Below are 72,089 nucleotides of genomic sequence, written 5' to 3'. Positions count from 1 at the left end.
ATTTGATTTCTCTTAAAGGTTTGTGCTCCCCATGGAAATTTTTTGTGTTATGTTCGATGATGGTAGCTAACCGGAATTCTCTAAAAGTTTTGTTCTCCGTTCAAATTTTATATGTTTTGTTCAATGATGGTAGCTAATTTCAATTCTCTTAAAGGATTGTGTTCCCCGTGCAAATTTGATATGTTATGTTCATTGATGGTAGCTAATTTGAATTCTCTTAAAATTTGGTGTTCCCCGTACAAATTTTAAATGTTATTTTCGATGACGGTAGCTAATGTGAATTTACTTAAAGTTTTGTGATCCCCGTGCAAATTTTATATGTTATTTTTGACGATGGTAGCTAATTTGAATTCTTTTAAATGTTTGTGTTCCCCATGCAAATTAGATATGTTATCGTTGATAATGGTATGTAATTTGAATTCTCTTAAAGGTTTGTGTTCCCCTTGCATATTTCATATGTTATGTTCGATTATGATACGTAATTTGACTTCTCTTAAAAGTGTGTGTTCCCCTTGCAAATTTTATATGTTATTTTTTATGATAGTAGCTAATTTGAATTCTCTGAAAGGTTTGTGTTCCTAGTGCAAGTTTTATATGTTATGTCCGATGGTTGTAGCTAATATGATTTCCCTTAAAGTTTTGTGTTCCCAATGCAAATTTTTTATGTTATGTTCGATGGCGGTAGCTAAGATAATTTCTTAAACCACATTGGCCAGCCATAATATAAGAAAATGAAACGATCCAAAATAGGATTTTTAATGTTTAACGAGAATACTGATTAAACAAACAAAACGAATATTTCGAGAGGACAACTACCTCTCTTCTTCAGCATGAAACGAAATAAATTATTCAAGTAAAGTGCCGAAGAAAAAACAAACGAAGAACAAACGCGGAAAGTCAATTTGAAAAGAACCAAAAAAGCTATGAAAAAAACAAAAAATTAAAAGATGAATTAAATTCAATAAAAGCCAAAATTTATAAGAATTGAAAGCCAATACCTAAGAGCCATAAAAGCGAATCATTCGCCAATATCCGCGATTTGCACAAAATCCAAAAAAATATGGACTGCCTTTGACGGACACTAGCAAACAGCTGAGAAATAAAAGAAAACAATTCATTCACTGAAAACAAAACGAACAAGCAATTAAATAAGTTAGAAAACAATGTCATCTGATTTCTGATTTTAATTATTGCATTCTTGCAGACACCCTTTGAGACATAAGGGGTTGTTCGTGTGTTTGATTATATGATTGGGAAAGTGGTTCAAGGTTTATTTCAGGGATTACCAAAGTATCAACTTCTCTTTTAAGAAGAAATGTTGGTATTCAAAAATTTCAGCTGTTTCCCTGTAGTGCTGGACATTATCTTTGTCATGAGAAATTAAACTAGCTTGGTTAAATAAAATAGTATCTTCTGGAAAATCAAATATATGTTCTGCAAGGGCAGAGTAAAAAATTTTCGGTTTTTTCCACTTTTTAGAGGTGTAAACAATTGAGGTAGAGCCAAGAGCGGATCCAGGATTTTGTTCGTGGGGGGGGGGTTACTAATTTTCAACTCGGTTTTCGACTAATTTTACTAATTTTTACTAAGGTTTTACTAATTTTCGACTAATTTTCGACTCGGTCGAAAATTTCGGGGGGGTGGATTCAAACCGGGTAACGCCCCCCCCCCGGGATACGGCCTTTTAAAGGACGTTGATTTAATCTATCCGTAAGTAATTTTTTTTTTTCTAAGATAAGGGTTTATTCCAAAAACAACACAACGCAAAAAAACAAATGACCTTCCATAAGCTAACGCTTGTTCGGAAGTATTTACCCTCTTAAAATTAACACTTATAATAACATAATAAAGAGAAAGAAGAGAAAAAAAAGAGAAAAAGAAGAAAGAAAGAAAAAAAGAAGAAAAAATGAAAATCCTACACTCACTCGGCTCCTGGTCGAAATAACAAAAAATCAATACTTCACATACTCCAAAACTTCCCGCCTCTATCTCATAAATAATAAATAAACAAAACAAAAAAAAAAAAAAAAATAAAAAATATATAGGAAAAACGGGAAAAACGGGTTCCGGGCAAACCTGAGAGTGACTCAACTATACCACCCTTTAAACAAATTCATACAAATTCATACCTATGGAGACAAAGGGTTTTAAGGTCCCGACGGAATTCACATAGATTCGCTGAACTTTTTAAAGAAACAGGCAAATTATTCCAGACAACTGGCCCCACATGACGTATTGAAAATAGCGATCTAGTACTAGTGACTTTAGGTGTCCGTATATCTCTAGCATGACGAGTAGGATAATTGTGTACATCATCACCAGAAATAAATAAATTTAAAAAACACTTGGGAACCAAATTAGAAAAATACTTAAACATAAATAACCCATGGTAAAATTTCCCAAGACCTGACACAGGGATAATATTTAACTGTACATATTGGGATCTCACCGAGGTTCTCCGATTATCTCCGGACAACACTCGCAGTGCCATATTTTGTATCTCACGTAACTGCTGCAAATGCACTGAAAATGTGCTAGACCATATACTCACGCAATATACTAAATACGGGTGAAATAACGAAAAATAAATCAATCTCAAAACAGAATCATGGAAAATATTTTTTAACTTTCTCATCATTCCAACATTTCTTGCAATCTTACTACTAATAAAAGAAACATTACTTTTAAAACTAAGGCATTCATCCACAATAACACCAAGGTATCGTATAGTATTTGTACGCTTAATTACATAGTTCTCCATTTGCAAATCCAGAACCCAAGGGTAAAAATTTGATGATCTACCATATATCTTAAAACCTGATTTACTATGGTTTAACAAAAGCTTATTCACTCTCATCCACTTATCTATACCCAACATACCTCTTCTCATTATCTCTATTAAATCAGATTCAGTCTTTGCTGCGGCAGTAAAATGGGTATCATCTGCAAAACTAGGAATAATCACCCTACAATTAGAATGTGCACTATCTATCAAATCCAAAACAGAAAATCATAAGTCATTGATATAAACCAAGAATAAAAGCAGACCTAAAACAGAACCCTGTGGAACACCATAATCAACCATTCTTTCACCAGACCTCACATTAGAAATTTCAACGCACTGGGTCCTACCTCTCAAAAAAGTTTCAAATAACTTCAACGCATTTCCTCTATTTCCACAATTTTCTAGCTTCATAATTAAAATTTCATGGTCAACTGAATCGAACGCTTTAACAATATCTAAAAAAATAGACGCCACCTTAAACCCTTGGTCCAAAGCATCATGCACAAACGTCGTCAAAAATAAAACTGCCTGTTCGGTAGACATCCCCTTACGAAAACCGAACTGATTAGAATGGAAAAAGAAAATATTCTCCAAAAACTCAGATACTCTAGAATTAAAAAGTTTTTCTACTATCCTAGATATAACAGAAAGGAGGAATTTTGATCAATAATGATTCACATTTTTCCTATCACCCCTTTTAAATAAAGTTATTACTCTGGCACTTTTAAGACACTCCGGATATATACCACATTTAAAACTAGCATTAACCAGGTACAAAATTTGTTGCGATATCACAGGAAAAATTGACTTAAAAACCTTTGTTGTAATAAAGTCTGACCCGGATGCACTGTTTCGCATACCATTTACCACATCACACAATTCTTGTACAGTAACCGGTCGCAAGTACATATAAACGTCACTACTTTCAGGCAAAAACTGAGTAAAATCACCATCACTTGCATGCTGCTCAACAGACGACGCTAACCGGCCCCCTACACTAGAAAAGTGCTCACACATACGTTCAGTAATTTGGCGAATATTTTCACCATCAACAAGACTACTAACAATTTCAGGCTTATTCGGTTTAATAACAGAATTTATAACATTCCAAGTCTTTCTCGGGTTACCCTCCGTATTTTTAAATCTATCACTCAGGTAATTTAACTTAGCTTTACGAAGTATACTATTCAACTTATTACTATACGCTTTATAAATATTTACATCGCTAATACTATTACTTAATGCGGACTTTTTATACAATTGCTATCGCTTAGCTAGAGAAACTAGAATACTCTTCGTAACCCAAGGCTTCTTTGGCGAATCAAAATGCTTACGTTTCTTCCTAACTTGACTACAAGCAACTACCGTATCCTTAATCATCGAATACCAAAGTATAAATTTATCATTCGCATCCATATCATTACTATATAAAAAATTACAATTTTTTCCTCCAAGCTCATTTTTTAACTTTGGTACATTAATAACAGGAAAACAATTTTTCCGTACTTCAGAACGCTCTGATCTTGGCGGCCGGTTCAAAAGAGAAGGAATAGATACCAACAGACCGAAATGATCCGAAACGTCGTTTACAATAACACTCGCACTACTATATCCAGTATTTAAGTAAACGTTATCAATCAACGTAGCAGAATCATGGCTCACTCTTGTACATATATTAATAGAAGGCTGTAGTCCATAACCCCTTAGCTCTAAGCTAGGGAGTTTAGAAACTCCCTAGCTCTAAGGTTACTATTCACAGTTCTTAAATCCAAGTTGAAATCACCACAAATAAAACAAGGTCTAGTAGAAATTGGTAACTTATCCAATTGCTCTTCTAAAAGTGAGCTAAACTCATCTATATTATACGAAGGGGGTCTATAAACGACAATCATAAAACACTTAAAATTAAGATACTGCAATTCTAACACCACACTTTCAAACACCATTTCTCGATTAACTCTTATATCATCTCTCACCATAACCTCAAAATCATTACGCACGTAAATTGCTAAACCGCCATGTCGGTACATCTCTCTATTTTTAATATACAGCTTATAATTACCAATCTCTAACAGAGAAGAACTATGGTTCTTCAACCAAGTCTCCGTTAAAGCTAAAACACGAGGGGTTGATTGCAGACATAACTCATTCAAAAACTGGTATGAACTTCCAATCCCTTGACAATTTAAATGAAAAATATTAAACTCATTTTGACAACTAATAAAACTCAAATCACACAGAAACTTATAACGGGAATCAGGATTAACTTCATGAAACTCACCCACACCAAAATCTCTGTGAAGTCCCCCACCCCCCCAATCATGCAATTTCATCGAATCACTCTCAAGAAAACTCACCTGTTCCCTACCTAAACTTGACATTCAAAATAATGAATCCAAAGGGATGGAAACCGGAATTTTGGAATGCGAAAAAATGGTAACCATACCATACCATGAGTGACACGACCAAGAACCGAGAAAATCCAGACCAAAAAATCATGAAAGAAAACAAAAAATAATAAAACATGGAATAAAAATAATAACACAAAAAGAATCGCCAACATAGGGGACATAAATAACAAAAACAATGAATACTTCATAATACAAAAAAAATGAATAAGTTAATAATAAACGCAACAACCGCTTATTTTAAATTTCATAACTGACACTAAACAATACTCACCCGATTACAAACCATCCGTTCACAAGATTACCATAATATCAAATAGGGACCTATATTAAACTCCTTCTCTACCTTTACCACCGCGTAAACCTCTTCCCCTCACTTGACTGCGCTGATGCGCATTGCTATCACTGCGCGGTGAATTAAGCTCCGGGATTATATCACTAGGGCAGAATTTGGCTTGCGAACCATTAGGACGATCAAAATAAAGAAAAGGTGGAACGGTTTTAGACACCCAAGCTGAAATACCTATATTCTTTAACTTAGCCTTCTTCTCAAAAAGACTTTTTCGTGCCTCCCGGACAGAAAGAGGGCCATCATCACTAATATAAATATCTTTCAGAGTCCTCACAGATTTCCCTTTCAAATTCTTGCTAACTTTTAGTAAGAAACTTTTAGTCATTGGTGAGTTCTTCCGATGTATCAAAGACGACACGAGCATGGAATTCTGTAGACACCAGAATTTTCACCTTCTGGGATAGGGTCTTTACCTTGATAAATTTGGGAACTGATAATTTTACTGGGTCTATAAAAAGTGTTAATATTAATTTTTCTTTAGATCTTTGAAAATGTGTCCTGAAACACCTTTTACGTATGGGAGACCAAGGTAAATGGAATTTTCACTGTGATGTGTGTTAGCTGTGTCACCATCTGATAGCTTTTAAAACGTTTTTCAATTACAGAATTTATTAGACTAATTGAATAGCTATTCCCAGTGGTCACTTCTCTAGTCGATAGAGCATCGAAGGTTTGATCACCACGTTTCCTGGATTCAGAGCTCGACCATCTTAGGAATGTTTTATTTGGGAATGGGGACACAGCTTACACAAATCAAAGAGAATACTCCGTTTACCTTAGTCTTTGGTACGTAGAAGGGGTCTCAGAACACACTTCCAAAGATCCAAAGAAAAATAATATTTACAATTATTATAGACCCAGTAAAACTATCAGTTCCCAAATTTATCAAGGTAAAGCCCCAATCCCAAAAGGTGAAAACTCTGGTGTCTACAGAGTTCCATGCTCGTGTGGTCTTTGGTACATCGGAAGAACTTACCAACGGCTTATGGATAGATTAAATCAACACTCTATCTCAATTGATAACAACCTGAAAAAGTGGAAAAAAACGGAAAATTTTGACTCTGCCCTTGCAAAACATATCTTTGATTTTACGAAACATACTATTTTATTTCACAAAGCTAGTTTAATTTCTCATGACAAAGGTGTTGTCCAGCACTACAGGGAAGCGGCTGAATTTCTTAAATACCAAGCTTTGTTGAAATATGAGCCTTCTGAAGAAGTAATTACAAACCCTAGTAAGTACAAACCTGTTTGTTAAAAAGGAGTCAGTGGTTCCCGAGTCAGATATCCCATCTTTAACATAGATAAAATTTTACCTTGATGAGTTTTTAGCCCCAAAACAGGATATTAACATTTCTGTTCAAAAAAAGCTTTCATCCTTCCTCTCATCAATTCCAGATACAGATTTCCTAGTTACCCAATCACAGGTGGCGTCCGTGATCCGACAGTTGAAAAAGAAGAAGTCGGCTGGCATTGACCGTGTATCCGCCCTTCACCTTAGCCATTGCAGCACGACTTTCATGGGACACCTAACTTTTCTCTTTCAGATGATCTTCACCACTGAACTCGTACCATCGGCATTCAGTACTGGGTTGCTTAGGCCTGTCCCGAAGAAAGGAAAAAGTACTTCGGAATGTGCTTCGTTCGGAGTGATCACAGTCACACCAACGCTTTGCAAAGTCTTCAAACTTTTGGTCATTGATGAAATCCAAGAAAAATGCTGGACTCTCCCTTTCCAGTTTGGGTTCCAGAAGGGTCATGGTTGCGGCCACACCATTTTTGCTTTGGCTTCAGTCTTGATTGACACCGATGAATCGAAGGAGTCCATTGATATAGGTCTACATACCGTCCGCCGTGCCTACGACTCACTTCTTCATGACCAACTCAGTCTGGACATGGGAAAGAGAGGTGTACAAAAGGACATCCCACTACCCATTAAAGACAGGTACGACTACCTACATGCTGAACTCCTACTTCCTTACTTTACTTCCTACTACTTTACACTGTCGTTAAAAATTTCCCGAAATATTGGCATGCTAACTCGTCTTTGTCAATTTTTTCCTAAAGCTATTCTAAAATCTATTTATTATTCTTTCGTCCACCCATATTTTCTCTATTGCATTTCGGTTTGGGCATCTACCTTTCCGTCTGTTTTCAAATCTCTTCAAATACTTCAGAATAAAGCAATGAGGATTCTTTTTAATGTTGATTGTAGAACTTCAGTTAGACACCTATATGGGACTTCAGGAATTTTCTCTTTGGACCAACTTCATTTAATTTCTATCTCTAGTATTTGTCATGATTATCAATATAGTAATTTACCTGTAAATTTCTCTGGTATTTTCTCAACTAATTCTCAATTTCATAATTGTCATACTACGCATCGTTCAGACTTTTCGTGCGAAATTCGCCCGAAATCGAGAGCGGGATTCAGCATCCGTCACACTGGCCCAAAAATCTGGAACTCAATTCCTGCATCAGTTCGAGAATGTAGCAACAAGCGACATTTTCTAAGACTGGTGAAGAAATATCTTATGACATGCTAGGCTTTTTTTTCATTAGGATTTTCTTTTTCGTTGTTGTAAAATTTAGTTAGAAAATGGCTGTGTATTTTCGTTGGCAATATTTTCAGCGCTAAAGTATGCCACCAGGCATGTGCGCTGTTTTGTGACATTTATTTGTGTACGTGTTATAAATAAAAATATTCTACTCTACTCTACTCCTGTCCATGCTCAAGCCCTCGCTGAATATACACCAGACTTGAAGCTGTCCAAGCGAGGGAATCCTGTGGTCCCAGTAAAAAAGGGTGCTCGACAAGGATCAGTCATATCTCCTTGTGCCTTTAATAACTGTCTTATTGAGCCACAGTCCACTATCGAGACAACATGCATAGTTCGTGACATAGACGTAATGATAGCCTACGCCGATGACATTCTGAACCCCAGCCGCACAGTCGCAGGTATAGAGACCACCTTCTCCACACTACAATCAAATTACAGTCACATTGGCCTTGAATTTAACCCGCAGAAGTCGGAGATTCTTCTGTTCAACTGGCGCAAAGAAGAGGTCTCGTCGGTGAGGCTGGGAAAATTGTCTGTAGCCCCTGTCCTGAAAATTATTTACCTTGGCTTACCAATCGGGAAGGATCTCAATTCTAATTGATCCCTTCTAATTGATCATCTCCGTAAACGCCTGGCTTTTCCTTACAGTAGAGTAGTTTCATCTAAAATCCTTTTCAATCGTTTAATTCTGGCTCGACTTTATAGTGTAGTATCCCTTCCCCATTTCCTGTATCTAAGCCCATTTTGGAGAATTTTTCCCGAGCCAGAGAAAAGAAAGCTCAGAACCGCGTTTTTTAAGTATGCGAAGTTCTTGTTGCGGCTCCTGCCGCGGACAAGAAATTCGCACCTTTTGGAAAATTTTAAAATTGCGGACCCGACGGCAGCTATAATTAAACGATACGACGAGAAATTTTCTTCCCACCCTTGGTATCGTTTGCTACGGCAGTGAATCGCTGTCCAATTAATTTTGTTCGCCCTAGTGCCTCATCCTTTTATTTTTTTCTTTCATACTCCATCTCTGTTTTCTTTTTGTTGTAGACAGGTTACAAATAAACAAACACTTAATTGAAAATGGGGAAAGCCTTTCCTGCCTCAAATTTATTATGTGGGAGTTTATAATTTTATCGTCGGTTGCTTATTTAATTAAGTAAGCTGCAGTTGTGTTAACTTTGTAGTTGTTACAATTTTAAACTAAATGATTATTTATTTTCTTTTCGTAAGTCAAATTTATATGATGCTGGTTATTCTCAATCTTGATGTGAATTTCTTTATTATAATGTATTGCGTATATTACTAACAATTTAACTGTTTTTTGATTATCCAGTATTTTAAGCATATTGTTTTATGTAATGAAGTAAAAAAAATCCGGGATTGAATAATTTCCTAGTTTGTGATATTATTTATATCGGAGTAAATGTACCATTTGTTGAGAATGATCTGAATTCAAGATCAGCGGACGAAAGTGTCGTTTAATTGTTTTACCGTCTCTTGTCATATTATTTGAAAAAAACTACGTTTTCTAAAGAGTTAAAGAGGCTGAGTTAAAAGGTCGAACCTTAAAACGTACAGGGATTAGGAGGCACAGTTGGGGGGCTTCCGCCCCCCAAACCCCCACTTTCGCAGCCTTTAAATATAAAAAAAATTTCTTTAAACTGAAAGTAAGGAGCGACATTAAAACTTAAAACGAACAGAAATTATTCCGTATATGAAAGAGGCTGTGCCCTCCTCAACGCCTCGCTCTTTACGCTAAAGTTTGACTTTCTCACAACTCTTTTTTTAAACAATAAAAACTTTAGCCTAAAGAGCGAGGCGTTGAGGAGGGCACAGCCTCTTTCATATACGGAATAATTTCTGTTCGTTTTAAGTTTTAATGTCGCTCCTTACTTTCAGTTTAAAGAAATTTTTTTTATATTTAAAGGCTGCGAAAGTGGGGAGTTTGGGGGGCGGTAGCCCCCCAACTGTGCCTCCTAATCCCTGTACGTTTTAAGGTTTGACCTTTTAACTCAGCCTCTTTAACTCTTTAGAAAACGTAGTTTTTTTTTAAATAATTTCTGCACGTTTTTGTACAGTTTATTACTTATTATTGCTTGACTAACTGTTAGCTGATCGTGTCATGAGTTAAAGTTGGGGGGCGGCCCCCCCCCAAAATCCCCCCCCCCCCCTCTTGAATATTCTTGTGTTAAGGCTTTTAATTCCTGAATACTCAAATCACGTCGTACAGTGTGCCTCCTAATCCCTGTACGTTTTAAGGTTCGAACTTGTGAATCAGCCTCTTTAACAGCCCCCCAACTGTGCCTCCTAATCCCTGTACGTTTTAAGGGTCGACCTTGTAACTCAGCCTCTTTAACTCTTTAGAAAACGTAATTTTTTTCAAATAATTTAAAAAAGAAACTGAATTTCTTTTTAAAGTTAAAATTCAGTATATAAAAAATTTGCTCTGATGGTGAATCGAACCCGAGTTTTCCGCCTGACAGTCTGGAGTATCAACCTCTGGACTATACAGACACAATAGTAATTGTTTTTTAGTAAATTAAAGCTATTTTCGACGCAAGCAAATTCCCAAAAAACTTGATATTTGGTTTTTGGAAAACAGGGAAGGAGTGATCAGATTGAGCTGAAATTGCAAGGATAAGCTGCCAGGCCCCAGGAAAGCTTATCCTCTAAATTTCAGCCCGATCAGACAACGTTAAAGGGGGGTTGTGGTGGGAAAAAATTAACATGGGCTAATATAGGAAAACGAGGTTTTTCGTAAATGTAAATTCGGGGGATAATTTTTTCGGTCCGAAAATATCAAAAGGCCCTAACAGGCCGAATTCTGCTTCGAATGAGTCCTCATTAAACCGGATTCGTTGCCAACTGTGGCCTGTAGGCGTGGATAAGAAAAAAAAAGAAATGATGATGAATTTTAAGTGGCTATATTTGGTTTTTTGAAAACAGGGAAGGAGTGATCGGATTGAGCTGAAATTTCGAGGATAAGCTCCCGGGCCCTAGGAAAGCTTAACCTCTAAATTTCAGCCCAATCGGACAACGTTAAAAGGGGGCTGTGGTGGAAGGGTCCAAACTTCCGGCCCAGTTTACCCCATGAAGATAAAGTCGGAGGAGGATGAAATTTTGCAAGTTTCTTAGTTTGAGCTTGGGCTACAAAATGCGATTACCGCCGTCTCGCTGCGACCTCTAGGACCTGAAATCGCTTAACATTGTGGTGGGTCGCCTCTTTATAGAGGCACAAGTGTGCCTCCTTGATTTAGACTAGTTGATATGATTATCTACTGTATATTTTTTAATTCACTGATGATTATCTGGTTTAAATTTTTACCAATTGCGGCTTGATGCAACAATGCTCATATTGCTTATGTTTGTTCAGTACTTAGGAGTTTAAAAAGTAAAATATGTTACGTACCTGCAGTGCAGTGTATAATTGAGTTTTTGTTTTTCGTGTTTGTAATTTGTTCGATGTGGGTTTTTTTTATGTGTTTTGTGTGTGTTTTTTTCTTTTTTTGTGATACTCCGTCTTTTGAACATTTTTTGACGGGTAATAAATAAATAACAATAATAATAATAATTTAAATCTATCTTTAAACAGAGATTCAGGTGATTTAAGAATAAATGAGTCATATTTCGCTTTTCTCAAAAGAGAAGCCAATACTTTAGTAATCCCTGAAATAAACCTTGAACCACTTTCCCAATCATATAATCAAAAACATGAACAACCCCTTAGGTCTGAAAAGGTGTCTGCAAGGTATGCAATAATTAAAATCAGATATCAGATGACATAGTTCTCGAACTTATTTAATTGCAGGTTCGTTTTGTTTTTAGTGAATGAATTATTTTCTTTTATTTCTCAGTTGTTCGCTAGTGTCCGTCGTTGGCAGTTCATAATTTTCTGGATTTTGTGCAAATCGTAGATATTTTCGAATGATTTGCTCTTATGATTGTTAGGTATTTGGTTTTAATTCTTATAAATTTTGGCTTTTATTGAATTTTATTCATCTTTTAGTTGTTTTGTTTTTTCATCGGTTTTTTGGTTCTTTTCGCATTGACTCTCCACGTTGGTTTTTTGTTGTTTTTTTATTCTTAGACACTTTCCTTGAATATTTTATTTAATTTTGCGCTGAAGAAGAAAGGCGTCTGTCCTCTCAAAATATTGGTTTTGTTTGTTTATTTTGTATTCTCATTTGGCTTTAAAAAACCCCAGTTTTGATCGTTTCTTTTACTTACATGATGGTAGCTAATTTAAATCAAGGAGGCACACTTGTGCCTCTATAAAGAGGCGACCCACCACAATGTTAAGCGATTTCAGGTCCTAGAGGTCACAGAGCGACGGCGGTAATCGCATTTTGTAGCCCAAGCTCAAACTAAGAAACTTGCAAAATTTCATCCTCCTCCGACTTTATCTTCATGGGGTAAACTCGGCCGGAAGTTTGGACCCTCAAACCACAGCCCCCCTTTAACGTTGTCTGATTGGGCTGAAATTTAGAGGTTAAGCTTTTCCTAGGGCCCGGGAGCTTATCCTTGAAATTTCAGCTCAATCCGATCCCTCCTTCCCTGTTTTCAAAAAACCAAATATAGCCACTTAAAATTCATCATCATTTCTTTTTTTTTCTTAGCCACGCCTACAGGCCACAGTTGGCAACGAATCCGGTTGAATGAGGACTCATTTGAAGCAGAATTCGGCCTGTTTGGGCCTTTTGAAATTTTCAGACCGAAAAAATTATCCCCCGAATTTACATTTACGAAAAACCTCGTTTTCCTATATTAGCCCATGTTAATTTTTCCCACCACAACCCCCCTTTAACGTTGTCTGATCGGGCTGAAATTTAGAAGATAAGTTTTCCTGGGGCCTGGGAGCTTGTCCTCGAAATTTCAGCTCAATCTGACCACTCCTTCCCTGTTTTCCAAAAACCAAATATCAAGTTTTTTGGGAATTTGCTTGCGTCGAAAATAGCTTTAATTTACTAAAAAACAATTACTATTGTGTCTGTATAGTCCAGCGATTGATACTCCAGACTGTCAGGCGGAAAAATCGGGTTCGATTCACCATCAGAGCAAAATTTTTATATACTCAATTTTAACTTTAAAAAGAAATTCAGTTTCTTTTTTAAATTATTTGAAAAAAATTACGTTTTCTAAAGAGTTAAAGAGGCTGAGTTACAAGGTCGACCCTTAAAACGTACAGGGATTAGGAGGCACAGTTGGGGGGCTGTTAAAGAGGCTGATTCACAAGTTCAAACCTTAAAACGTACAGGGATTAGGAGGCACCCTGTACGACGTGATTTGAGTATTCAGGAATTAAAAACCTTAACACAAGAATATTCAAGAGCGGGGGTTTTGGGGGCCGGGAACCCCCCAAATTTAACTCCTGACACGATCAGCTAACAGTTAGTTAAGAAATAATAAGTAATAAACAGTACAAAAACGTGTAGAAATTATTTGAAAAAAACTACGTTTTCTAAAGAGTTAAAGAGGCTGAGTTAAAAGGTCGAACCTTAAAACGTACAGGGATTAGGAGGCACAGTTGGGTTGCTACCGCCCCCCAAACCCCCCACTTTCGCAGCCTTTAAATATAAAAAAATTCTTTAAACTGAAAGTAAGGAGCGACATTAAAACTTAAAACGAACAGAAATTATTCCGTATATGAAAGAGGCTGTGCCCTCCTCAACGCCTCGCTCTTTAGGCTAAAGTTTTTATTGTTTAAAAAAAGAGTTGTGAGAAAGTCAAACTTTAGCGTAAAGAGCGAGGCGTTGAGGAGGGCACAGCCTCTTTCCTATACGGAATAATTTCTGTTCGTTTTAAGTTTTAATGTCGCTCCTTACTTTCAGTTTAAAGAAATTTTTTTTATATTTAAAGGCTGCGAAAGTGGGGGGTTTCGGGGGCGGTAGCCCCCCAACTGTGCCTCCTAATCCCTGTACGTTTTAAGGTTCGACCTTTTAACTCAGCCTCTTTAACTCTTTAGAAAACGTAGTTTTTTTCAAATAATTTCCCTTAAAGGTTTGTGTTCTCCTTGCAAATTTTATATGTTATGTTCAATGATGGTAGCTAATTGGAATTGTCTTACAGTTTTGTGTTCCCCGTGCAAATTTTATTTGTTATATTCGATGATGGCAGCTAATTTGAATTCTCTTAAAGTTTGTGTTTCCCGTGCAAATTTTATATGTTATGTTCGATGACGGTAGCTAATTCGAATTCTCTTAAAGTCATGTATTCCCCGTGCAAAGTTTATGTTATGTTCGATGATGGTAGCTCATTTGAATTTTCTTAAAGATTTGTGCTCCCCTTGCAAATTTTATATGTTATGTTCAATGATGGTAGCTATTTTTAATTCACTTAAAGTTTTGTGTTCCCCGTAAACTTTTTGTATATTATGTTTGATGATGGTAGCTAATTTGAATTCTTTTAAAGTTTTTGTTCCCTGTGCAAATTTTATATGTTATGTTTTATGATGGTAGCTGATTTGAATTCTCTTAAAGTTTTGTGTTCCCCGTACAAATCTTATGTGTTTTATTCGATGATAGTAGCTAATTTGAATTTTCTTAAAGTTATGTGTCATAATTGCCAAATAGGTAATTATGGGAATGATTTCAAGGTTGAGTCTAATTCCCTTTTTAAGCTAGGTAAAATATTAAGTTAAGCAAAATATTAACAATGGATTAACTATAAGAGTGAAATTGTTCATCGATGACGACGCCAGATGCATCGAATAATTCTACGTGATTAGGGTCTGACAGGACACGGAATCTTGCATCATTGGGGAAAAGAAAAATAATCGTCTTGGTAATAAGAGTATTTTACGTTACGAGGATCTAAACGTCGAAAGGTAACACCTCGAGCAAATATTTCGTTTTTTTTGACAATACACTGCTTGCCATGGGCGCTTTTTTGTGTTGATTGCGTATTGAATTTTCCAATTGGCGCATTGTGCCGATTTCGCGCATGTCAAAAAGATTCGGCACAAAGTGGGCGTATTTTGCCTTCACAACAACAATCACATAACTCAAAATTTTAAAGTCTAGTGTTTACTGACAATTTCTACTGACAGATTCAGGAATCTGTCTATAAAGAGAGGTGGAATTTTTTGAACCCCGTAGGGATTCTCATATCGTATTCCAGGCTCCATGACGACCTAAATTTTAAATTATCAAAGCGTGTATTATTCTTAGCGTGAAAAACCAAATAGGAAAGTGGTCAAATTTCGAAAAAAATACAGAAAAGAGTGGGAAAAGCTGACCTTTGTTCGACATAGGTCAAGCAGCTCTGTCTGTCTTAAGCTTACCCATCAGCAACCCCTTCTAGAGAGAATGTTTTCTGTTATGAATCTTGTCAAGTACAAAATTCGAAACAGGATGCACCTTAAAATGGTTAACTCTACTGTGACCATCCGACTTAGGCTAAATTGCCAGGGAAAGTGCTGTAGGGACTTTGATGTTACACCCGCTATGCTGAATAGATTTGTCATTGGCATGTATGACATCAAAAAACCACCCAATGACAATGAAAATGAAACTCTTGAGGAAATTTTGGGCGATATAGAAGGAGGGTTTGCTGTTTAACTTTGAAAATGATCTTGAATATTAGTCGAAGATAAATACAATATATTATTAAAAAATGTACAAAACTAATTCGAAGTTCATTAAAAGGAAAACACAAATAAAATAACAATCGAAACTGTTGAAGGACTTCGACAAGTACAATTTTGTCTCATATGTATGTCTTCGGCTTCTGTTTCATGACAAAATCTCAGAACATTATCTGGTATTTGTTTAGCCTTATGTCACCTGATAAGGAGACATGTTAAGAAAACAATTCTTACTTTAAAATATGTATAATGATCCTAGTTCTTATATTATCCAACGGGAGAACCTTTATCATCAAGTCTTTCCTCTAAAAATCCTTCTTTTTCCAGCTTAAAATAAAAAATTTCCAAAACCCAAGCTGCTGAGATTCAATGCTTAAGTCTTTTTAAATTGCTACCTAATAAGTTCTTTTATAGATAGCGTTCAAACCGGTCTTTAGCATTCATATTTTGATATTCACCCTTCGCCACTGCTCTTTAAAAAAAAAAGTTTTAAAAAGACCGGCATGAATGCTATCTATAAAACAACTTATTAGGCAACAATTTAAAAGGACTTAAGCATTGAATCTCAGCAGCGTGAGTTTTGGAAACATTTCCTTTTAAGCTGGAAAATGAAGGAATTTTAGAGGAAAGACTTGATGATAAAGGTTCTCCCGTTGGATAATATAAGAACTAGGATCATTATACATATTTTAAAGTAAGAATTGTTTTCTTAACATGTCTCCTTATCAGGTGACACAAGGCTAAACAAATACCCATTATCTTTAGCCTGCAATTTTATAGATAGTTGCATTAATAACGACCGGTCTAATTTCTTATCTTGGTCGTTTGTTGTTTGTTTTCTTTAATTTAGAAAATGCATTTGCAAATGTTTAAAACCTTGTAAATCAGGATTGAGCAAAGTTGTGAAGCTGAAAACAATTTTGTTGTACTTCATTTAAGCAGAAGATCCATTTTCAAGGTTTTACTTTTATAACACACAGATTTTGGAGGTAGGTACTTCAGGTGTGGAGGTAGGTACTTCAAAATACCTTCTTTGGACATACTTTAGCATGTAGACCCATCCCTGAAAGTTTCATTTTCCTAACCTAACCCCTTTCCAAGATAGCCAATAATAGCTAAAGTAGAATTTTACTTTCATTTGTGTCAGAAAAGAACTTTCCCCCACCCCTATCAATTCAGGGTGTATATTTTTGCATTAGGAAGGTGGGGGTAAAGTTCATTTCTAATGCAAATGAATCATAAATTTGGATTCAGGAGGTAATCTTAACTCTACAGGTAAGTTTGAACTTTATCATTGCAGCCCAGGGGCATAATTTTGTCTAAATCCTGGGGACAGAGGCAAAGTTGAAGCCAGTTTTCCCAAATCAAGTGAAAATGACATTAAAAACTAAAATTAATAAGCTGTTTAGTGCCATAAAGATAGTATTTAGTACTTTAAATATACTATAAAGGTACTCTATAGTACTATATAAAGGTAGCCTATAGTACTATAAAGGTAAATATGTAGGCTACTAAAGAACTGATCTGTTTCTGTTGTTGCTTGAATTATGCAGGTTTATCTGAGTTTTTACAAGATTTTGGAAGAAACTAAATTTCAGCTGGGGGTCAAACTGGGGTTAGGGGAGGGGGGAACTGAGGTCTAGGAGGGGCAGTTGCCCTCCCTCTGCCACATAGCAAATTATGCCCATGTTGCAACCCCCTCCTCTAATTTGCTAATATCTAGCCTACCTTGAATTGGTATTTATAGGGGTGATGGTAAAGTACATTTCTGATGCAAATGAATTCTAAATTTGGATTCAGGATGCAATTCTGACTGATGAGGTAAGTTTATTTTTTAGCTACCTGAATACTCTGTTAATATACATCTTACACCAAATTAGTTCAAAATGTTGCATAAGCCATATCTAAAATAAGAAAAAAGGTATCATCATTGAGGGCCCTTAAAGGGCTTAAAATTAAATTTGCAGCATAAGAATTACTTTATTTAGAAGGAGAATACTGAGCAGTAGGCTATGTTTAATTTATTTGTAGGTCATTTATGTGAATTATTCAATACTTACCCTAAATAGTCCAAGGCTATATAAAGAAACTAACAACAAAAAACTAAAATATTTATTTAATAATTGGCATTAAGTAGCCTACCAATGATTTGTTTTTTCTTATTTTTCCCCATGTTTATCTATATTTTTCAATCATTTTTCATTATCCTAACCTTGATGTATGATATAGGCTATAGCAAGAATTTCATAATTTTTTGTTTGTTTACTTGTATAGTCTAGTTCTAAATAAGACTAAAAGACAGGTTGACAGTTGACTTGAAGAAGAAAGACTGCAGTGACAGATCAGACAAAAATACAGAGCAGAAGGAGAAACAGAGTGCAACAAAAAAACAGCAATATAATCTGTGCAATACAGTAACCAAACCCAATACAGTTACTCTAATTACACAAAGAGAAAAAAAAATACAAGGCCTGGAGAATAGTGAGATAAAAATACAGAAACCTTGAAAAAGATGTAATAAAGAATATGAAAAACCGCTACAGGCTCATAATGTTTCAGAGCAACACCTCTGCTTTCATAACTATGCTGTGGAGTAACATTACCACTTTCATAGTTGTATTGAAGAGTAACATAGTTTTAACCATCAAAATGGAACAAAAGAAAATTTTCCTAGATCTGAAAATCTAAGTTGTAATCTAAGTTGTCAAAAACACAAAGCAAACCATGGAAATAGGCCTAAAATCAGAAATATAAATATGTAGGCTATCTCTTTGTTCAAGCATATCTCCTGAAGAGGCTCAGCTTTTTACCTTAACTATTAAATGCTATTATAAAATGGAACTTACAGGAATTTTTCAAAATAGGCTAAAATTTCTCAAATAAGGCATAACAGTAAAACAAAGTACACTATTGTTGAAAAGCCTGATCAGGAAATTAACAGCCCCAACCTTGAACAATAAAGAAAATTATATTTTTGCATAGTTAGCACTGACTCTTTCAAGTGCTTTCAGTCTTTTTTTCTTTTATTTTTTTCCTTGTTGGTAGTAGGGCACTGAAATGTCATAGAGATTTGTAAGAAATTGTTTAAAAGCTAATTTTTAAATCTATTGAGTTTCTAACTAATTTCTTAACTTTATATCCTTGTCTAAAAACTACTAGACAAGTTAACAAATTACCTGTTTGGGGCCTCATTAAGGGAACAGAATGGACTTGCTCCAGAAATGATTATTTTACTTGGATAGACCATATAAGAAGCAATTAAGTGTTGTATTCACTTTTTACCTAGCTAAATTATATAGAAAAGTATATATTGGCCTGTATTATCCACTAAGTTTCTAGGGTTGACCCTTTTCTGCAAATAAATTTAATAGCAAATAAGTGAAAGCATTGAGTAATAGAAAATTTCATTGAAGATGCATAGTCAAGACTATTCAAAATTTTATTTTGCCTCATGTAAGCTATTGATTTAATTTTGGAGATTTTAACTTATATATATAAAAAAAAAAATTGTCTAAGGTCAGCACAGTTTGGTACCAAAGTGTCTCAGCTGGAGAGGATATTGTCCAATCCTCTTCATGTATGAACTTTGGTATAACCATTTTATTTGTCATCTTCATTGAGAAAAGTTTTCTTTGGTACTTAACTTTGCTCAGGGTTATGGGGGTAAGGTATCCCTGGAGGTATAGTTGCTTGACCTATTGACTACTTTAACCTAAATGATAATTTCAAATTTATAATCAGTTTTGTTCAGGGGGGGGGGTGCCAAAAAGGAAAAAAGGAAGGGGAGGGGCTGGCTGCCCCCCAATCTCTTCAACATCTCCTGAACATGGCTCACCTGTCATTTTCAATCATAATACCCTCTGATTTTCCCTGGTTATTGCTGATTATCGCTTTTGAAAAATAGCCAGCATATAGTTTTTTTTTGTAATGTTTGGCTTCCATCTTAACATTGCCTTCATAACCTAAGCCCTTTTGGATACCAAGGATCAAATATGCCCTCTTTTCCAATAAAAATCCTTATGTGTTAACACTGAACAACTTGCATAAGTTACAGCCCTTGTATCAGAGGTTGGAGAGGGGTTTGTCAATCCCAGAGGCATAGTTAATTCGTCTTTGTACTATTTTGAACAAAATGGCTATCTCCATTGGAGGGGGGGGGTACCCTCGAATCACTTTTGACTTAAGAAGGACCCTTGTACTTTCAATTTTCAAATGAATAAGCACCCTTCAAAGTTCATGTTCTTAAACATTTTGAAAATACAAAACAAAACCATACTAATTGGCTATACAGCTGAAACAGAGCACAGTTGTTCCCAAGACATGCTAGTACACAGTGAATATACTCTGCAGTGTGTGCATGAACTACTAGTGTCTGCCAAAAAAAGCTCTAAATTAAAAAAACATACCGTTTATGTTAAATATCCAGCTAGCAAATATCCCCCTAGCTCCAGGGCTGGGTGGTGTCAACCATGGAGACATAGCTGTTTAACCTTTGGACAGTTTCAAACAAAATGGCTATCTTAAAGTTGTCATCAGATGCTTTTGGGGTTCAAGCACATGAGAGGGGGGGGGGGGGGACTGGATGCCCTCTCATTACTTTTGTTTCTTTGAAAGGGCACTGGGCCTACCAATTTTCAATTGAATCAACCCCCTCCAAAGTGCTTCTTGGAAAAAAAAATATACTAGATTGAAGCCTTTTTGCTTTTTATTATATACAACTCTACAGCCTTGCCTCTGACAAGTCATATATGTAAAGAATGGGCAAAATATGCTATTTATAACCATGGGAACTCTAGGATGCTTGGTATTACTGGAGATACAGCTATTAGATATTTTAACTATATCAAAAAAAGTGATTGTTTTAAAATTTTAATCAGTTTTGGGGACATTAAATCTAAATAAGGCAAAAGAGGAAGGGGCATGATGCTCTCTGGTCACCTTAGAACATCCCCTTTAACATACTCTGAAAGTTTCAATATAATACTTTTAGCTGTTTTTGATATATTAGTGATTTGCCCTTTTGACAATTATTTTGCAAATTGGTCTGTTCTGATATATGTTCAATATGATATCTCCCTAAAAATTTCCTTAAAGTCAATGAAAATAAAAGTTGTTGTAGTCACATTAGCAGTCTTTGTAGAAAATGCATTAGCAGTGGCAGTGAAAGTTTCAAGTTAATACCTGTTCCCTATACATTACAGATAGGCCTTTTTGATAACCTGTATGCACAAATTGTTTTTTAATTTGTGTACAATGTAATTTAGAAAAATAAACACACCTGAGGGAAGTAAAGAACACAACTGAAACTTAAAACCAACAAATATTACTGTTTCACTCTCTATCTAACACATTAATAATATTAGTACACATAAACCAACTAATTATATTTCCCTATGTTTGTAGGATTAGAAAAAACTAGTGCTTTACTGAAAACACAAAGCCTTGTATGACAAACAAGAATAATGATTTAGGAGTCAAAATGAGTATGTAGCATGACAACACCAAGCAAATCTATAAAGATTTTCATAGTATTACACCGGCTGTGATACCAGTAACTTTCAGTATATTAAGATTACCTTAAAACATAAGCATAAAATAAATACTTTTTAAGTAACTGCAAAGTCATTGAACAGCATACAGAAATAATGGATTGATTTATCTGGAAACATTTTTGTATCACCAGCTATAATACCAATGGTGATTAATACACAATGTTAAACTGTAAGAAATATACTTTAGTATTTCTCAAAAGGAAAATCAAATAAGCCATAATATGAACTCTAGAAATATGGCTATTTCTCTATATAATGGAGAATTTAAAGTTATGAAACAAATTCTAAGCTAGTCTATAGTTGTAACACTGTCAAGATGGTTTCACCTTGGACTTGCCTACAAACTAATCATGAATTGTCTTCCTTAGAACCAAAACAAGAGCCAATTATTGGACCAATTAAATGAAGAAAAGCAACAATCCCAAAAGTTTTTTATTTTTATTCCTAATAATCCTAATAATCCAACAGTCCTAATCGGTTTGCTTTTACTCAAAGCAAAACTCCTATATTGTTTTGTGTTTTCAGTTAAGTGCTAGTTTTCCATAATTTTACAAACATAGGGAAATATAATTAGTTTTTTTTTTGTACTAGATTTCTTGATATGTGTTAGATCAACTGTCAAGTAATAATTTTTATTTGTTTTAAGTTTCAAATTTGCTCTTCAATTCTGATAGAAAAACTTTGCTTTTTGAACCTAATTGTTGCCCGTTCTTCATTTAAATTTAATGTAAAAGCAACACTGCAATAATGTTATTTATTTTTCTTTGGAGGGGGTAGTCCTGTCATATGTGGAATACTATCTGTTTGTTTTGAAGTTTTATTGTTGCTCCTTACTTTCCGTTGAAAAAAAACTAATTTTTATTTTAATTTCTAATTGTTTCTTTTTAAATAATGCTTAGAATTTCATGATTCACAAAAATACTGTGCATGTATTTTGAATGTGGATAACCTCAACAGTTGGGAAAGAGTAACTATTTTTCTAAAGAAGATTTTCAAGGTTTTCAAAACCGAAGAAAATTTTTTGTATATCTAACTTATTTCACTAAAAATCCCCCCCCCCCCCCTAACTATAAAGATTTTTTTTAGACATACAGGTCTGGAGTTGCAATAAACAAGGAAAAATTGGAACCTAACCTGACAACTAGAAAAATATCAGAGAAAAAAAATGCAATTAGATTTTTAGTACTATGATTTCTGTGTATACATTACAAATAGTTTTATCCTGTCAACTAAATAGTTAAATTAAGTACATAATTTGAATAATTAAATACAATAATAAGTAAATCTTCTTTAAACATACAACTTGGAGTGGTTCCAGAACTGCATGGCTACGCTTCTTTTACCCCTAAGTAACAAGGGGTTGGGTTTTGGATTAAGTGATCTACTAGGAATTTAGTTGCAAACCATGAAACTAGACTATTTCCGTTCCTTTTTAAATAAAAATGCTTGATAAACTTAAAAAAAAAATGTGAATCACATTTACAAAAACAGTGAATTAACCGGAAAAGCAAATCTAGCTTGAAATTGCTCAAATTTTGGCAGTTAATCATAATTTTTTAGCATAGTAGGAAAAAAAGTATTGGTTAAAAAATACCATTGTCAGCCTTAACAAAGGCAGACTCTCCACATAATCATATAGAAGGCACAAACCATGATTGAAACAAAAATGTCCAATAAAAACTCCAATCCTTGACATTCTGATACAAAGTCTAACACTCTACTAAGTGAACTACATGGTTTGTTAATCCAATTTAATCTATTGTGTTTGGTAGGGCCACAACTTCATAAATTACAGCCCTTATTTCAGGGAATATGGATGCTAGTGCTAGCCTATGTGATGCTTACAAATGGTAGAATTGATGAAAATAAGCCATTAAACGTCTCTCCAAAAAGTTCTGGTTGCCAACAAGCCCCAGCTTTTGCACTTGAGACATGACACTAAAAGTGCCATTCTTAGTGCCATTTGGCACTTGCAGATGGTGGAATTTATTGAAAGAACATATATATGAGCAATAGCTTTTATATGAGCTATTAAACATCTATCTCCAATGGTTGGGTTGCCCACTAGCCACAACCTTACAAAGGGTAGAATTAATAATAATTAGTCATTAAATATCTCTCTAAGAAGTTTTGTAGCTCACTAGCCCCAGCTTTTCGACTTGAGACATAGCACAAAAAGTGACATTCCAGTGCCATATGACACTTCCAGATCCTGAAATTTATAAAAAGCATGTAGATAGGAGAAATAGCTTTGAAAAGAGCCATTAAACATCTCTATAAAGTTTGGATAGCCTGCTAGCCCTAGAAAAGTAAAATTTATGTACTGGATGCACATAGTTCTTTTTGATTTTGAGGAGAAATTCCAAATGTAAACACAGGACAAACTGCAGAATATACAATCTTTGCCCTGGAGGCTGTGGGGCCATGGAATTCCCATAGTAATAGTTATGTTTTAAACCCTTATTCAGTTTTTTTTTTAGAAAAAAACAATGGTTGCAAAAAAAAACAGACTTAACTTCCTATCACAAAACGACTTTAAAATAACTTAATCAAATGAGTTGATTAAGCAGTCAGTTCAATTAATTTAAACAATTTTTTAAATGAATTGTCACTTTGAAATAAATCTCACTGTTCATCATTGAAATTTTGAAAATTATTTCATTTTATATAATGACAGAGTTTGGCAAATACACAACAGCTGAGTTCCCAATGTTTGAAATATTTATAGGTTTTTCTTTACATATGAGGAAGGGCCTGTTTTCCTTCTCTACTGGCACCTATTTAGGCATGCCTGTTTGAAGTTGTAAGATTGAAGGAACTTAGACTGGCTTGCTTGTAAAGGGCCAACATTTTACCAAAATGTTCTAAGTACAGCCAAGTGACTTACAAAAACTACATTAGTCAAAATAGTAATTACTACCCACTAGTATGAGAGCTGTTCGAAAACTGTTCTCTCCCTTTTAACTTTTTCATTTGAAAGCTGTACAATTTTTCAAGGAACTTCAAATTTACAATAAATTGTCCTTGGGTTGAAAAAAAATCTAATCTATTTACAATACCTTATCTTAGACCTTAGTTCTTTCAATGACTCCAGAGGCAAACAACATGTTCATCAGTGAGTAGCCTCCAATGTTTCCTCAAGTGGGCTAATGAGTAGGTGTCTTCAAATACATTCTTAGACCACACTGGCTATACATCACAAATGAAACTCAGAGAGGAGAGAAAGTAACAAAATGAAAAATAAAATCAAAAAGGGTGAAAAAACGAGGATTTTGTCAGCCAGTGGCGAAACCATTAAGATTAAAATATAAGCAAATATTTCGAAAAGGACCTCCGCCAAGTCGTAATCAGTGATAAAAAAAAAAAAAAAACGAAAATCTAACCTTTCAAAGTTTACCTTACAAAGACAGAACAGACACTGAATAAAAAACAGGCATGAATCAATGAAAATTAATTTACCAAGATGATTGGGCAAGGATCTTTCGCCTTGCAATAGTGTTAGCTGGTCTACAATTTCGGTTTTCATTAGATATGCAAATAGGTTCTTTTAAGTTACTTGGGGTGAAAATATTGATTGAGTCCTTCAAGATTAAACTGTCGTAAATTGGGCTTATTGAAATATCTCCTGTAACTCTATTTATTGCTAAATTTTGGCTCTTATATTTTTTTTTATCTCAATTGCCCCTTTAAAAGTTTGTTATACGTAAGTTAGAGTTGATATTAAGGTTTCCTTGTCAAACAGAACTAGATGGGTCGGATTTATGGAAATATGCGCAGCCAAAGTCGAATCAAAGTTGTCATTGTTATTTTTTAATATCAGGGACTTATCTATTGAAATTTTGTGCTTAAGCAAACGCTCACCTAGTTGTTGATGGGTCCTACCAATGTAAAATTTTCGACAAGAACACGGGATTCTGTAGACACCACTACCCAGTACAGGGTCTGTTTTATCCTTACCTGAGTTGAAAAAGTGTTCAACTTTTTGTTCGGTTTTGAAAGAAACAGAGAGATTATGTTTTTTTTAGAATTTTTCCAAGTTTATCGCCAAGTTTCGGGATGTATGGTAAAACGATGAAAGTTTTTTTCTCAATTGCCGGTGTAACTGAATCAAGGGGGACAAGCTCCCTATTTTGTTCTTTTATCTTTTTTAATCGTCTATCTATTATATTTTCAATGAGTTTGATTGGGTAACCATTGCAGAAAAGAATATCCTTTACATAATTTAATTCAGAATTTATATGATTACGGGAACAAATTTTTAAAACTCTGTCGACTAAAGAGATTATTACCCCTCTTTTCACAGAAGGAGGGTGATGGGAAACTAAAGAGATTATTAAGAGATTATACAGAGTTTTAAAAATTTGTTCCCGTAATCATATAAATTCTAAATTAAATTATGTAAAGGATATACTTTTCTGCAATGGTTACCCAATCAAACTCATTGAATATATAATAGATAGACGATTAAAAAAGATAAAAGAACAAAATAGGGAGCTTGTCCCCCTTGATTCAGTTACACCGGCAATTGAGAAAAAAATTTTCATCGTTTTACCATACATCCCCAAACTTGGCGATAAACTTGAAAAATTCTAAAAAACATAATCTCTCTGTTTCTTTCAAAACCAGACAAAAAGTTGAACACTTTTTCAACTCAGGAAAGGATAAAACAGACCCTGCACTAGGAAGCGGTGTATACAGAATACCGTGTTCTTGGCGAAAATTTTACATTGGAAGGACCCATCAACAACTAGGTGAGCGTTTTCATAAGCACAAAATGTCAAGAGATAAGTCTCTGATATTAAAAAATAACAATGAAAAATTTGATTCGACTTTGGCTGCGCATATGTTCATAAATCCGACACATATAGTTCTTTTTTACGAATAAACCTTAATATCAACTGTAAATTACATACCACAAACTATTAAAGAGGTAATTGAGATAAAAAAGATATCAACAAAAATTTAGCAATAAATAGAGTTACTGGAGATATTTCATTCAGCACAATTTACGACAGTTTAATTTTGAAGGACTCAATCAATATTTTCACCCGAAGTAACTTAAAAGAACCTATTTGCATATCTAATGAAAACCGAAATTGTAGACCAGCTAACACTATTGCAAGGCGAAAGATCCTTGCCCAATCATCTTGGTAAATTAATTTTCATTTATTCATGCTTGGTTTTTATTCAGTTTCTGTTCTGTCTTTGTTAGGTAAACTTCGAGAGGTTTTATTTTCGTTTTTTTTCTTTTTTTTAGCACTGAGGATGAATTTGCGGAGGTCCATTTAGAAATATTTGCTTATATTTTCATCTTCATGGTTTCGCCACTGGCTGACAAAATCCTCGTTTATTCACCCTTTTTGATTTTATTTTTCATTTTGTTACTTTCTCTCCTTTCTGAGTTTCATTTGTAGATGTCTTCCCATTGTTAATTGACCACAATAACGCTATTTGAATTGTAGTTGGTCTCTATGAAAATGGGATTGTCAATAAATTGGTCTTAAATGTTGGAATTTCTATTCTTATTATGCTTTTACATTCCAGCCATTTTTTAGGTTTTGTGCTCCTTCATCTCCTTTTGAAGATATGATACTATATAATTATTTACTGTATAATTAAGGTAAATACCCTATAATTATAGTATATAGTATCTTATAATAATTAATTAATTATTTGGATTTCTAGAGTTTTCTTACCGCCTGGAACATTCAAGATGGACTGACTGTTAATTTGCCTCTATTGGTAAAGCATGGAAACACCCATACTGCTAGGCATCACTGCTGTTAAGAAAGGTAATTGGCACTTTATGTGATTAATTGAAAAAAACTTTTTGCACAAAATAAGCTATTCAAAAAAAAGTAAAGAACTCTGTTAAACCAAAAATGAATAAAAATAGAATCAAATAATCTAGCAAGCATATAACTACCACAAATCAGTATCAATAAATAAATGAAACCCAAACAAACGAAAATTAAAATAAGTCAAATTCAAAACATGCAGAAATTAATCTGAGTAGGGTTCTAAACCCTATTCTTTCTAAAAGTCAGAATATATATATATATATATTATATATATATATATATATATATATATATATATATATATATATATATATATATATATATATATATATATATATATATATATATATATATATATATATATATATATATATATATATATATATATATATATATATATATATATATATATATATATATATGTATGTATATGTATATATATATACATATATATATATATATATATATATATATATATATATATATATATGTATATATAGCCTATATATGTATGTATATATGTGTATATGTAGGAATGTATGTGTATATATAGGGTCTTGGTACCGAAACAAAGGCACAGGAGGTATCTTTTCTTAGCCAACGCAGTGAGCTTGAACTTACCTAGAAAATGATGATATGGAACCTTTCCTTTACCATTTATGATTCCAAGTGCCCGTTTTTGGATATTTTCAATCATATATATATATGTTCCGAAGATAGACCGAAATGCCACACTGGACAAGCAGACTCGATTATTGGCCGAATAAAGGCACAAAAAAGTCGGAGAAGATCCTTAGGGGGGCAGCAAAATTTTATCAAAAGTTTTGAAAGGGAATCTGAAGGGGTAACTTATTTGGGGATGTTTTGAACATGGGTGTCCCACTTCAATTCAGCAGTAATTGTCACCCCAAGTAGTTTAATTCACTTGACAGGGATTTTGAGAGGAATGGGGTTTTTAAAAGAGGGGGATGATTATAAAAAATTAACTGTCATAACTGATGATTTATTAGCGTTAACTCTTATCTTTGACAAAGAAGCCTCCTGTGTGACATCGTCAAGTAATGTCATAATTGAGCTTTAATATTTTGTTGACAAACCTCAAGTGGAGATAGGTTGTCCACATACTTCCATCGCTCTGTGTGGTTAGTCATGAGGCTATTAACCATTATAAGGAATATAATGGGACCCAGCAGAGTTCTCTGGGGGACCCCACAAAAGATAGGAAGGGTATCAGAAGAAACATTTTTAAATTTAAGACTTGACAACGATCTTTTAAAAAGAAGGCGACAATTTTAACTAGAAAGGGACTCACTTGAAACTCCGTCAGCAGTTTATTTACAAGGATCTTGTGGTCAATTAGGTCCAACGCTTTCTTGAGATCAATTAATAAAATATTCAACTAAGTATCTGGGTTTTTAAGAATGGTGTCAAGAAGACCAACAAGGTAGTGTGAAGTAGATGTCTCCTTCAGGTTTCCAAATTGTTGTAAGTCAATAAGTTCAAGAATCTCTGTTTTAACCACTTAGCTGAGAAATCCTCGTACATTTTTGAAAAAACTGGAGTCAAGGTGATTAGTCGTACTCCAATAAAATCGCTCAGGCCTCCCTTCTTTTCGATTGGGGTAATATAGCTCAGCTTCCAGCACGACGGGTAGCATCCGGAATTACTAATATCATTAGAAATACTAACAAGGAGTGTTGATAATTTATTAGGGAATGCTTTTATTAGATTAATCAAATGCTATTTTTTTCAGCTTTTGTATTTTTTCTATTATTTGCTTCGCGGAAATTTCAGGGATTTTATATTTTGGAGTTTCGGGGATTAATTGGTTTTCCGAGAGAGGACGAAACGTTTGCACAGTGCTAGCTAGGTGCTCATTGGCTGTCTCTTCAGGCGGTTCATCCAGAAGAAAATCAAGGATCTTGCACGAGCGACCCCCTATTTCTTTCACTTTCTTAAATCATTGCTGAAGTTTGCTCTGTTTTAAGTAATTTAATTTATTCTTACTATAACGAGAAGCAGCACGACGTATTTCTTTTTTTATTTGTTTACGGAGGGTTAAGCTTTCCTCTTTCTTTCCAAAGGGAAAAATTTTTAGTTTTGAATGGATCATTCTTTTTATTTTTTCATTAATGGAAGGTTTGTCTGAGGAACATACCTTCTCGGTAACCTCTGGGAAACATTTTCGGTAATTTGTCATTAATTTTTTTTGAAACAAATTAACCTTTGAATTATGATTTACACACGACAAAACATTATCCCAACTGTCCGACATAATCCAAGTTCCAATATAAAATAAGCCCTTGACTTGTTATTGGCCTGTACGAAAATTCAGAAACTTAGTAATTGGTTTTAAAAACTAGCAGTGGTTTCAAATGTAGCCTGAAATGATTGCTACCACCAAGGGGGGGGGGAGGATAGTTGGAATATTGTAAAAGGTTGTAAGGTTGGTGCAAATAGCATCCAAATTGATTCACCCTTTTGTAGTAGGGAAATCAACAACTTGCTTAAGCTTCTGATCTTTGCACAGATAATTAAGACCTAGTTCGTTTGCGTTTCCTGCTATAAAAATACCGGCAATTGGATACTATTTCGTCACAGAGTCACGAATTGCTTGTAGCCAGTCATGAAAATTTTGATGATAACAATCATTCTGTCTTGGTGAATAATAAAATGAGCAAATTATTAAATTAGTGTAAAGCCGCGGTAGGCATTTGGGCTTAGTAGATATCCAAATGATTTCATCACAATCACTTAGTCTTGGCACATGGATAAGGGTACGGTAGGAGATAGGCAATCCTTTGCGAAAATCATTAATGCGAAAATGAATGTGCATTGTCAGTTTAATATACATATGCTGATATTTAGTAATCAAAATGTTAAAATTATTTGATTTATTAAAGTTATAAAATTAAAAAAATTTATATTTTCTTCTGTAAAGCGCAAATTTTATTCTGGCCTTGGGAAGGCATGGGCATTTTAAGCCCAACTTATGTTAATTTGTGCTCGTTTTGAGTTTGACTCGGTTACTTGTTTTAATTTCTGTTCGTTTTGGGTTTCATTCATTTGTCGATGCTGATTTGTGGTATTTTCGAGCTTTGTAGACAATTTGATTTTATTTTTGCTCTTTTTTGTTAAATGGAGTTCTTTACTTTTCTTTGAAAAACTTATTTTGTGGAAAAAGTTTTTTTTAATTAATTTCTGTTCGTTTTATATTGACACAGTCTTTTCAAGAAAGATGAAAATGATACTTTAAATCTTTTCTTTTTTTAAGACTTTATAGTTGGGCCTGCCATTTATATGCTGGAGAAAAACTTTCAGCAATTTTTAACAACATATACTCTTTTAAAAATCTGGACACAAATAGTACTGTTTAAATTAGTTTCATACCTCCTCTAGTTGACCTGAAATGGAAAACTTGATACCATTCACAAAAAAATCTGATTATTTTCTTTGATACCTTTGATACACTTACACTATTTTGCTTTGGTTAAATTTTAAGAGCAGAAGTAGCCTCGAAAGTTTTAACATAATACCCTCAGTCGTTCTTGGGATACTGCTGAGATGCCTTATTGGGAATTAGCATTATCACAGTGCATTTTGATTTAATATTGCGGTAGAATTTAGTTTTTAAACATGTTGGGCAAATGCGTGGGTGGGCGTGGGAGGGGGCCTAGTTGCCCTCCAATCACTTTCGACTATTAAAAAGAGCATCATTACTTTCAATTTTCAACCGAATGAGCCCCTTTCAAAGCTCCCACGACAACTTTTTCGATACGAAGTGCCCTGGTCTAAACAACAAAAACAACAACAAATATCACTAATCACTTATGACTATTAAAAATGGCACTAGCCCTTTGAATTCAAATCGAATGAGCCCTTTTCTGAAGTTTCTACGATAACGTCTTCTATAAAAACCTTATTTGCCCCCAGGGTATAATTAAAACCCTTGCCCTGAGGGCTGTGGTGGAGTATCCTCCTCAAAAACATATTTTCTATCTGTAAATCAACTACGCTAAAATAAATGGCTATCTCAAAATTTGTATTGGATGTGTCTGGGGGAATGATGGGCTTTGGGGGGGGGCTAGTTGCCGTCTAATCACTTTCGACTAATAAAAAGGGGAATAGCCCGTTGAATTTCCAATCGAATGAGCTTTTTTGAAGTTTCTACGAAAATGCTTTCTATAAAAACTTTATATGCCCCCTGGGCATAACTTAAAACCCTTGCCCTGAGGGCTGTGGGGGAGTGTCCTCCTCAAAAACATATTTTCTATCTGGAAATCAACCACGCTGAACAAAATGGCTATCTCAAAATTTTGATTGGTTGTGTTTGGGTGAATTGTACCGTGTACAATATATACTTTAAATATGGAAAATTTATTTCATTCTAAATACACTTCCGACGTAAATCAAACTCCACTAATTAAGTTTGAAATTCTGTTTTAAACTCTCATTTATTTATCAGCCAAATATCCCTTTAAAAAGTTCAAAGCAGAGGATGATTAATTTCAAATACCAAGAACTTCACGAATACCGTTTTGTACTCTGTAGAATTTTGTATTCTTTGTTTTACAAAACAAAAGAGTCTCGAACATTTCCAAGCGCTATTGACAGATCTGAAAAGCAGAAAAACACGGATTTTTTGCAAGTACAATACTAATGAGGTAGATTGGAATTTCTCAGAAGTACTTTGAAAAACATAGTGGGACATTGTCTAAAACTTAGTTTGAAGTTTTTATTAGAAATGTGGGCATTTGGTGATTAATATTGCGAAAAAACTATTGGGTAGTTTTTGCAGCATAATGATTCGATTTTGCCAGCATAAGAGTAAAGTGGTGGGCCCTCCGAGAGGAGATGGGCCAATTGGAAAATAGTGATTATTGCTCAGAATCAGAACTCGCGTTATAAAGTAGTGACGAAGTGTTTTTCGAGGCTATTGCCTATGATTATTATTAAGAAGTATTTCGACTAGAAGGTCTATCTGTTTTGCATTACTGAAATCCGATGCTGTACAACTAAATATGTAAGTCTAAAAAATCTGTTAATTTTCTATTTGTGTTGTTTTATTTTATATACTGGTATCTAGCGTCCCAGAGTAGACAACTAGTTCGAATGTTCTTCATTGGTACGCTCTCGAGGAATCTGATAATTTTACGAAGAGTGATTACACGCCTGGATTGATGGCTCCTCGACCCAATTGTTCACCTCACAAGGGAAATCAAATTTATTAGTTAACCTGTTTTTATTTCTCCCATAGGGAGTGGCGCGGTCAAACATTTATCATATTCCCCATTACAATTGGCTCGGTCCTTAACGCCACTGATGCCACAAATCTATAACGCCACAGATAACCATAACCAACAAAAACCATAACGCCACAGAATGATGGACGTGGGGGGTCTAGTTGCCCTCCAATCACTCAACTATTAAAAATGGCACTAGCCCTTTGGATTTCCAGTCAAATGAGCCCCATTTGAAGTTTCTACGACAACGCCTTCTATAAAAACCTTATATACCCCAGGATATAACATAAAACCCTTGCCCTAAGGTTCGCGGTGGAAAACCATCCTCAAAAAACTATTTTCTTTCTGGAAATCAACTACGGTGAACAAAATGGCTATCTCAAAATTTTAATTGGATGTATTTGGGGGAATGATGGGCGTGGGGGGGGGGCTAGTTCCCCTCAAATCACTTTCGTCTATTAAGAATGGATCTAGCCCTTTGAATTTCCAATCGAATGAGCCTGTTTAGAAGTTTCTAGGACAACTCCTTCCGTAAAAAACCTTATATGCCCCCAGGGCATAACTTAAAACCCTTGCCCTGAGGGTTGTGGGGGAATGTCCTTCTCAAAAACATTATTTTCTTTATCTGGAAATCAACTACGCTGAACAAAATGGCTATCTCAAAATTATGATTGGAAGTATTTGGGGGAATGACGGGCGTGGGGGGGGGGACTAGTTGCCCTCTAATCACTTTCGACTATTAAAAAGGGTACTAGCCCTTTGAATTTCCAATCGAATGAGCCTGTTTTGAAGTTACTACTACAATGTCTTCTATAAAAACATTATATGCCCCCAGGGCATAACTTAAAAACCTTGCCCTGACGGTTGTGGGGGAGTGTCTTTCTCAAAAACATATTTTCTATATGGAAATCAACTACGCTGAACAAAATGGGCATCTCAAAATTTTGATTGGATGTGTTTGGGGGAATGATGGGCGCTGGGGGGGGAGCTAGTTGCCTTCCAATCACTTTCGACTATTAAAAAGCGCACTAGCCCGTTGAATTTTCAATCGAATGAGCTTTTTTGAAGTTTATACGACAGCGCCTTCTATAAAAACATTATATGCCCCCTGGGCATAACTTAAAACCCTTGTCCTGAGGGTTGTGGGGGAGTGTCCTCCTCAAAAACATATTTTCTATCTATAAATCAACCACGCTGAACAAAATGGCTATCTCAAAATTTTGATTGGATGTATTTGGCGGAATGATGGGCGTGGGAGGGGGGCTAGTTGCCCTCCAATCACTTTCGACTATTAAAAAGGGTACTAGCCCTTTGAATTTCCAATCGAATGAGCTTTTTTTGAAGTTTCTACGACAACGCCTTCTATAAAAACATTTTATGCCCCCTGGGCATAACTTAAATCCCTTGCCCTGAGGGTTTTGGGGGAGTGTCCTCCTCAAAAACATATTTTATATCTGGAAATCAACTACGCTGAACAAAATGGCTATCTCAAAATTTTGATTGTTTGGGTGAATGGTGGACGTGGGGGGGGTCTAGTTGCCCTCCAATCACTCAACTATTAAAAAGAGCACTAGCCCTTTGAATTTCCACTCAAATGAGCCCCTTTTGAAGTTTCTGTGACAACGCTTTCTATAAAAACTTTTTATACCCCAGGATATAACTTAAAACCCTTGCCCTGAAGGTTGTTGGGGAGTGTCCTTCTCAAAAACGTATTTTCTATCTGGAAATCAACTACGCTGAACAAAATGGCTATCTCAAAATTTTAATTGGATTTGTTTGGGAGAATGATGGGCGTGGGGGAGGGGCTAGTTCCCCTCAAATCACTTTCGTCTGTTAAGAATGGAACTAGCCCTTTGAATTTCCAATCGAATGAGCCTGTTTTGAAGTTTCTACGACAACTCCTATAAAAAACCTTATATGCCCCCAGGGCATAACTTAAAACCCTTGCCTTGAGGGTTGTGGGGGAGTGTCCTTCTCAAAAACATGATTTTCTTTATCTGGAAATCAACTACGCTGAACAAAATGGCTGTCTCAAAATTTTGTTTGGTGGTGTTTGGGGGACTGAGGGGCGTGGGGGGGGCTAGGTGTCCTCCAATCACTTTCGACTATTAAAAAGGGCACTATCCCTTTGAATTTCCAATCGAATGAGCTTGTTTTGAAGTTTTTACGACAACGCCTTCTATAAAAACATTATATGCCCCTTGGGCATAACTTAAAACCCTGGTCCTGAGGGTTGTGGGGGAGTGACCTCCTCAAAGACATATTTTCTATCTGGAAATCAACTACGCTGAACAAAATGGCTATCTTAAAATTTTGATTGGTTGTGTTTGGGTGAATGATGGACATGGGGGGGGGGGGCGCTAGTTGCCCTCCAAACAATCAACTATTAAAAAGTGCACTAGCCCTTTGAATTTCCAATCAAATGAGCCCCTTTTGAAGTTTCTATGACAACGCTTTCTATAAAAACTTTTTATACCCCAGGATATAACTTAAAACTTTTGCCCTGAGGGTTGTTGGGGAGTGTCCTTCTCAAAAACGTATTTTCTATCTGGAAATCAACTACGCTGATCAAAATGGCTATCTCAAAATTTTAATTGGATTTGTTTGGGAGAATGATGGGCGTGGGGGAGGGGCTAGTTCCCCTCAAATCACTTTCGTCTCTTAAGAATAGAACTAGCCCTTTGAATGTCCAATCGAATGAGCCTGTTTTGAAGTTTCTACGACAACTCCTTCAATAAAAAACCTTATATGCCCCCAGGTCATAACTTAAAACCCTTGCCCTGAGGGTTGTGGGGGGTCTCCTCCTCAAAAACATATTTTTTTTATCTGAAAACCAACTACGCTGAACAAAATGACTATCTCAAAATTTTGATTGGATGTGTTTGGGGGAATGATGGGCGTGGGGGGGGGGCTAGTTGCCCTCCAATCAATTTCGACTATTAAAAAGGGCACTAGCCCGTTGAATTTCCAATCGAATGATCCTGTTTTGAGGTTTTTACGACGACACATTCTATAAAAACATTAAATGCCCCGTGGGCATAACTTAAAACCCTTGTCCTGAGGGTTGTGGGGGAGTGTCCTCCTCAAAAACATATTTTCTATCTGGAAATCAACTACGCCGAACAAAATGGCTATCTCAAAATTTTAATTGGATGTATTTGGCGAAATGATGGGCGTGGGAGGGGGGCTAGTTGCCCTCCAATCACTTGCGACTATTAAAAAGGGTACTAGCCCTTTGAATTTCCAATCGAATGGGCATGTTTTGAAGTTTCTACGTCAACGCCTTCTATAAAAACCTTATATGCCCCCAGGGCATAACTTAAAACCCTTGCCCTGAGGGTTATGGGGGAATGTCCTCCTCAAAAACGTATTTTCTATCTGGAAATCAACTGCACTGAACAAAATGGCAATCTCAAAATTTTGATTGGATGTGTTTGGGGGAATAATGGGCGTTGGGGGGGGGGGGGGAGCTAGTTGTCCTCCAATCACTTTCGACTATTAAAAAGGGCACTAGCCCGTTGAATTTCCAATCGAATGAGGTTTTGTTGAAGTTTATATAACAACACCTTCTATAAAAAACATTTAATGCCCCCTGGGCATAACTTAAAAACCTTGCTCTGAGGGTTCATGGGGAGTGTCCTCCTCAAAAACATATTTTCTATGTGGAAATCAACTACGCTGAACAAAATGGCTATCTCAAAATTTTGATTGGATGTATTTGGGGGAATCATGGGCGTGGGAGGGGGGCTAGTTGCCCTCCAATCACTTTCGACTAATAAAAAGGGTACTAGCCCTTTGAATTTCCAATCGAATGGGCCTGTTTTGAAGTTTCTACGACAACGCCTTCTATAAAAACATTATATGCCCTCAGGGCATAACTTAAAACCCTTGTCCTGAGGGTTGTGGGGGAGTGTCCTCCTCATATACATATTTTCTATCTGGAAATCAACTACGCTGAACAAAATGGCTATCTCAAAATTTTGATTGGATGTGTTTGGGGAAATTATGGGCAGGGGAGGGGGGCTAGTTGCCCTCCTATCACTTTCGACTATTAAAAAGGGTACTAGCCCTTTGAATTTCCAATCGAATGAGCTTTTTTTGAAGTTTCTACGACAACGCCTTCTATAAAAAAATTTTTATGCCCCCTGGGCATAACTTAAAACCCTTGCCCTGAGGGTTGTGGGGGAGTGTCCTCCTAAAAAATATATTTTCTATCTGGAAATCAACCACGCTGAACAAACTGGCTATCTCAAAATTTTGATTGGTTGTGTTTGGGTGAATGATGGACGTGGGGGGGGGGGGGCTAGTTGCCCTCCAATCACTTTACTATTAAAAAGAGCACTAGCCCTTTGAATTTCCAATCAAATGAGCCCCTTTTGAAGTTTCTATGACAACGCCTTCTATAAAAACTTTATATACCCCAGGATATAACTTAAAACCCTTGCCCTGAGGGTTGTTGGGGAGTGTCCTTCTCAAAAACTTATTTTCTATCTGGAAATCAACTACGCTGAACAAAATGGCTATCTCAAGATTTTAATTGGATTTGTTTGGGAGAATGATGGGCGTGGGGGAGGGGCTAGTTCCCCTCAAATCACTTTCGTCTATTAAGAATGGAACTAGCCCTTTGAATTTCCAATCGAATGAGCCTGTTTTGAAGTTTCTACGACAACTCCTTCTATAAAAAACCTTATATGCCCCCAGGGCATAACTTAAAACCCTTGCCCCGAGGGTTGTGGGGGAGTGTCCTCCTCAAGAAGATATTTTCTATATGAAAATCAACTACGCTGAACAAAATGGCTATCTCAAAATTTTGATTGGATGTGTTTTGGGGAATGATGGGTGTGGGGGAGGGGCTGGTTGCGATTCAATCACTTTCGAATATTAAATAGGGCACTCAACTCCAATTTCCAATCGAATGAGCCCTTTTCGAACTTTCTACGACACCTCCTTCGATACGAAGTGCCCGGGTATGGAGAAAAAAAACAAACAAAAAAACAACACATTGTGCCCACATCGTTCGGGGGGGGGGGGGTTAGTTACCCTCTAATAACTTTCGACTATTAAAAAGGGCACTAGCCCTTTGAATTTCCAATCGAATGAGTCTTTTTGAAGTTTCTATGACAACGCCTTCTATAAAGACCTTATATGCCCCCAGGGCATAACTTAAAACCCTTGCCCCGAGGGTTTTGGGGAAGTGTCCTCCTCAAAAAGATATTTTCTATCTGGAAATCAACTACGCTGAAAAAATGGCTATCTCAAAATTTTGATTGGATGTGTTTGGAGGAATGATGGGCGTGGGGGGGGGTCTAGTTGGCCTCCAATCACTTTCGCTTATTAAGCCCCGAGGGTTTTGGGGGAGTCTCCTCCTCAAAACGATATTTTCTATCTGGAAATCAACTACGCTGAACAAAATGGTTATCTTAAAATTTTGATTGGATGTGTTTGGGGGAATGATGGGCGTGGGGGGGGGGGTTATTTGCCCTCCAATCACTTTCGACTTAGAAAGGGCACCAGCCCTTTGAATTTCCAATTGAATGAGCTTTTTTTGAAGTTTCTACGACAACGCCTTCTATAAAAACCTGATATGCCCCAAGGGCATAACTTAAAACCCTTGCCCCGAGGGTTTGGGGGAGTGTCCTCCTCAAAAAGATATTTTCTATCTGGAAATCAACTACGCTGAACAAAATGGCTATATCAAAATTTTGATTGGATGTATTTGGGGGAATGATGGGCGTGGGGGAGGGGGGGGGCTAGTTGCCTTCAATCACTTTCGACTATTAAAAAGGGCACTTGCCACTCCAATTTGCAATCGAATGAGCCCTTTTCGAACTTTCTACGACAACTCCTTCTATACGAAGTGCCTGGGTATGAAGAAAAAAAAAAAAAAAAACACACTGTGCCCACATATTTCTTTACTTAGGCAGCGCTAGCACGCTGCCTATGATAATCACGGGTAATCAGTGAAGCATTAACAGGTCTATGGTTGGATTTTGAGAGTGAAGCTTTAACTGGGCGATGAGATGGAGCGGTTAATTTATAGGGCAGACTATCTTTAACCAGTCACACTGGTAGGGTAGCCAGGAGGGATAAAGTCCAAGGGTAGGGGGAAAGCTTTCCTGGTGATCCGGGAATAAGTCAAATTGGGAGTGTTCTTTATATAGGGGGATGGGAAGGCAAGATGATGCTGGGAGAAGGAATTACGTGGCAAGGGTTTCTGAGAGGGGAGGGGTCGGGTATATTTCGGCCAATTACGGGTGGAGTCCAGAACTAGTTGGTAACGTTTTGGACGCACAGAGAGGAACGATGCGAAGGGAAGTGGATTTTTGGAAGGAATGTGGGTGAGGGGGGGGGGAATGGTCCAAATTGAGTAAAGTGATTTTGGATGTTTGGTTGACTGGACACGCTCAAGTACTTGGGGCAGAGGATTGTATCGTGAGATGGATTCCTGGGGTATACTGCTCTGCATCGGGTATGCAGAGGGATAGGGCTGAAAGTCAAATGGAACACGTTTCTGGGGAGGAGGGGGTCGTAAATACTTTCGGCACTGCCCTAAAAAAGGTTGGGTTTTAAACCTACCCTCTACCCCTGAAGATATATGTGCAAAATTACACGACTTATCAATACAATAGAAAACAGAACACAGGTAAACATGATCAAAAATACACTTATCAGACACACAGATTTCCGAAATAAAATGACGATAAATATGTAGAAACTTGCATTGTTTGCGAAACTTGCAGAAACTACTATTAAAATGATTACAGATCACATTTCCTTTCTGCTTATTTTTGCATTTCTTTTCCTTTTATCCTTCTCTTTCGTAATTTCTCTTTCGTAATTTCCTTTTATTCAAAAATAGTAACTATATCATCGTCTGGTAATGACTTCTCAAGAACCTGCTCGTATTCCTTTCACTTGTTTCATTATCACCTGATAATTTATGTAACAAACCGGAAGTCACTGAACCATTCATGAACTCAAGAGCTTCCTCCGTAGTCATACCACAAGTAGGTATTTTTATGCTCTCTTGGGATATTTTGCAGTTAATGCTGGAGTTACTGAACTTTGATAGTTGATCCCCTAGTGTAGTGACAATTACTTCGTTGTTTATTAAGTTCTCTTGAAATTTAATGATTTTTGATTTTAGGGTCACTTGATTGTTTTGTAGAGTTGAAATTTCATCTTCCATAAGAAGGCGATGGGAATTATAGGAGTTGTTATCTTCACTTAGTTTTTAATTTCCAGATCATGTTCAGGAGTATATCTCTACCCTTTTTTTGGTCGCTAAGAAATACGTCAACTTGTTTTTCAAATCTTCTATGGCCGCTTCATGGTCTGAATTTTTCTCTAACTGTGGATTGTATTTAGCTCGAGGATTAGCAGGCTGTTTGATAAATTTAACGTAACCAACACAAGGAGGGACTTGGGAAGCTTGATTTTTAAAGACTGATTTTGGAGTTGTTGATTTTGTGACAGACTTGGGTGTACAGCGTGGTTTAAAGCCAGGGGTAAGAGAAAGTTGTGATAAAGGTGGTTCAGGGACATCATTCAGAGAACAGGGGGTCTGGCAGTTTAAACATAACCACTCACCACATTGTTTTCTCTCCTCAATAGAAATGCCTGCACACTTTGGATGAAACCACTGTTGACACCGACTGCACTGCATTGTTCCACTAGCTGCACGAAGTCTGCACTATGGGCAACTAAATTTCATGGACCTTGACATAATAGTGAAACAAATAATCCAGATTGTAAAGCTCGGAACTGGTCAGTGACTGAATTTGGGATTATAGTAACTTCCATAACGGGTTTCAAAATTTACCCAGCATAAATTTTTACAGGTCAAATTCCAGAAAGAGAGTCCCCTTTTATTTACTTAAAAAGGGCACTAAAGATCACCATTTGAATTCAAATCAGCCGTCTTCCAATATTTAAAGCCCTTTGTTTTAGGACAATAATCCCTTGGAGAAAAAAAAACAGGGATGCATATGTGCTACCCATGCAAAATGTTATTTAACTTTTTATTCAAGTCGAGGTCGAGGTCGATGTTAATTCTTTGGCAGACTGGTCTTAAAAATTCTCAAAAATTAATTTCAATTTTTTTAAATTACTATGATACTAAATTTAATGAACTATTGTAACTCATAGTCCCAAAATTCAAATACAGTAACGGTCATTTTACCCAATGATAAAAATGAAAGGTTGTGATAAAAATAATTGTGCAACATAGGGCTGATTTCCATGTTTTCATTATTTGTTTCAACACCCCTGTAAAAATGAAATGCTTCTTTTGTACTTCTTTTGTAGATTCACCAGGGTTTCCGGCTCTTTTTCGAAATTCCTAACAAATGTTCATGTAAAGCACATCAAAACTATATGTGTCTTGAATAGTCTTGGAAAGAACTAATAAAATTAATCTGAATATTGTCTATATAGATTTAGAGATTTTGGAATTTCGAGACTTAACAGAAACTGAGATTTGAGACTTAACAAAAACTGCAGCAGAGAAACAGAGTTTACTTGTGAAAAATGTGGAGACTCAAGATTTGAGACTCAAAAAAAATAAATAGCATCTATAGTTAATGAATTTGTTTTGAATTTAAGTTATTTTTTGTGTTGTAGATTTTTTGGAAATTTGCTTCATTGTTGGTTACTGGGAGAAGGATAAATCAAGACGGAATACAAACGCCTAGTGTGTTTATAGCTCTCTTACAGTTTAATATTATAATGTTAGACGACAATATGATATAATTTTGTAACTAAGATTTAACTCCATAAATCTTCGAAGCACAATTTTCAAATATGTTATGCTTGGTTTTCTAGATAGAAAATTGGCTGAAAATCTTGAAGCAAGGTCAATTTCCCAGTTTTTAAAGAAAATCTAGAACAGGGGTGCTTAACCTTATTTTATAGTGGGCTACATTTTCACTTGAAACAAAATAGACTGAAAAATGAATAGTTTACTAGTCATTAGAAAATGACTTGCTTACTAGTCACTGGGTGACTAGTTAATGTCAGTTTGGCCACAGTGTGGCCCGTGGGCCTTAGGTGTAACAGCCCTGGTCTAGAACCGACTCGAGGAAAAAGGTTAAGTAATATCATAATTCTGCCAGAATGAATGGATGGACCGGAAACCAACGAATTTAATAATGTAAATAAAATTTTATTTTGGTGTAAGTTACAGCATTAGGCTTGTCACAAAATTGGTTTCACCTTTTTGAAATTCTTTTTTTGTCATTTGTTTTTTTTTTCTCAAAATGCGTATTTTAGTTTTGTTTTTCTAAAAGAATCTGATGTTAAAGACTGAAGATAGTTAACTTCCGTCTAAGGGTTTTCAATCTAATAGATCCAAGCTCTTTTTTAAATTCCCATAAATTTGTTTTCTTTATAAACTTTTACTATTAACATAACCCAAAATATTAGTCAATTGTTTTGCCACTATGCATTGTCACCTGAGTGGTGAATTACTAATCAGCTTGAAATGCTATATTTTTCTAACTTGACAGTTTTTTTTCTAAATAGTTTCTTAGGCTTTTTGTTACTATAACCTTGATGAAGAAACTTTTTGACAGAGCCTATGATAATTGGCCATTATCCTAATATTATAGTTTCTTTTCCAAATGTAGTGCTCTTGTCTAAATGTGGGGTGGATCAATCTACTTGTGCTCATCATCGAACTAACATATCAAAATCATGTGTCAGCTCACATATTTGTTTTGAGTGTTTATTTTATTTTTACTCTATTTTTGTAGAAGCTGAAGATATATCCTCAAATAATGATAAGGATATATTTGGAAGTACACAACCTATGCTATTAATGAAACAAGAAGCCAAACTTTTTGCTATTTCTACTGGCATTCCTGATGATTTTCATCATAATGCTGACCCTGTTAAACTGGAGTTGAAAATTGACGAGGACGAAGGTATGCTTCAGATACGCATTTTTGCGTGTCCAAATTAATAAGGTGTATCTTAAGCTTCCGTTGAAATTGTGGCAGGGCGGAAAAGATGGGTGTTTATTGCATCTTATTGGATTGGTTGCATTTGAAAAACAAAATGTTTAGAAAGTAATAATCCCAGATGGTTTTGATTATTAAGACATAAAATTTTGTATCCCAATTAAACCTCTGAATGAAACGACAAACTGAATTTTATTTGGAATTTTTTTCTTGCTTTTAGGACTCATTACAACTCTTAAAATTTATAAATATTGGTTTAGGTATATGGAATAAAAGTAATATGCCTTTTATATCATATATGTCTCAATAATTACATATGTCTTAATATCAACTCCGAAGCTTAATAGTTCTTTTATAGAAACGCCTTTGTTTCGCTTGATTGTTTCTTGATTTTTGTTGGAGACAATTTAGGAACACTCTCTCCAAAATACTCTAAATTCAAACCCCTCTATCCCCCCCCCCCCGTGGGTACGGCCTTGGTCTAAGGTTCGGTTCTCTTACGGTTCACTCTGGGTACGGCCTTGGTCTAAGGTTCGGTTCACTGTCAGATATTTTGATGTTTTTCAATGGTTCTTTTCAATTTTAAGTGCTTTGCGTTTTTTATTTAGTTGCTAGTAAGACAGTTGTTCAATTTACAACCAAATTATTTGCTTAATTTTTTTTCCGTTCTTGCCAAAAGGCAACATTGTACATTGCGTCTTGTTTCTTATACTTGAGGTAAATAAAATGTCTAGGGTGAACTTTTTGCAATTTGATAAGTTTTCAGTATAGCTCAACTCATAAGCTTAAGGTTAATTTACATCGGGCTCAATCCTCAAGAATGATTTCAAAATATTTTTCTTCTGTATGTTTGCGAGGCCTGTAGATTCCAGAAGAGGATCCAATTACCTCTGAATTTCCTGGCATACTTTCACTGATTATTGGATGATCCTAACTATTTTCTAAAAACACTTACAATCAGATAACAATCAACATTTGCTAGTAATAAAGTGTCCTTTTAGGATTATTATTATCAACCTGTAAATTTAGGCTTACAAACCAAGTCAAAAGGGACAGTTAATAAGAGTGTAAATTAATACAGGGATTTGCAATTTATGTCAGTAATTTCTCAGTCTCGTCCAAATAATGAATAATAAAGTCCAAGTAATTAAAACGGTGCTATTTCATAAATATGGCCTTTCACAGAATTGAAATTGGAGTGCGCTTGATAAAGTCGCACTACTAAATTAACCTTATTTCATATTTTTTTATACATATTCTTCTAAAAGCCCTCTCTGGCCATCTGCAGCCTTATGGTTTTGTGGCACCAGTAGCCTTTTCTGCAAACTAGTATTTGAACAAAATATATTAATTGATAAAAGTAAGGGGTTTATATAGTTCATGGATGTTACAGTATGACAATGTTCTTTATAGACAAATCCACCCTTAAGTAAACTGATATTTAATTACAACCAAATTCTGAATTATAATAAGCAGCGCAACAGCGCTGCCTAAGTAAAGAGTGATATGCCCATAATGTATATATATTTTTTTAAAGACCAGGTCACTTATAAAAGGGGTTGTTGATGAAACTTCAAAAGTGGGTCTTTCGATTGGAATTTGCAAGTTCTAGAGCCCTTTTTAATGGTCGAAAGTGATTCGAGGGCAACCAACCCCCTACCCTCATCTTTTCCCCTAATACATCTAATCAAAATTTTGAGATAGCCATTTTGTTCACTGTAGTTAAAAGGTCCAGTATTTATGTCTTTGGAGATTACAATTTTCCCCCCTCCATAGCACTCAGGACAAGGGTTTTAAGGTATGCCCTGAGGGCTTATAAGGTCTTTGTGGAAAGGATGGTCGTATAAACTTCAGAGGGGGCTCACTGGATTGGAAATCAGACAACCAGCCCCCTCCCCACGCTCATCAATACTCTAAGTACATCCAATAAAAATGTTGAGATAGCCATTTTGTTCAGCGTATTTAAAAAGTACAGTAATTATGTCTTTGAAGATACACCCCCCCCCCCCCCCCGAGCTCTCAGGGCAAGGGTTATAACTTATTCCTAGGGGGCATATAAGGTGATTATGGAAAGGGTGGCTGTAAGAACTTTAGAGGGGACTCATTGGATTGGAAATCAGAAGTTCTAGTGTCTTTTTCAATAGTCGAAAGTCATTAGAGGGAAACCAAACACATTTACTGAAAACAAAATTAAATTTCAAATGTTTAAATTTTTTACTTTAATAAATCAAAATTATTAAAACTTTAATGAATAAATATCTGTACGTATGTTAAGCTGACAATCCTCGGCGGTCTTTTTTTGTGTTTAAAGTCCAAATTATGTTCTGGTCCTGAGAAGGGATGGGGATTGTCAGCCCTACTCATGTTAATTTTTGCTCGTTTTGAGTTTGACTGGGTCATTTATTGTAATTGCTGTCTGTTTTGAGTTTCATTTATTTATTGATGGTGATTTTTGATAGCTTTACCAATAGAAGATTATTTGACTTTATTTCTACTCATTTATGACTTAATGGAGCTCTTGACTTTCTTTGACAAACTTGTTTTTTGAAAACGGATTTTTTAAATTAATCGAATAAAGAAAGGAATAAAGGATTCGAAGTGTTTTCAGAATAATGCCTCGAATTGGCTTTAATAGATTAAATAACGAGGTAAGAGTCATGAAAATTAATTTTATAATAACCGTGTAAGGCTAAAAACGTTAATTGCTGATTTTGTGCTAAATAAAAAAAATGCAAGTCTTTGTGATTTTGAGCGAATTTTATATTATTATTATAGTTCTGCTTCTTGCAGCGGCCTCTGATAATGATATGATCAAACAAGAATATGGATTACATAGCATGCCCGGTCTTGCGAGAATATGTCTGAAAAAAGGAATGAATTTGAACTGTCAAAATGAAATGCCGAGTCACATATATGCATCTGCTCAAAATGATGTGGCAAAACAGAAGGTTTCTCATACTGGAAAAAGACCTTTGGAATGTGATACTTGTAAAAAACGTTTTACTACAAGTGCCAGTTTATCTCGTCATCAAAGAACTCATACGGGAGAAAAACCTTTCGAATGTGATATATGTAAGAGATATTTTACTTCAAGTTCCAAATTATCTATTCATCATAGAACTCATACGAGAGAAAAACCTTTCGAATGTGATATCTGTAAGAAACGTGTTGCTACAAGTAGAGGTTTATCTGATCACAAAAGAACTCATACTGGAGAAAAACCATTTGAATGTAATATATGTAAGAAATGTTTTATTTCAATTTCTAGTTTATATTATCATCAAAGAACTCATACAGGAGAAAAACCTTTTAAATGTGATATATGTAACAAAACATTCCGCCACAAAGGCAACCTGTTTATTCATAAAAGAACTCATACTGGAGAAAAACCTTTCGAATGTGATATATGTAAGAAACGGTTTACCAAAAGTAGCTGTTTATCTCGTCATCAAAGTACTCATACGGGAGAAAAACCTTTCGAATGTGGTGTATCTAAGTGGTGTTTTACTTCAAGTTCCAATTTATCTATTCATGAGAGAACTCATACGGGAGAAAAATCTTTTAAATGTGATATATGTGACAAAACATTCAGCAGAAAAGCTACCCTATTTATTCATCAAAGAACTCATACGGGAGAAAAACCCTTTGAATGTAATACTTGTAAGAAATGTTTTACTAGAAGTGCCAGTTTATCTTATCATAAAAAAATTCATACTGGTGAAAAACCTTTTGAATGTGAAATATGTGACAAAACATTCCGCGACAAAGCCAACCTATTTAGTCATCAAAGAGGTCATACGGGGGAAAACCCCTTTGAGTGTGAAATATGTGACAAAACATTCCTCAAAAAAGCCAACCTAATTATTCATCAAAGAACACATACTGGAGAAAAACCCTTTGAATGCAATATATGTAAGAAATATTTTACTTCCAGTTCTAATTTATCTCATCATCAAAGAACTCATACTGGAAAATAACCTTTTGAATGTGATATTTGTGAGAAAAAGTTCCTCCTAAAATCCACCCTATCTGATTGTCAAAGAACTCACACTGGAGACAAATGTTTTGAATGTAATGTGTGCAAGAAACGTTTTACTTCGAGTACTGGGTTATCTCATCGTCTAAGAAGCCTTTGTGTATGTCATTGTGTATGGGCTTTATATGTTTATTGAAATTTTAATGTTTGATTTATCTAACAATTTATGCCAGAGAAAAACTTGTTGTATGGCAATTTTGAGATTACGTTATATTTTTGTCGGCAATTCATCAAAAAAGCTTTTTTAAAATGCCCACAAAGCCTAAGCGTATCTATAAATACGTAATAAAAAGATATACAATTTTTTCAAGCTTTCATTAAACAATTGATATGTTCTTTTATAAAGCATAAGAAAATCATACAGGAAGTACACCCCTTCTTTGAAAACATATACTAGTACATGTGGGATTTGGAGTTGAATTTGACAGTATGCTCAAGCGTAGAAACTATGTCCTCTGAGTTGTCTTCTTATCCTCGTTGGTATTTTATCTGTAATGTCGTTTTTCTTTTCAAGAAAGGAAACGTTGTTTTGCTTTGTATATATTTTCAATATTGTTTGTGTTTTTTTGTTTTATTTCCTTAAATTAAAAAAAAAAAATATTAAATCCAAAAACTGCTGCTGTAATAGTACCAACTAAGATAACAGTATCGCCTTCATAACAGCGTTTTCAGGTGACAATTGATTCAGATAAGCTTAGGGAGTATGTTTTTCTGTCATATTTTCACTTTGATTTTAGTTTTGAACCTGAGCTATGTCTGACTTCTTTTTAATAAATAACATTTGCAACTATTGTAAAGTGTATATATGTCTTTTTAGGAAGTTGTCCTTTGCTATCTCTACAAACCATATTCAAGTTCTAGGGAGATTGGGGAACAGATAAACCAAAGAAAATCTACAATGATGACGGGATTACAACAATAAGTTTTAATCTTACGAGATATTTTGTATTTTCTCCCTTGTTTGTCATTTTGAACCCCTAAATTTTTTTTCAACTGAATACTATCTGAAGTTAACTACTAAAAGCGATTAAGCGTCGATCAAGGGTGCATGTTAATTCAATTAGATTATAAATATCAGAAGTCCAGCCAAGTTTTATAAAGAAGAGTGAATCTGCCCTTGGCTGCACACATAGACGACTGGACGCACATAGTCTTTCGGTTCCTCTCAGTCCATTCCTTAAATCAAAATTTGAGGTCCAATTGACATCCAACGCTTCTTCGAAGCTTCAGCTCAGTCTCCCTAGTAGTTAATGAGAAATGGCTGATGTACGTAGTTTGCTGATTTGCTCAACTGTGCGTGTCTTTTTCAGACAATACCTTTAGCAACTTCTTGATGCCCTTGCGTAGCTAGCGATCCCTAGAAGCTCAAATCTGATAAGGCAAACATATCAAAACCTGACTGCATTTTCTGCTATTAAACAAACAGTACCGCAACAAATACTGTCACATGAAATCAAAGAACAGTTTTAAACCCTAAAATGAGCAAAACTTATTTTATAAAAAAAAGAGGCTGCCCCTCCTAAAACTCTCCTTCCCTTGTTTTTTTTTAAAATTCAGAAGATTCTCATTTGATTTGAAACTGAGAGTTTGGTGTCTTTTTTAAATTTCGGAATTGATTAGAGAGTAACCAACTTCTATCCTTGAATTTTTTTTTACACCCGGTTTATGTATCCCTTTAGAACATTTTTTCAACATATCGAGTTTTTTATTTTTTTTTTTTTAGAATAGTTGAAAGTCTAAATAATCATGCACCCAAGGATGTCTTAACTCCACAGAGGCCTCGGAATAATTTAAGCCATTAATTTATGGTAACTAAGAATTTTGTATATGAATATTATAACGGAAGAAAGGGGTTGAAAGCCCCAAAACAAGCCCCAAAAGCCTATTTCCTTCATTGTTTTGAAACTTACACTCGTAAGTCTTGGGGTCAAGGGACTCAAATAAAAGATCGTTCAAAGGATTGGTCCATTTGAAGTTTGTCCCTTCTATAGCACAGAGGGCTAAAAAATGGCCAGAAAGGTCCCAAAAAACTTTTCCAGAGCACTTAAAATTAATAGAGCTATCTTCACGGATATGTTTAGGATTTCCAAGGGGGGGGGGGAGTTGGACTAGATAACCGCTATCAGAGGTTCAGAAACGGCTCAGCAACTGCCATAATCCCTTTTTGAGCTTATTTATTACTATACTCCTAAAAGAAAGATAAAATAAAGAGTTAAGTTGAGCAAATTAGAGAGCTCTAACTATAATCCTTGAGTCAGACTAAACAAAAAAAGATTGTAAGTATTTCTTATATATTAATCCCTCTTGATTTCCTCCCAAAGTTGCTTAAAACATGGTCAATATCCACTTTGACATCCCGATTGATAGACAGGTGTTCGAGACCATTCATCCTGCCCTCACTTGTATGATTTCCATGAGACCTGATTTAGAATGCTAAATCAACGCTCTGGAGATGCCGTGGTAACAGGAAGAAAGGGGAATTTAATCACGAGTGAATGCATAGTTGGAACAAAGTTGTTGTCACATGAGAACTTTAGGAACTTTATCGGGTTGATGAAACTTGCCAATAGACCTGTATTTGGCTTGCCAGACAGTCAGCTGAACAAGGAGCAAAGAAAATAAAAGAAAAGAAAAGAAAAGCAAAGAAAAGTCTCAAAGAAACATAACTGCTTATATTTTTGCAGCTTTGTCAAAACCTTCGCTACTACAATATCAACAAGCGAACAAAAGCTGGGACAGAAGCTAAAGTAAGAGCCCAAATATTTCAAGGCGTCGGTGTTGCATACCGACGCTATGGACCATTGGAGGTTGGTTCTCCCCTCCTTAATAGCCGCGTCCCTGACTGCCGCTTCTGTAGTGATTGCTACTAAGGTTGGGAATATTAAAGTGAAAATTTGAGGAAATGTATGGGGAGGGGGGGGGGGGAGAAGTTGAACTAAATCGAAACATACTATATTGTTAGTTCAACGAACGTTGAACTAACGAAAGAACAACTATTTGCATGTTACTACTACCAACGCTGTTATTTCCTTTATCATTACTACTTCTACCGCTAATATTACTCTCACTTGAACACGATGAAAAGCCACAATGTGCCAGCAAGTTGTCAAAAGGATGACACAGGAAGTGTTTACTGAGACAAGTTGAATCTTTCACCATGTGTTGAGGGAGATATTCAAAAATCGGAAGGTATCATGTGCATACTTCTACTATTCCTACAAATACTTCCTCGACTGAGGCTGAGGACATTAAGATGAAGCTTTCAGAGAATGTTTAAGAGGGTGTTAAACTAAATCAAAACAAAATTTGTGCATGCACGTTGTCAAATGGATGTATCAGTAATATCCCAGAAATTGTGTGTGGTATTTAGTTGAAACTTTCGGTCATGCTAAGGGCGATTTGCAACTGAATTTTACACTTTGTGTGTGTTTTGAGGGGATGTCGAACCAACCAAAAGGTATTATATATATTCTATCTCTAATGTTAAAGTGTATTAAGGGCATTTCCAAATTTATTGGAAATGCTGAAGGGTATGTTGAATTAAACTGAAACATGCTGTGTGTATGTCGGCTGTCAAAAGACCATATTAGGTCGAAATTTTTAGGGTATGTCAAGGGTTGTGTTGTTCTAATAAAAAATACTCGATTTGCCTGTTACCACTCTTAGCAGTAGTATTTCTACCAATCAAGTTAAAACCGCAATTACTGTAGGTAACTATATATATACAATGTAGATATTTCCTGGGCCATTGAGGGGAATGTTGGGCTAAATCAAATCACAATTTGTACATACAGGTTATCTATCAACCATACTTACCAGCAATTCCAAACAGGCCTAAAGTATTAAGTTGAAACAATCTAAGGCACTGTGAAGGGATGATGAAGTAGACAAAAAGATAAAATGTGAACACACGGGGCAGCATTTTTTTTCAAACAGCATTCAATGTTTTATGCTGTAAAGCGAGCACAGTCGTCCAGGAGACAGATAAACTGATGAATGCATGTGATGAGCTATTGGTGCCAAGACTCAATTGGTTGTCCTGATTGGGCACAAAGATAGAATCTGAGTAAAATGAAATGTTACAGTCCTCTGATTCTCATATAGTTTTTTCAAAGTAAGATGGGTGCATCAAGAAGAGAAAAGTTTGCTGTCAAGTAATTGAAACACATATTTAAAAACTTTTGAACTTTTATATTTGAGATACTTTATCAAAGTATTTTGATCATTACTGGCATGGGCTTGAAGTTTTTCAGTTCACACATTGTTTACATATTTTTTGTGAATGGAAAAGAGGACATGTTTAATCTTTAGTGTTCAAATAGACTAAGGCCGTTCAGGTGAAACTTTTAGAGAACACAAAGAAGAGTGTTGAACTAAATGGAAACACATAATTTGCACGAAGGTTGTCAAAAGGGCTTAACTCAGGAATGACTAAAGGTCTTAAGTTGTAACTAGGGAATGATAAAGGGAACGATCAATAGACAAAAAAGGCAATATTACTATGCTATTTCTACGACTACTACTTCTAATGCTACCACTTCAACTGCCACCGTTGCTGAGGATATTTGGGTGAAAATTTGAGGAAATACTGAGGGGAAATTTGAATAAATCGAAGCACACTATATGCATAGAGATTTTGAAAAAGGTATGAGCAACATCTAAGGAACAGCTTAACATATCAAGCTCAAACTTCCAGGGCTTAATGAGGAAGATGCTCAACTGACGAAGAGCCAATGTTTATGTATCATAACTGCTACTAGTTTTATACTACTACTAACACAGCACTACTAGTACTACTACTTCTATTACTAATAGGATCCTAGTATGCTACTTCTAACGGTAGGAAGATAAATATTAAAGAGAATATTCAATGGAAGTTATACTAAGTCAAAACATACTATGTCCACGCCGATAGTCAAAACTTTATTCAGGAATGGCTTTGGGCAGTGGTTCCCAACCTTTTTCGTTCCGCGTACCTCTAATCAAGGCCACAAAAGGTTGCGTACCCCTTTCTTGAGAATCGTTGTTTTACTTTTTTCTTAACTAAAGTTCGATTTTCAAAAACACGAGATTTATTGTCATATATGACGGTGCACAAATGTGTAAAAGTATGTACAAAATCAATGACAAAATTGAGGCTGCTTTTTAGCTAAAATATTATCAAATCTTGGCTCAATGTCACTGACGGCATTTATAAGATCATTTTGTACACTCAGTCTGTTTCTATATTTGGTTTTGATCAATGACATTGACGAAAATGACACTTCACAAAGGTAAGTGGATCCGAATGGCAACAAAACAGACATGGCGATTTCACTTAGTTCCTTGTATTCTGCTTTCACCTCTAACCAAAACTGGGAAACAGTTACATTTTGGAATTTCAGTTCTAAGGCGCGATCACTGGCAAGTTCGATCAGACTCTCTGTAAGCTTGTCACTAAGACCGGAGCTTGAGGTCACATCTCCAGCAAATGGATTTTGGATCCAATCCTGGGTTCTATCGGGTGTCATAATCGATGAAAAATATGACACGAGTTCATCTCGCAACTTTGTCAGATGCTCCGAATACAATCATAGATGTTGCTGGGGTTATCAATTTCACTATCGTCCGCAAACTTGTCAAGGGTTGGGAAGACACTAACGCTGTTTATTGGAGTCCTTTTAAGGCAGAACTCCAATTTCTTGAAGAAAGCACACATCTTCGAATTCAAGTAGAGTTTGTCCGTTCGGAAATCTTGCATTGAGAGATTCAAGTCATTCAGTTTGTCGAAAACGTCCGCAAGATAGGCCAACCTGCAGACCCAGTCTTGGTTTTCAAAAGGTGAACTGAATGCAGACTTTTGCTCCAGAAGAAACATATGAACTTCTTGTCAAAGCTCGAAAAGTCTGTTTAATATCTTCCCCCGAGACAACCAGTGAACATCTGTGTACAGAAGTAAATGTTGATTTTCCTAACCCATCTCTTGGCAGAGCAATAGGAACAGTCTTGGGTTCAGTGGTCGAGCTTTGATGAAGTTTATCACTTTTACAGCCTCGTTGAGGGTCTTGTGCAGATGTGCATTCATCCTTTTCGATGCAAGAGCTTGCCTGTGGATGATGCAGTGCATCCCCTTCACCTTTGGATTTTTCTTTCTTATCCAGGCCATGACCCCATTATTCTTCCCTGTTAGGGCGGCAGCCCCTTCACTGCAAACTCAAAGACACCAGTCCCACGAGATGCCCCTTTCTGCGAAGAATTTGTCAATCACCTTGAATAGTTCTTCTCCTGTTGTTCTGGACTGTAGGTTTTGAAAAAAACAGAATATTTTCTTTTATGTCAGAACAGTCTTGATATAGGACAAAGACGATCACCTGGGCTTAACCTGAAACATCCGTGCTTTCGGCAAGCTGCAACGATAACATCTTCGTCACCTTTATTTGCTAAACAACCTGCATGACAATATCGCTCGCAATGTCTTCTATCCTTCTTGAAACAGTATTGTTAGACCCAGGTATAGACTGAAGGGCAGTAGCAGTTTTCGTATCAAATATTATTTCACTGACTTTCACTAATGTTGGTAATACCAGGCTTTCGGTAATGGTGTTCGGTTTTGTCTGTTTTGCAACTAAATAGGACACAGCATATAAAAACTGGAGAGCCTTGGAAAAAAATGATACCACTTTTGCAATTTCCAAACAGTTACTAGCGGATGCTTCTTGTTAACGTTTGAAAAACTGTCGGCTTACCGACATGAGAAGGGTGCACACTGCTGAGATGCCGGTTCATATGCACAGGTTTCATGGAACTGTTGGCTAAGACAAAGAACGCACTGTGCATTCACTGGATCAGAATTTTTAGCACTAAATCCGAGCCCTAGGTATTCTGACAAATATCGACGCACTTTGATCGAACATGATTCGTCATATTTCTTCTTCTTTGGTGCAGTTTCTGAGTTTGGGGTACCTTCATTCGGCTTCTTGTTATTCCTGATCAGGAATCTATTCATGTTTGTTCGCAACCAAAATTTACGAACTTTGTGTTTCAACAGATGAAAAGATACTGAAATCACTGGGTTCAAATTGTCTGTGACTGAACTGATCGAGACCTTATGGCTATGGAGAAAAATTAGCCGGTTACTGAAAGCGAAGGGGAACGAGACCTTACGGCTATGGAGAAATATTAGTGGGTTACTGAAAGCGAAAGTTTTGAAAATGAGTCTGAAACTACGTACAATGGGTTATCTGATTTGACGAAAATATTGGAACTGAGTCAGAAAAAAGTTTTAAAGATGTAGACTAAATTAATTTTAGACCTTCGCGTACTCTCTGCGAGTGTTTAGCGTACCCCGTAGGGTACGCGTACCACCGGTTGGGAACCACTGGCTTAGGGTATTCAGTTGGAACTTTTTGGCAAAGCTTTGGGGGAAGATCATTTGACCCAAAAGCAACATGTTTAAGGCACTAATGCTACTACTACTTGTTGCTGACTAACGCTTCGGTATTCTAATAGAATATTCAAAAACGAAAAATTTCTTCTTTGTTTTTCAACAGACAAGTCGTAACTAACAAAAAAGAATAGCAAAAAAGTTCATTACATTCCAAATCCAGCCATCTCGCTTACACAATAACAAATAAACAAAGAATTCACATGGAAAAGGATTAAACTACACGCACAATTAAACAATCGGCATCCCTCCCTTCCACAAGAGGGTGGTAGAGACATTCTTAAACAACAATCAACTTTTGACAACGTACATGCAGAGAGCGTGTTTTGATTTAGTTCAACATCTACCTAAATATTCCCTGAAAGCTTCATCTTAAGACCCTTAGCTTCAGTAGAGGAATTTGCTGTAGTAGCAGTAGGATTAGTAGAAATGCGCACATGACACCTCTTTTTTCAACATCTTTTTCATATTGTGTTCAAGGGAACACAATATGAAAGGTTCAGCTTATTTTGGCAAAGAGTTCCTGTGCCATTGCTGATATGTCCTTTTGCCAACCTACAAGTAAAGTCAAATAGTTTTGTGAGTGTAAAACCACCACAAATTACCTTAAATAATATGACACCTAAAATGAACAGATAATAACCGATAGATTACAATATTACAGATATTACAATAAATAACCAAGTATATATATATATATATATATATATATAATTAGATATATTAGAGATATTAAAGATATATTACATATTATATTTTAGATATATCTTATATATCACATATATTATATCTAATTACATCTAAATATATATGTAATATATTACATATTAGATATTACAGATATAATTAGATATTACATATATAATATCTATTATTATTAGATATTAATTAGACATAATATAATATATATTACGAGAATATATATAATTAGATATTAAATATTACAATAAATAACCGAGTACATATAACCGAGTATTTTAATATTACAATAAATAAATAAGATATTAATAAATATCTTAATAAATACAATAAATAACAGAGGCTCAAAAGTAGTAGAAACTAAGATGATTAGTGCTGATATTTCTGTGCATTCTAAAGACCAGCGCATGACTTGCGCTTTACCCTGGGTTCCGACATACACGATTTTTTTTTGACGAGATATCTCATTAAAAATTCGGAAACAAAATTCGCATGTTAATGCAATAATTGTCATTGGATTTTACACTAGACAATCTATTTGCGAATAATATCAGTGGCAAAAACAGCATATTAATTCAGCTTTTCTAAATAGCCCAGAGCAAGACCTATTTCTTGTCATGTAAGGGTGTTGGGCTGGGATGCATCAAAAATGTCAGTAATGATGACCTATAAAATAGCTTTAAGTGTTAAACCAAATGGCATATTCCATTTTTTTTTTTTTTTTTACTTCAGACCTAGCTTAGAAACAAATTGACTACTCATAAGTACCACTGCTAGAACAAACATTCCCTATGCTAATCTAAAAAAAAATTTGCTGCTATGCCTAATGTAGGCCTTTTGGTAAAGAGACTGCATAAGACGAAACAAACTGGCCTATATTTTTTCACATTAGGCATAGCCATAGAAATTGACCTACTAATCTTAGCTCCAATTCCAGTTTTACCTCATGCTTTCATGAAATACAACTTATATTTATGTTCTTTATGAGCTTTAAAGTATAGTTTTCTATAATTTATAACTAACAAAACAAATTGCTTAATATCCATTTCGCTTTTGCCCAGCCTATTTATTTGATACGATCTATTGATCAAAATTTTCGTAGAATTTGAGATTTAGGAACTTGAACGATTTTTTGGAAAAATAGACAGATAGTAACCAAATTTCACTCACAAGTACTGTATTAGCCGTTTCTAAACTGTTATATATTCATCCTATTTTATTTTATTTCATTAGCACTAACCAAACTTGACTTATTTGTGGTGTCCACATAATGCACCAGTACCATAAATACATTTGGAATATTTTCTTTTTTAGCTTTAACAAATCCAAAGTAGTGATGACAGTGGTCAAATATGGCTCTGAAGCATGGACGCTCCGAAAAGCGGATGAAGATTTGCTAGATGTTTTCCAGAGAAATTGCTTAAGGATTGTTCTGGGTACCCGGCTGACTGACCGTATTTCAAACAATAGGCTATACGAAAAATGTGGTTCGATACCGCTTTCTAGGTCTATAATGAAAGAAAGGTTGAGGTGGTTAGGGCATGTTGTTCGGATGAAGGATGACAGATTGCCGAAGATTGTTCTTTTCGGCCAACCATCTAGGGCTAAACGGAAAGCAGGTCGTCCCCGTCTGGGGTGGGAGGACGTCATAAAGAAAGATTTACAGGACATGGGAACTTCGTGGGCGGGTGTAAAAAGGGAGGCTTTGACTAGATTGGGGTGGAGGAGGAGCGTGCGTAGCCGTGTTGGCCTCAGGCGGCTGGGTGCTGCGATGAGTTGTTAGTAGTAGTAGTAGTATGACTCACAGTAATAAATATCAGCATAGATCATTCATAGAATATCAGAAGATAGAATGTGAGAGCATATAATATCAGTTATAGATCCTTTCCTCATCAATTTAGTTCTGTTTTTACATCAATCAAGGGCTTCTAAAACTCACCTACTGAAAAAACCAGCTCAAATTAATGAAAGTGAAGCTAAATTTTTTTGTTCAGTGTTTTACTTTTGAAACTTTTTCTCTAAAATAAGCTCTTATACAGAAATAATAGTTTTTTAATTTCATCATTTTGTTTTTCATATGATCTAAAAGTTTAATTTTTGTCAAATTGAATCCTGTAGGACACATTTCATGTTCTCGCTTTGTTATAACAGAATAACCTCTTCACAGGTTATTCTCTGTCTTGAAAATGCATTTTTCTGGAAATACCAAGCCTTCTGGAGTCCACAACGATCTCTCTTTGGCTTCATGACGATTTTACTTACCCACTAGCAGGTATTATTGTTTTGCAGGAAGTTGAATATACTTCTGTGCACTTGTCTTTCAGCGTTAACTGGTAGGCTTGAGATCAGCAACACCTTGATGTCGGGCTGGAGGTTTGCCTCACTGAGGACTTTCCTGATATTGGTTACTTCTTACTGGATGAATTGACATTCTAAAATCACGTGGTTCAGGGATTATGAAACAGTGTTGCAAAATCAGCAGTATGGGTTGGTTCGTTTGCACCAAGTATTCCTTATTTCTCAGGATCAAAGAGTTACTTTTAACTCTGTAGTAAAAAATATTATCTGCCCTTAACGGAAATAAGCTTGGAAGGGGTATATTTGTTTTTGAAGGAACTCTTCTTCAGACTATGTCTCTGAAGGTTTGGGCTTTCAAATTGGGTTTGACTGGATTATACAAGTATCTTCTTGTCAGCTCATGTGCTACCTCAATATATCTGATGCCTTGGTGGCTGGGAATATACTGGAATTTGACATTAATAAGGCTATTTTGGAGACTAATTAATTGATCTCTGATTGTTCTCAGGTTTGTGTCCATGACACTCCATTGGATATTACAAATGAGCTGAAGGGCACCTTTGAAGTCTGAGAGCAACACTGCTCTTTTGGAGGCCAGTGGGTTGATATCGACAACCTTTGAAGCCTCTTTTATGGCCGACAGCTCTGTAGTGAAGTTGGAGGTATTATCAGGGAGTCTGGTTTTAATATTCAGTGAATAACTTAGGATAACAGAAGCAGAACCACATTTGCTGCCTTTTCCTGAGCCGTCAGTATAAATTTGGTGAGAGTCTTGATGCAAAGTGGTTATTTTCTCATGAAAAAGTACCCGACTTTGGGTTGACAGGTGATTTGACTTTTGCAAGGGTATTAACTCAAGTGAAACACTTGGAGGTGATATTTGCCATCCTGGAGGTACGTGAAAATGACTGAAACAGGGTGTGTCAAACTTCCAAGACGGGAAAAACTCGTTAAATGTTTTCGATGACCTTATAGATGTCAAACTATGCGAGATAAAATCATTGGCAAAAACATTTTGGATGGTTTCTAATTTAGCAATATTATTTTTTCTACATTCTCCATGTGATTCAATGGAATACTCAATCTTAGAACAAATAAATCTCTTGTAAAAATCAAAAGGTATTTCCTGGAAACTTACCCAATCTGACCCTGCCAGTCGCTTAAGGATGAATAATCTCTGCATACATGAATTTTTGACAGAGTTGATTTAATTTCGCCAAGTCAGTCTTGGATTCAGACATACTCCTAAAAATTGAGGTGCTATGACATATTCAATTTTCACATTTTTGAGGAATAAATTTGGTGGTAGGACGGACTTCTTGTTGTGGAACATGATTACATTTGTCTTAAGACTTAGAGATAGGTATTGAAAATGCAGCAGAGAATGCTGCTAACTCCTTTAATGCTGAATTAATATTATTGGCAATATTATTTATATTCCTATCTGCTGACCATAGAACCAAGTCATCTGCAAAACCAACCTTGGATGTTGAATCATTGTTGAACTGAAGCTCACTTAAAACATGAGGAAAGAAGTGGGCTGAGTGTGGACCCCTGTGTGAGCCCAACATGCGATGCTGAAATACTGGATAGCTCATTTTGCGCCCGAACTTTATAGCATCTTTTTGAAAGATAATTGAAAACTCAATGACTTCATCTGGAAAATCCAGCCCTTTTAGAATTTGACAAATGAGATTCTTGCAAACATGGTCAAAAGCTGATTCAAAGTCAACTAATACTGCTATCACAACCTCACCACTATTTATGGCGTTTCTTACAGCTGCTTCAAGTTTGATTATACTATCTACAGTATTCCGCTCCTTACGAAACCCAGCCTGGGAATTATTTAGAATTCTATTAATTTTCACAAACCACTCTAACCTTCTATGCAGCATCGTTTCAAAAAGTTTTCGAAGCTCTGGTATTAGTGAGATTGGCCTGTAGGAACTGACTATATCTACAGGTTTACCTTTTTTCCTGATTGGAGTTATGATTACCTGTTTCCATATCCTTCGGAATATTTTGTAGTCCATGCGTGGCTGTAAACATGAAGTAAAGCATAATGGAAAGTTTCTCCTGCTTTTATTATCCATTGGATCCTTGTTTCGTCTTCTCCTGATGCTGAAGAGGAATAGGACGTCCATAAAGCTTGCTTTAGCTCGTATTTAGTAAATAGACACACAAGTTCCTTCTTGAAATGTGTTTTCTCATGCAACTTGCACACTCTAGGTCTTGCTCTAAGTACTGTGGGAACTTCTTTTGAAATGAATGGCAAACGCTTTGGTAATATCTTTTCCGGACTTTAAGTTGGCTTCTGTTATTGTAAGATCCTTGAATTATAAGTTTTATTTTTGTTGTAACCACCAGTAGTAAGGTTGCCCCTACTTAATGAGGGCTAAAATTTGGTAGCGTGTTATAACTGAGGCTTGGGTAGGATCGGTACTCAGAATCAAGTGACAACTGATATTTATTATAAAAGGAAATAAAAGGAAAATATTCTAACTCTAACTATTTTGAACACTTCTAAACCTCTTCTAGGTCTGTTGTCTAATATTCTATGGGTCTGCTTGTTCAATCCACAAATGTTTACCGAAAAAAAGGATTAAGTTAATTCTAGGCTATCGAATGTTTCTAATTGAAAGAGTTACACTTGAATAGCTAGTCAAGGCTTGAGTTCTGGGGTATTAAATCCTGTTTTTCAAATTATTGCTTCTCGATTGAGCCGAACTAGGAATAACCGTACTTGATTAGTACTAATTTATTACATTAACCCAAACAAAGATATCCTATTGTTATATCTTGTAAAAGGGATTTGAGTTCCTAGGACTTTTGATAAGCTTTAACTTCAGCAGGGAATACTCGTAATTGAAAATATCTAGACATAAAGAACTGGAAATTCTTAGTTAGACAATATTATTCCCTTTTCCCTAACCTGTTTGTATAAACATTTAGGCCACCTTTGTATAAACAGTCGGTACTGGGTTAACGAAATGAAAGACTGACTAAAAACGGAATAGGGCTCTCATCCGTAGACACTTCAGAAGAATCCACAAGGCGGTAAGTAATGTTGTCCGATAATTCCAATTTTCTGGGTGCAAGATCTTTATAAACGCCAGGCTAAGTTCCAAGGAACAGTAGGCTGGAAAAGGGAAGCACAAAAGGCTCTCCTAACGTTGACTTCTTGGTTAAAGTTCCCCCCTTTTTGAACGTTCAGTTATTCGAAGCTTCTTCTACAAGTTTAAATTTCTGGGAAGAAATTAATCTTAGCTTATTTTAACCTTTAAAATACTGTCTTTTGTCTAAATGGCTCAAGCCTTGGCTAAGTGAAATATACTAACCAAATTATAAACCCAAATCACCAATGTATAGAAAAATGTCGTGCTTTGACTTCAGCACTAGTTCTTATGTCCTCTTTATACGTATTAAATTTATTACTTAGCCTGGTTTATCCAGGTAACCGAAATATTTCAGAAGTTTACTTCTTATCTCAATTTTTATCTTCAAAGGGGAATTTAGAGTTCAATTGATAACTTAATTTTACACGGAAATGTGGATTTTCTCGGTATGGTCTAAAGTGACGAAAAAGCTTTAGTATTATTATTTCAACTTTTAATTTAAAGAAAATGAACCAAGGCAGATGCTTGCCATAATTCGTTAAAAAGGTTACTTACCAAGAGTTCCTTTCTAGTCCCCTCTCCTCACAAGAATACCCCTATTTTCTCTCTCCCGTACGTTTTATTCATTTGTTACTTGATTCGTTTAGTGACCTTCCTTTGCTCTTTCAGCCAATCAACAAATTTTTATTAAAAGGTAGTTTTTTTCGGTATTTCAAGGCCTTGCTTTCCTTTTTGTTATATACCCAAAACTGGTCTAAATTTGGTCTTCAACTATTTATCATGGGTTCAAAAGTCGTTCGATTCTTGAACAAAGAAGTGTCATTACAAGATTTATGACTAGTTACGCAAAGTGAAGTTATTTTCAAATTCAAGCTAATTTGAAATTGTCGCTTTATTTCTGATCTATTGAAGCAAAGGGAATTCTAAACTCTAGCTTCGTATCTGGATTGGGTGTGGGCGGCCCTTGCAAGGCCAAGTGATTGATATAAAGAGTAAGACAAAAGCGGAGTTTAAACGGTATCTTCGTTTGGTTCGATATAATGGTGCTGAGTTCCCTAAAAGTGCAGTACAATGGAAAGAAGTCATTAATACGTCTAAATTTGATTCATTAGGGACTAGTGATGTTATCCTAGATTCGTCTTGGCTTGGGCATTATAAAAGTATTTTTTTGTAAGATTGAGTATAGTGTTCATTATCATTTTCAGTGCTTAATTTCTAAATTTTGACCACCTAGAGTTTTGCAACATCATGTTATTCCCGTCTCAACTAAAAGCATTGTTAATTGTATGCTTAATCTTACTTCTGGATCGAGGGATCTTGATAGGATTAACGCTCACCATTTACGTTGTGATTGTCCGGCACTAGTCGCTCAGCTCCAGTTACTTTTTCAGTTCTGTTTATCTTTGTCAATGGTGCCTGATTCCTTCCTTTGCGGAACGGTCTCTTCGATTTGCGCGGAAGAGACCCTTTTGATTGCAGTTCATATAGGCCCATCACTGTTGTTTGCAATATTAGTAAGGTTTTTGAATATGTTCTGCTCCCATATATTATTGAACTAACTGCGAAAAACTCTAACCAATTTGGATTTTAAACTCGTATTGGGTGTCAACATGCGCAAAAGGTTTTAGCTTCAACTCTTTATGATACCCAGTCTAAAGGTTAAGAATTACATATTTGCACTTTGGATTTATCTAAAGCCTTCGATAGTATTTGCCATGCACAAATGTGACACTCTTTGTCAAAGTTTGGAGTGAACCCTTCTGTCATTCATATACTTAAATTTTGGTATAGTAATTTCGTTTTTTCGTTTAAAATCTGGTACAGGGTACTGCGGTAATATACCAGGTCAATCTGGAGTACGACAGGGTTGGGTGCTATCACCTTATCTATTTAATGCTTGCATTCAAAATGTGTTGTTAGGAATCAAGCCTTCGTATTTTTATAATTTATTTGACGTGTCTTATATTGCGTATGCGGACGACCTGCTAGTTTTAAGCCGAACCAAGTCTATTTTGGCATTATCGGTGCAACGTATTTCTATGATGTTTCGGGATGTTAGTCTGTTTATGAATTTTGATAAATGCAAATATTTAGTTTTCAATCCCAAATCATCTGATCATAATTTGTCTTGTGGATCCTCAGTAATTCGCAGCGTTGCGAGTTTGCGGTGGTTAGGAATTAGTATTTGCTCTACACTCACTTTTTTACGACTTCAAGTTTTGAGAGATCTAAAAGAAAAGTTGAAGATCGGATATGCGAAAATTGTACCTAACCGTGCAAACTATTCACGCCGAGCTTCAGCTAAAATGTATTCCACATATTGTGACCATTCTGTCTTCTTTCTAAATGGAATGTATTTGTTATTGAATAAGAATCATTTGCCCCAGATGCGTATCGCTTATTTTAGATATTGTAAATTTTTATTGTACCTTCCCACTTCATATCGTAATACACGTATTATTGAGAAGTATGGTGCTACCGACATTATCCAATCGTTTGAATTGCTTAGTAATAATTTGACAAGAAATCTTTTACTCCGCTTGTTTTGTATAAAAGTGGGTTATAAATAAATTATTTATACAGGACAGATGCATTTTGACTTCAGACTCAAGCCAAAGGCAAGCAGCGAGCGACGCTGAAAGTTCCTACACAGATTTAGATGTAGCTCATGGCTTGAGAAAGAGCAGCTTAAAAGTTTTTGGAGAAAGTTAAATCTTCCTAGACTTCCACAACCATACCCACTTCTGCAACTCAAATCACTAAAGCAATTATGGCACACTAGGGCTCATTCAATTTGAAACAAAAAGTTCTATTGCCCTTTAATTCTTAATCAAATTTAATTCCTTTAATTTTTGATTCTCAAATCAAAATTAATCAGATAGCCACCAGGCCATACTCTGTTTTACCCAAATGCATTCAATCCAAATTTTTAGATAAACCTTTTGAAAAAATATTCCAAATGTTAAAAAACTATGCCTCCAGGGTTGGCAAACCTCCCAAGCCCTGAGGTTTGAGCTATGAAATTTGCCCATTGTCAGCATATAAGGTTTATATTGGAGGAATGCAGTTGTATTAACTTTGAAGGGCGTTCACTTTTTTTAAAACAGAAAGTTCTAGAGTCCATTTTACACCGAACCCAAACTTTTGCTATCTGCTATCTTGTTTTAGAGCTAAATTGTTGAACGAAATAGCAAGCTATCTCGAAATAAAGCGTTGATTTATGTCCAGCTGCATGACTGGCTCGAATGGAAAAATTTAACAGAAGCACAGAGATCTTACTTATTTGCTGGGCCTCCATGCAAAACAGGAACCAAGTATTTGGTGTGAACATTTACTCTAAGTTGTATTCTCTATCAATGCGACGTTTTTGCGTATCTAAATAATTTTTATGGATATAATAGAAAACAATAGAACTTACTATATTCTTATCGCTATAAGCAAGAAATAATTATGAGGATGAGGAAGGCAATGCAGCAATTAAAACAAGACTTGGAAGGTGCAAAGGCAAAAAAAAAAACTACGATGAAAAAATTAAGAATACAACACAGTATAAAATTGGAGACCTCTAATATGTACAGAAAATTAACCTTGAGGGAACCAAAAAGTTTAAAGCGAAATGGGATGAGTTTAAAGCGAAAAGTTTAAAGCGATATTACCCGACATATTATAAGTCCAAAGGACAAATTCCTGTGTGCCGGGACATAATGACATAATAGGGCAAAAAAGGGACATATTTTAGAAATTTAGGACATAAAAGGGACATATTTTGCAAATTTGTGATATAAAATGGAATATTTCTCTGCTGGATAAATGTTTTTGTAAAAAAAATGTCGTTTTTCACCAAATTAGTGTTAAAACTACTTATCTAGCACTAAATTTACTTAACTACTTACTTTCTACTAATTTTTTACGCTTTATACTGTATTTTTTGGAGTTGCTTGTTCTTTCCCGCAGACAACTATCTGCAAATACTCTTGAAATTCTTTACCAGTTTTTGTTCTTTCATCTATAAAAAATTTTATTTCTCCTTGCTTTTACGCTACAGTCAAGATAATAGGCAAGAACGCACCTTTTTCAATAACAACCGTTTCCGGCTTCCAATAGTCAGGTGAAAACATATATCTATTTATCAAGTATTACTAACTGAAAATGGAAAGTTAATAAAAGAATAAATTTTGATTCTTGATAATCTGGAATTAATTTTAGCATCAATAGATGTATCAAAAGAATTAGCTTATTGTGCTGATTCGAAATATATATATTATTCATTAAGTTTAGTGTTACCCATCAAAAACTACGGGCATGACAAAATTTGCCAAATTTTCGAAAAAGGTGAAAAACACCCCCTAAAAGTCAAAGATTCTTAATGGAAATCACGGCATCAGATTCAGCGTATCAGAGAACCCCACTGTAGAGGTTCTCAGTTCCTATCTATGAAAATGTGAAATTTTATGGTGTTTGCCAGAAGAAGCATCACGGATTCGTGTTTATTTGTTGGTTTTGTTTTTTCCAGGGGAGCTCGTGCCGAAGCAATGGTACTAGAATATCGCAAGACGGCTCGTTAAACGAAAATTAAAAATCTAATGTACTTTTTAAGTGACCAAAATATTGGAAGACAAATAGCCCCTGTCCAACGCCCTTCTTTCCTAAAAGTCGTCTGATCAAAATTTTGAGATAGCCATTTTGTTTAGTATAGTTGAAAGGTACAATAGATATGTCTTTAGAGATGACATGACCCCTCAGAACCACCAGAAGAAGGGCTGCAAGTTATGAAATTTGCCCACTGTGTTCATATACTATTCATTATAGGGAAGTGTACCAACATTTTCCAACAGGGGAAGGAGATCTTCAGGGGATGGATTTTCTATGGGGAGAATTTCTCATTAGGATGGAAGTTTATGGGGGTGAACTTTTCAGGGGAAATTCCACATTCGGAGAATTTGCCAGAATTCGTATACCAAATTTGTGTTATTTGTCTTACTTTCTGGTTGTTGATCCCATTGTACATATGGAGACAATTAGAGGGGAATTGTCAGGGGGAAGTTTTCAGCGGAGTTGGAATCCTCTGGGGATCTTTATAGGGTGATTTTCCATAGGAGAAATTTTCCATCGAGGATTTATCACCAGGAGAAATTCTCCATGGGATATTTCTGGGGGAGAAACTCTCCAAAGGAGAGGTATTTTCCACACAGGGATATTTCCTAATGACCTTAAAAAGGATCAGAAACTGAATGAAAACAAGTCTTTCTTCAAATAAAAGTATACTAATGAGTATTTTTCAGGCAGAATCGTAAGCAAACACTTTCTGGGAAGAATTTGCAGCAGGGATGGAATTTTCCAGGGGTAATTTCCCGGCAGAAGAATTTTACATGGGAGGAACCTTATATAGAAAAATTCTTCGTCGGGGGATGTTCCACAGAGGGGTTGGATTTCCTGGGATTATCTGAAAAACACTAAGAAATAAATAAAAAAAAATTTTTCTACCGAAAGTAAGGAGCGACATTAAAACTTAAAACGAAAAGAAATTATTCCGTATACGAAGAGGGCTACTCCCTCCTCAATACTCCCCTCTCTATGCTAATGTTTAACCTTTTGTCTAATATTTCTTATTAACGATTCTTGAAAAACAAGGGCCGTGTAATTGAATCAAAACCTTTTTCTAAAAGTTCTTAAAAATATTTTAGTGCGAAGAGAGGGGTATTGAGGAAGAGGGAGCTCCCCTGATATACGGAATAATTTCTGTTTGTTTTAAGTTTTAATGTTGCTCCTTACTTTAAGTAGAAAAAACGTGTATTTTATTTAATGAATGAAAGAGCGACAAGGTTACAATTTTGTTTTTTATTTTTGACCAAGGCATATCGTGTGGAAAGGGTTGTCATTAAAACTTCGAAAGCCGCTCGATTGGAAATTGAAAGTTCTAGTCTAAGAATCATAAGTGATTGGTCGGCGAAAAGCCCCCCCCCTCCCACGCCCGTCATTTCCCCAAACATGCCCAATCAACATTTTGAGATTGACATTTTGTTGAGTATATTTGAAAGGTCCAGTAATTATGTATTTGTGGATGAAAACCCCCACCCAAAAGTTTTCAGGGCAGGGGCTACGAGTTATACTAGTTCCCCCATTATTAACATATAAGATTTCTATGGAAGAGTTGGTTTTATAAGCTTTGGAGGGGGTTCACTGGAGTAAAAATCAGAAGTTTTAGTGCTATTTTTAAGTCAGAAGTGGTTAGAGACAAACCAGCCAGCCCCCTCCACCCACATCTTTTTTTCCCTAGGTGCATCCAACAGAAGTTTTCAGACAGTCATTTTGTTAAAAATGGACCAACGAACATATAACAATGCCCTCAGCGTTGACACAACCCCTAACAGCCCTGGGACAAGGGTTGATACACTTGGACACTTGGACAAACACTTGGACTTGCAAACACCAACCCTGACATACAAACAAATAGATTCAGACATACAAACAGAGAAAGACCGGCACTTTAGACATACAGACCAACAATGACAAGCACTTGGACTTGCAAACACAAACCCAGACATACAAACAAATAGATTCAGACATACAAACAGAGAAAGACAGGCACTTTAGACATACAAACCAACAAAGACAAACACTTGGACTTGCAAACACCAACCCAGACATACAAACAAATAGATTCAGACATACAAACAGAGAAAGACCGGCACTTCAGACATACAGACCAACAATGACAAGCACTTGGACTTGCAAACACCAACCCAGACATACAAACAAATAGATTCAGATATACAAAGAGAGAAAGACAGGCACTTTAGACATACAAACCAACAAAGACAAACACTTGGAATTGCGAACACCAACCCACACATACAAACAAATAGATTCAGACATACAAACAGAGAAAGACCTGGTACTTTAGACATACAAACCAACAAAGAAAAACACTTGGACTTGCAAACACCAACCCAGTCATAATAACAAATAGATTCAGACATACAAATAGAGAAAGACAGGCGCGTTAGACATACAAACCAACAAAGACAAACACTTGGACTTTCAAACACCAACCCAGACATACAAACAGAGACATACAGACACTTTAGACATACAAACCAAGAAAGACAAACACTTGGACTTGCAAACACCAACCCAGACACACAAACAAATAGATTCAGACATACAAACAGAGAAAGACAGACACTTTAGACATACAAACCAACAAAGACAAACACTAAAACTTTCAAACAACAACCTAGACATACAAAAAACAGATTCAGACATACAAACAGAGAAAGACAGGCACTTTAGACATACAAACCAAAAAAGACAGGCACTTGGACTTGCAAAAACCAACCCAGACATACAAGCAAATAGATTCAGACATACAAACAGAGAATGACATGCACTTTAGACATACAACCCAACAAAGACAAACACTAAAACTTGCAAACAACAACCTAGACATACAAACAAATAGATTCAGACATACAAACAGAGAAAGACCGGCACTTTAGACATACATACCAACAATGACAATCACTTGGACCTACAAACACCAACCCAGACATACAAACAAATAGATTCAGACATACAAACAGAGAAAGACCGGCACTTTAGACATAAAAACAAACAAAGACAAACACTTGGACTTGCGATCACCAACCCACACATAACAACAAATAGATTAAGATATAAAAACAGAGGGATACAGTAACTTTAGACATACAAACCAAAAAATACAAACACTTTGACTTTCAAACACAAATCAAGACATGCAAAGAACTAGATTCAGACATACAAAAAGAGAAAGACAGGCAATTTAGATATACAAACTAACACTGACAATCACTTTGACTTGAAAACACCCACCCACACATACAAACAAATAGATTCAGACATACAAACAGAGAAAGACAGGCACTTAGGACATACAAACCAACAAAGACAAACACTTGGACGTGCAAACACCAACCCACACATACAAACAAATAGATTCAGACATACAAACAGAGAAAGACAGGCACTTAGACATACAAACCAACAATGAAAAGCACTTGGACTTGAAAACACCAACCCACACATACAAACAAATAGATTCATACATACAAACAGAGAAATACATGAAATTTAGAAATACAAACCAACAAAGACAAAACTTGGACGTACAAACACCAACCCAGACATATTAACAAATGGATTCAGATCTTCCAACAGAGAAAAACAGGCACTTAAGATATAAAACAAACAAAGACTAACACTTGAACTTGCAAACACCAACCCAGACATACTAACAGAGAAAGACAGAAACTTTAGACATACAAACCAAGAAAGACAAACACTTGGACTTTCAAACACCAACCCAGAAACACAACCAAATAGATTCTGAAATACAAACAGATAAAGAAAGGAAATTTAGAAATACAAACCAACTAAGACAAACACTTGGACATGTAAACACCAACCCAGACATACTAAAAAATATGTTCAGACGTGCCAACCGGGAAAGACTGACTCTCCCGTCATTCAAACCAACAAAAACCATTGCATGTGATTTCAAACACCAATCCAGACTCACGAACATAAGACTCTGACATGAGAGCTGAAAAAGCAAAGCTAGAGCTTTAGGCCTAAACACCACCAAAGACCCTCACTTGGACTTACACAAATAAACACAAACACCCACGCCAACAGGTTCAAAAAGAAAAACAGAAAAAGACAGGCACTTTAGATATACAAACCAACAAAGACAAACACTTGGACATGCAACCACCAGCCCAGACATACAAACAAATAGATTCAGCCATACAAAAAGAGAAAGACAGGCACTTTAGACATACACACCAACAAAGACAAACACTTGGACTTGCAAACACCAACCCAGAAATACAAACAAATAGATTCAGACATAAAAAACAGAGAAAGAAAGGTACTTTAGACATACAAATCAACAAAGACAAACACTTGGACTTGCAAACACCAACCCAGACATACAAACAGATTCAGACATACAAACAGATTCAGACATACAAACAGAGAAAGACAGGCACTTTAGACATACAAACCAACAAAGACAAACAATTGGACTTGCAAACACCAACCCAAACATACAAACAAATAGATTCATACATACAAACAGAGAAAGAAAGGTACTTTAGTCATAAAAAGAAAAAAAGAAAAACACTTGGACTTGCAAACACCAACCCAGACATACAAACAAATAGATTCAGACATACAAACACAGAAAGACAGGCACTTTAGACATACAAACCAACAGAGACAAACACTTGGACATGCAAACACCAGCCCAGACATACAAACAAATAGATTCAAACATACAAACAGAGAAAGACAAGCACTTTAGACATACAAACTAACAAAGACAAACACTTGGACTAGCAAACACCAGCCCAGACATACAAACAAATAGATTCAGACATACAAATAGAGAAAGACAGACACTTTAGACATAAAAACCAACAAACACAAACACTTGGAAATTAAAACAACAACAAAGGCATGAACACAAAAATTATCAGACCTAAAAATAGATAATTACTTACACTTAAGAAATAGAAACCAAAAAAGACAAACTCTTGGTCGTGGACACACCGCCCATGACATACAAACAGAGAAAGACAGATTCTGTAAATATACAAACCAACAATGAAAAACACTTGAACTTGAAAACACCAATCCACACATACAATTAAATAGATTCAGACATACAAACAGAGAAAGACAGGCACTTTAGACATACAAACCAACAATGACAAACACTTGGACTTGCAAACACCAACCCAGACATACAAACAAATAGATTCAGACATACAAACAGAGAAAGACAGGCACTTTAGACATACAAACCAACAAAGACAAACAGTTGGACTTGCAAACACCAACCCAAACATACAAACAAATAGATTCAGACATACAAATAGAGAAAGACATGCACTTGAGACATAAAAACCAACAAAGACAAACACTTGGACTTTCAAACACCAACAAAGACATAAAAAAATATAGATTCACACCTACTATCTGATACATACTGTCAATTTAGACATGCCAACAAACAAAGCCAAACACTTTGACTTTATAATACCAGACCAGATATGAAAGTAAATAGATTAAGACATCAAAACAGAGAATTACACGCACTTTAGACATAAAAACCAACAAAGACAAACACTTGGAATTGCAAACACCAACCTAGAGATACAAACAAATAGATTCAGACATACAAACAGAGAAAGACCGGCACTTCAGACATACAGACCAACAATGACAAGCACTTGGACTTGCAAACACCAACCCAGACATACAAACAAATAGATTCAGATATACAAAGAGAGAAAGACAGGCACTTTAGACATACAAACCAACAATGACAAACACTTGGAATTGCGAACACCAACCCACACATACAAACAAATAGATTCAGACATACAAACAGAGAAAGACCTGGTACTTTAGACATACAAACCAACAAAGAAAAACACTTGGACTTGCAAACACCAACCCAGACATAATAACAAATAGATTCAGACATACAAATAGAGATAGACAGTCACTTTAGACATACAAACGAGCAAGACAAACATTTGGACTCGGAAACACCAACCCAGACATACAAACATAGACATACAAACACTTTAAACATAGAAACCAACAAAGACCAACACTAGGGATTGCAAAAACCCACCCGGATATACAAACAAAGAAATTCAGACATACAAAAAGAGAAAGACATGCACTTTAGACATACAAACCAACAAAGACAAACACTAAGACTTGCAAACACCAACCTAGACATACAAAAAACAGATTCAGACATACAAACAGAGAAAGACAGGCACTTTAGACATACAAACCAACAAAGACAGGCACTTGGACTTTCAAAAACCAACACAGACATAAAAGCAAATAGATTCAGACATACAAACAGAGAATGACATGCACTTTAGACATACAAACCAACAAAGACAAACACTAAAACTTGCAAACAACAACCTAGACATACAAACAAATAGATTCAGACATACAAACAGAGAAAGACCGGCACTTTAGACATACAGACCAACAATGACAAGCACTTGGACTTGCAAACACAAACCCAGACATACAAACAAATAGATTCAGACATACAAACATAGAAAGTCAGTCACTTTAGACATAAAAACAAACAAAGACAAACACTTGGACTTGCAAACACCAACCCTCACAAAACAACAACATGGTTCAGACAGACATAACGAAGGTGAAAGGCACCTTATAAACGCAAACCAAAAATTACTAGTACTAGGACAGTTGGACCTATGCCAAGATATGCAAACAACTAGTTTCGGTTATGGCCACCGAGAAAGAAACGCCCATAAGATATCCAAACTAACAATGACAAGCACTTGGAATTGCAAACACCAACCCAGACATACAAACAAATAGATTCAGACATACAAACAGAGAAAGACAGGCACTTAAGACATACATACCAACAATGACAAGCACTTGGACTTGCAAACACCAACCCAGACATACAAACAAATAGATTTAGACATACAAACAGAGAAAGACAGGCACTTAGACATACAAACCAACAATGACAAACACTTGGAATTGCAAACCCCAACCCACACATACAAACAAATAGATTCAGACATACAAACAGAGAAAGACAGGTACTTTAGACATACAAACCAACAAAGACAAACACTTGGACTTACAAACACCAACCCAGACATACGAACAAATAGATTCAGAAATACAAATAGAGAAAGACAGGCGCTTTAGACATACAAACCAACAAAGACAAACACTTGAACTTGCAAACACCAACCCAAACATACAAACAGAGAAAGACAGAAACTTTAGACATACAAACCAAGAAAGACAAACACTTGGACTTGCAAACACCAACCCAGACATACAAACAAATATATTCAGACATAAAAACAGAGAAATACGGTCACTTTTGACATACAAACTAACAAAGACAAACACTTGGACTTGCAAACACCAACCCAGACATACAAACAAATAGATTCAGACATACAAACAGAGAAAGACAAGCACTTAAGACATACAAACCAACAAAGACAAACACTTGGACTTGCAAACACCAACCCAGACATACAAACAAATAGATTCAGACATAAAAACAGAGAAAGACAAACACATTAGACATACAAACCAACAAAGACAAACACTTGGACTTGCAAACACCTACCCAGACATACAAACAAATAGATTAAGACATACAAACAGAGAAAGAAAGACACTTTAGATATACAAACCAACAAAG

General features: G+C 35.7%; 2 protein-coding genes across 2 annotated transcripts; one reads left to right on the top strand and one right to left on the bottom strand.

The window, feature by feature from the left end:
• The first annotated feature begins 16,236 nt into the window (after window positions 1-16,236).
• LOC148945797 (uncharacterized) lies at window positions 16,237-47,054 on the top strand. The gene is made up of 4 exons (XM_089098133.1): window positions 16,237-16,373; window positions 26,917-27,023; window positions 42,028-42,198; window positions 45,010-47,054. The coding sequence occupies exons 2-4, from the start codon at window positions 26,981-26,983 to the stop codon at window positions 46,209-46,211; spliced, it is 1,416 nt and encodes a 471-aa protein (XP_088954259.1). The 5' UTR covers window positions 16,237-16,373; window positions 26,917-26,980; the 3' UTR covers window positions 46,212-47,054.
• Window positions 47,055-51,390: 4,336 nt separating this feature from the next.
• On the bottom strand, window positions 51,391-51,780 carry LOC148945796 (SCAN domain-containing protein 3-like). The gene has a single exon (XM_089097519.1). The coding sequence runs from the start codon at window positions 51,778-51,780 to the stop codon at window positions 51,391-51,393; it is 390 nt and encodes a 129-aa protein (XP_088953645.1).
• Window positions 51,781-72,089: the final 20,309 nt, after the last annotated feature.

Source organism: Artemia sp. Qi Xiang Cuo, chromosome 12 (genome assembly GCF_049724085.1).
Source record: "Artemia sp. Qi Xiang Cuo chromosome 12, ASM4972408v1, whole genome shotgun sequence".
Taxonomy (NCBI): domain Eukaryota; kingdom Metazoa; phylum Arthropoda; class Branchiopoda; order Anostraca; family Artemiidae; genus Artemia; species Artemia sp. Qi Xiang Cuo.
Note: the sequence above shows the minus strand (reverse complement) of the source record. Positions and strands in the feature narration are given on the sequence as shown.

Coding starts and splice junctions, on each gene's coding strand:
- LOC148945797 (XM_089098133.1), top strand. CDS start 26,981: ATGGAAACACCCATACTGCTAGGCATCACTGCTGTTAAGAAAG. Junction 27,024..42,027: donor CATCACTGCTGTTAAGAAAG/GTAATTGGCACT, acceptor CTATTTTTGTAG/AAGCTGAAGATATATCCTCA. Junction 42,199..45,009: donor GAAAATTGACGAGGACGAAG/GTATGCTTCAGA, acceptor TTATTATTATAG/TTCTGCTTCTTGCAGCGGCC.
- LOC148945796 (XM_089097519.1), bottom strand. CDS start 51,780: ATGACACCCGATAGAACCCAGGATTGGATCCAAAATCCATTTGCTGGA.